This window comes from Lactuca virosa, chromosome 7, assembly GCF_052849685.1.
Source record: "Lactuca virosa cultivar CGN04683 chromosome 7, Lactuca_virosa_CGN04683_v6, whole genome shotgun sequence".
NCBI classification, from domain to species: domain Eukaryota; kingdom Viridiplantae; phylum Streptophyta; class Magnoliopsida; order Asterales; family Asteraceae; genus Lactuca; species Lactuca virosa.
In genome coordinates, this window is record NC_136432.1 from 44,194,673 (window position 1) to 44,266,761 (window position 72,089).

The window sequence follows — 72,089 nt, forward strand, 5'->3', positions numbered from 1 at the left end:
ATTACAATGAAAGCAAATCAGAACTGATACATGGTTGATGGTGGTGGCAGTACAATCCCTATTGAAGTGACCAGTCTTGCCACACTTGAAGCAACCATAACCACCTGCCCTATAATTCCCCTCCTGTGTCCGGCCACACTGGATGCACTGACCTTAGCCCTACTGGCCCCTTAATATCAAATCCACAGTCTTGGGTTTCTTTCCTAAGCCCTCCGATACCTAAGCCTGAACCAAATTCCTCTTTCTCACAGTCTCCAGATCAATCTCCCGCTCGCGATCCCAAGTGATCATACCATCCAATGTCTTGTAGCTAGACATACTCACAAACTCCTGAATCTCATCATTCAACATATCATGGTACTGATCCTTCTTCATCTGCTCGTCCACCACATACTGCGGAACCAAAAAAGCTCTCTCACAAAACATGGCGGTGATCTCCGCCACGGTCTCGATAGTCTGGCGAAGGTCATGAAACTCCCTCGCCAACTGTTGAACCTCAATCACGGGCACAAACTCAGCCCCAAATCTAGTAACAAAATCATCCCAAGACATCGTCTCAACTGCCTCACCTCCCAATGTATAGTTCACTTCCTCCTACCAAAATCGAGCTCTATACTTCAAAAGACAGGATGCAAATATGACCTTCGACCCCTCGGGACAGAAGCTAGTGCGGAAGGCGTTCCTCATGTCCGCCAACCACCGTCTGGTCTCAACGGGTTCCTTCATTCTGAAGAAATCAGGAGCCCCAAAGGCACGAAACTCTCAGAACGTCAGAGAGCATGCACCTACCATAGCTATCACCTCAGTGTGAAATGCGCCCAGACGCTCATCCAAAATCTTCATGATACCCTCCTTGATCGTACCAAATATCACATGAGCTTGCTCCAAAATGTTATGGGTAATATCATACGAAATGAAATCCCACATCTGATCATCAAAACCATAAAAATCATCATAAAAACACTCGAAGAATCTCACACCAAACAGGTCCTTTAGTATCCTCGTGACTCCCTTGACTCATGTATGGATCTTGTGCTTCCACTAGTACGGGCCCAATACTACCTTCCACACCTATCCTTACTATCTTCACGAGTCATCACGATTCCCCTAAGTGACCTCAACATTCCATAACCCCACTAACCCACACATCTGCTAATGCTAATATGCTTCTTAGGTTCTCCTAGGACTCCCTTCCCACCACTTTCCGCTATCAGCTGTAGAAGAAACTCCCACTAACACCCGCTAGCTACCTTACGTATATAATTACATGCAATAGTTGTTGGATTAGTGTCTAAGTCCATAACTATAATTGGTATGTACTTCACCCGACTCGGCATGGTCCATTTGGGTTGCATGGCATCGGAACATTTGGATAGACCGTTTATGAGGAAAAGACATTTTGACACATATTAATATATTATAAGTTCTAATATATTAATATGAAATCATGTTATTTAAATAGTATTGATCAACAATTAATTTGGACTTAATTTAGTGATCAAAAAGAGACTAATTAAATATATGGGGATTGATTGTGTAAATCATTCATTCTTATATATGTGGGCTTATGATCCAAGATTCCTTTATGTTGGGTTTAACCCATGTGGTGATCCATGGATACTCCATGGAGGTTAAAACCCATGGAGCATAAGGAATGGGTAAAGTCATGAGTTACATGGTGTAACCCTAATAGCCACACTATATAAGAACCGCTTTAGTTCAAGAAATTGGCACGAGTGATACATATTTTGAGGGCTAGCCGATTTGAACATGTATGTCTTCTTCTCATGGTTATTCCAAGAGTTCATGATGTTGTGTGAACCATTTGAGGTGTCACACTTGGGGCACTAGGCTCTCAAGCTTCATGGAGTCAAGCAACAACAACAAGGTATGTATTCTATCTATTTTATTATCCTAGTATCAATGTTTTGGTATGCTAGTTAGGATAATACCTTGGATAATCATATTTGCATGTATAATAGACAAAACATAGATCCAAGGTATTTAGGGTTGCATGTACACTTAGGAGTGTTAGAATGCTCAAAACCCAACAGTGGTATCAGAGCCTAGGCTTGTTTTCAATTATACTTGATGCAAATTGCTGAAAAATGCTGAAAAAGTCGAATTTCGGGCATTCTGGGCACTGGACTCGTCGAGTCCACTGATGAACTCGCCGAGTCCATGAATAAAATCATCCTACTCGGCGAGTAGGTTGATACACTCGACGAGTAGGAGCCCCAGATAGCATATTTTCGAGTTTTTTGGCTAGAAATGGACTAGTAACATTACCCTAAGATGTTTTTGAACTTATAAACTTGTTTTTGATGTGGTAATGTTCATACTAATCCAATTTCAAAGATAATTGTCAATAGATTCATGTTTTGTATTAGTTTAGTGATTAGGCTAATTACATGAAAAAGTTTGATTTGAATTATCTTGTTCTTATGAGTTGCTTAGATTAATAGAAAAGTTAATTGATTATGTGTTTTCAATCCATTTTAATCTAAGATTTGATTCTAAAATGTGTTTTTGTAACTTGTCCTCAAGTTATATGAAAAGTCACATTTAAGTTTCATAAAACTCATAAAAGTTGGCAATGGTTACAAAAATGAAGAGTCTTGTCCTCAAGTTATGGAGGTTCAAGAGTCACTTCATTAAGTAATAAAATGTGTAACCTTAATTAATTCCATAAATTACAAAATAAAGAAAAGTTACATTCTTTTATTAGTTTAAAGTCTTCCATAACTTGTCCTCAAGTTATGGAACTTGAAGAGTTTTTTAATTAAAACTAATTTAAACACATAAGTTATGGAATTAATTAGTTTTGAATAGTTTCAAAACTTGCCCTCAAGTTTTGGAATTTGAAAAGTTTTCTCTTATGAATACTTTAATTCCAAGTTAGCCCTTAGAATTTTAAAAGTTAAAATTCAAACCCTTATACTATTATTATAATTTTAATTATATAGATATGTATAAGATAAAGTCAATCTTACCGTTAGTAGGCCTCATTCACGAAGTCGGTCTATAAGGGGGGTATAAGGTTACTGCCTATAAAATGGCAGTTTAATGGGTGTCCACTCTCACCCACCGCTTCCTTGACCGGTGGAGGGTCGTTAGCCGAACGGGTAGGAAAGGACTATAATTCTCCCTTCATTAAAAGTATTAATGATAAATACTAAGTAACTAAACACTTATACATTCCCAATCTTAGTTACTTAGGAAAATATGAAAAGGTGCTAACCCATGAAATTACACTTTGTACCTTACCAAGTCATTAGTGGAGCGTGTGTGGTTAACCGGCACACTAATAAGGACTAGTAAGAGTGGCAAAGGGTAACTTGACTCTATTATAGATCGGTGGAGCGTGTGTGGTTAACCGGCACATCGATTAGGTGATAAAGTTAAGGGTACCAAGTCAATTTGCATGGTTATTCACACCTTGTTTGTGATCCTCGGCATCCCAGTCACAAACTTGAGAGGGCACAATCGAGATTCAAACATGCCATTGAAAGTTCAATGTATCTCAAAAGATCTAGGAGTTTCAAATCCAATTAAAACTTAATTATATTTCGTTTTTCATGGTGGAAATTGGTAAATCGTCGTTTACCTACCTTCAACTATTTTATAACTTGGATTACGGCATCCCTCTTCCAGTTATAAATAGGTTGTTGGGTCCTAGCCTTAATAGTTCATATTGGGTGTTATATTAAGGACTTTAAATCAACTATCTTGAATATCTCCCAAAAGATGATCTTCCCAAATCTCTTGAAACAAGTTTTCCTAAAATGAAGATGATGTCCCATGGAAATCATACTTCTTTCACCTCCTCCAATTATTCTCCCTAACCCACAAGTTCCTGAAAAGTTTAAGGTCACTCAAGCAAAGGTCTATATGTGATCACATCTTGGAGATGTAGTCAGATATTGACAAGCCGGGAGAGTTGGGTGTCAAAGTCTTAAGAAAGTTGGTGACTCAACTATTTTCTAAGTCACATAGTGAGTTCCTTTGGGACTCCTATGAAACAGACTATGACAAGACCCTTAATGATCTTATCTATTTGCTAAGATCAACTTCCTAAAACTTTATGGACATTGACAATGATGACATTGGATATCCAGTAAAGCTCTCTCTTCCCAATGGAAAGGGATCGGCCATAGTCAACTCGGTTGACCAAATGGTAAAGAGAACGGCTAAGTCTGAGATAGTCCCATTATCAAGGATCTATTGCCAAAGAAAGGGGCATTGGTTGCGAAGCTGCCAAATTTACCTAAGGATGTTAAAGTCAATAAGTTTGACTCTACTTCAGGTAAAGTCCACTATCTAACTCTGCTAAGTTTCTATTATGAGATTCTTGATACATGATGTGACTGGGTCACATGGTGATGTTTTAAGAATCAAAGAAAACCTGAAGAAACTTAAAGAAAGAATATGCTGAATATGATCGCGTAGATGGATTTCTATCACATAGTTTGAAGATCGGATTCTTGAGCTACTTCTTAGGAGTTATGATATTTTGCTTAGGAATAGATAACAACAAGTTTTCATATGGATTGTAAGGATGAGTTTTTCCGCAAAGTTTTAAAATAAAAGGTAAATCTTTTGATTTTATTTATTTTAAAATATCCTTACAATGGCATTTGTGAAAAACTGTGTTGCTTATAAGATTCCATTAAGAGCAAGAGTGGAAATATGAATTTGATTCTTTCATTTGTGGTAGTGTCTAAATTTACCAAATAAGGAAATATTCTCATCACCCAAGTTTCAATTGGACCGAAACTTGGAATCATGCAATTTGTAGAGCATGATGAATGAGAACCTTCAAGCATTGGAAAAATTAAGACTAACTACTTGTTCACATGGATGTGTGAGTCAAGTAACGGACTAAGGGATCGAGTACACATTCTTGTGCACTGATTAAGTCCACCACAAAAGATCGATAAGACTATTCGTCATGATTTACTAAAGTTTAGTAAATATGGTTATACTTACAGGCTTAAGTATAATTCTGAAGCATTGGAAAAAATTTCAGTGTATGGCAGAACGAATGAGAAGAATCAAATTAGGCAGAAGGATAAAAGTTTCTCAAATCTGAAAAAATGGTAGAGTACTTGAGTATCATGTTATATAATCATCTTAATGATTAAGAGACCTTATCACAATTCATCCTCTAAGTGCATTCTGGTAGCTAAGAAGAGGAGTTATGAATTGTTGAAGTGGTTAAATCAAGAAGATGAGTCATATTTCATTCCAAAACAATTCTTAGAGTCATACTCCAAGATTGTAACTTGAGTGACATGTCTTAAATAAGGTTTAAAAACACTTGTCAAATGTAAGAGTAGAAGGTTTCTACTCTTGTACATTTGAAATTGGTAAGTTGTGATGTTTTTGGATAAAACAAAGACCAACTAAGGCCAATTGTGTGAAGTGTTTGTCTTGATTAGAATCCACACTATCTCTTGAATATTTGACAAGAGAGTCTTATATGTCAAGAGGACAGTGGGAGTCTTAAAAGGTCTTGAAAGTCTCAAGAACTAATCAAGAGTAAAACCTAAAGTTCTTCACTAGCACACGACTTGAGGTTTATAACCTATCGTGTTGACTATTTCTGTGTCCATTCCAATTATAGTTGGCTTTGCATATGAGTTCTTAGAGTTCTCAATTGGTTGCACAGCAACTTGGAAGCAATGGCAGACCCTTGAGCTGCCACATGGCAAGAAATTAAGATTGAGTTCAGTCCATATGAGTTTGAATTTGTCATTATCCTTGTCTTGTGACTATGGTTTTGACAATTCACATGGATAAGAACACATACACCATTAAATCTAAGTGTCATAAGGTTTCTCTCCGATTCTTGAAAATGATGGTGAGGAAACACTTTCACTAAGTAGATTTTAGCTAGATAGCAATTGTGATATTTGCATTCTCAAAGTCGTTAGTGGAGCGTGTGTGGTTAACCAGCACACTAACATGGACTTGTGAGAAGTGGTAAAGGTCTAAACAATCGAGGCTATGATTACGGAATCCCTTTTCATAGTTCTTAAAATTGTTTAGACACACCTGTGAGCTATCTAAGATAAGGTGTATGATATTGATAAAGTTTATCAAAGCAATCTAGTATCAGAAATCTGAACTTTGGTAAGAAAGTCAATAAAGTATTGATTTCTAGAAGTCCAGCTGATTTCTGATTACATGTCAAAGCTAGTGGGAGCATAAGTGTTATGCTAATAATCATCATGTTAGTGGGAGCATGATAATTATGATAAAGGTTGCAAGTTAGCAATGTTAATTATAGAAAACAAAAGTTTCAATTCGTGAGGCTGCAGGGGTTGAAAAAGTTGTTTTGCTATAATTAAGGGAGAGAAAATTATACTTCATTTCAATTCTAAAAGCTTAGATTGAGGTTTTAAGTCGTATTTAGTCAAGGATATATATATGAATTTCATGTTGGAATGACTCAACATAAGGAAATTCTATATATGGGTCCATTATTTGCGTTCTAAAATTCGATTATGATTACGGCATCCCTTTTCATAATCTGAATTATGAGAACTTGGCAAATAGAAATGGAAATGTTATAGCAAAAGACTGGTTTAGTCTTTATGTGAGACATCATGACTCGAGTCCCATATGCTTCGGATATAGGATCGATTACATGTGCTATATTTATCCTTTCTAAAATTTTCCAAATGCCTGGGGCATTAAGAAGGGAAAAGGTCTAGAACTGGATATGACTAAAAGGATTAAGCAATTGTCGAGGACAATCTAAGGTTTACCAAAGATTGGTTGCTCAAGGACAGTTGGAAGTATAGTGATAATTCTGGAAGGACCATATTGACATAATCTGTAAGGAGGCAACTCTTGTTCAGAAGTGATAGTCAAAATGGAATATGGAAATGTTTCAAAGTTGGAAATTATTCAATCTGTGTAAGATTAGGAAACGTAATGCAAGAAGGATATTTCCAAGGAGCTGATCTCCTTTGGAATGCTCTGTAATGGTTGTTGTCAAGTCTTTCTGACTCTGTGCATAATCATTACAGGAGGATCAATGCATATAAGTTTAGAATCTAACAGATTTCAGTAATTGGCATGAATTTGGAATTCTTGCATTTGCAGTAAGGATTTGGGACTGTGAAAGAGGATCATTGGAGTTATGTTCAATTGATCTAATTCACAAAGTGAAGATCATAGACAAACATAGTATGCATACTTGGTGTATGGCATGACTAGTGTTTAGAAAACATAGTGTACATGCTTGGAGCATGGGACAACTATTGTTTTAAATTCAAGAATAAAGTTGATAGCTGAAACAGTATACAATGAATAATATGTAATCATATGGTGATAAATAAAAGGTGTTTTATTTATGTTCATAGGTTTTGATACCATATTAGATTCTATTATTATTGTGTTTCATTTTGCATGTTTTGACTTCCAGAATAACTAGGTCGTTCTTTCTGATTGACTAAGTTATTCAAACTATCCACAGTCGGTCATATGTTGGAAGTAGATATGAATCAAGACTGTCATGGGTTGGCTTGTAGAGGTCTAAGATGTTGGACAAGGGGCTACAACACTCATGAGTGCTCATAAGTTCTGAGTATTGGATTCAACCCGCGCTCATTGGAATCACTTCATGGATTTTATCACGAGTGATCATGAGACGATAATATCTTATATTCTTCAAACCTAGAGATATGAGTTGTTACTATGAGTTGGTTGTACATTGATTGCACGAAAACGCATTCGGTAACTCGGTGTTATAAAACGTGCCTTTGTGTATGATTCAACAAGTAGTAGAACAAGCCATATGAGTCGAAGTTTATCCATTCCTTTTACCTTCGGGATAAAAGCGATATCTGTGGGCCCCTCGATGATTTGGTGATGACAAATGTAAGTGCTCGGCCGGGCCTGGACTGATTTGATTTGTTCAATTAGTCAATCGTCATAAATCGGAAATCGGAAACAACAAATGGACAGAGAGAATGATTATAATCCATGTCTCAGTCCATATGATATCTAGAATGGAGGAATATATGATCCCTTATCTAATGGACAAGTCATTGACAAAGGTCAGAGTTCATCTACAAGGTCAGAGTTCGACAGCGGCTTTTGAGAGCTACGATTGCCAGTTGGTTCCTGAAGTCATACGCAATAATAGTTTTAGACTTATCCAAGTGGGAGACTGTTGGATTAGTGTCTAAGTCCATAACTATAATTGGTATGTACTTGACCCGACTCGGCATGGTCCATTTGGGTTGCATGGCATCGGAACATTTGGATAGACCGTTTATGAGGAAAAGACATTTTGTGACATATTAATATATTATAAGTTCTAATATATTAATATGAAATCATGTTATTTAATTAGTATTGATCAAGAATTAATTTGGACTTAATTTAGTGATCAAAAAGAGACTAATTAAATATATGGGGATTGATTGTGTAAATCATTCATTCTTATATATGTGGGCTTATGATCCAAGATTCCTTTATGTTGGGTTTAACCCATGTGGTGATCCATGGATACTCCATGGAGGTTAAAACCCATGGAGCATAAGGAATGGGTAAAGTCATGAGTTACATGGTGTAACCCTAATAGCCACACTATATAAGAACCCCTTTAGTTCAAGAAATTGGCACGAGTGATACATATTTTGAGGGCTAGCCGATTTGAACATGTATGTCTTCTTCTCATGGTTATTCCAAGAGTTCATGATGTTGTGTGAACCATTTGAGGTGTCACACTTGCGGCACTAGGCTCTCAAGCTTCATGGAGTCAAGCAACAACAACAAGGTATGTATTCTATCTATTTTATTATCCTAGTATCAATGTTTTGGTATGCTAGTTAGGATAATACCTTGGATAATCATATTTGCATGTATAATAGACAAAACATAGATCCAAGGTATTTAGGGTTGCATGTACACTTAGGAGTGTTAGAATGCTCAAAACCCAACAATAGTGACTAGATAATTCTTTGACATCAAGGTCTCACACTACAACGGTTGGACTCAAACAAGAGCTGTGTAATAGAGTTAAATCTAACCTTTCAAAATTATCTAATTCCTATAACATGTAACCTGGCATATTCGCTTGGTAGTAAGCTAGTACTAGTAGTGGTTCCTAAAAGCACAGAGCAAGCATCATTCGAGCATCGAGGTCTAACCAAAGCAATTCCTAACAGATCATCCTAACATATCATCAGTAATCCATACTAGCATGCAGTTCTAAGGGCTCATACAGTTAACATAGAAGGCATCTCTCCTATCATCCAATCCTGAGCAGATCCTTAGCCCTAATCTAACATGTTATTCATATATTCACATATTGAATTAAACAAACATGTATGGGTATTTTGGGAACACTTACTTGAGCTCGGCCGATTGCATGCATCACACCCTTCTTTCTAGCAGTAACCCTTTCTAGAAACCATTTCTTTTTATGAAAATTTTACCAAATCCTCATTTTGAGTTTAGATACACCCGAGAGTGTGTCTGAATCTCTCAAACCAAGGCTCTGATACCAATTTGTAACATCCCCAAAAATCATAGGTAAAAATTTTATTTTTAATTCAACCCCAAACCATCAAATATTCATATTAACCATCTGGAAATATGTCAAAATAAAAATAGTTATCAAAGTACAATCCGAAAATCATAAAAGTGCGGAAACATGTGTGAATGCACTGCGATCAATTCGGGCTCTTCCCCTTTGAACCGAAAGTACATGAAACAAAACTTAAACTGTAAGTACAAAGCTTAGTGAGATCTCCCCAAAATACATCGTACCATGCATACAATGGGCCTCACCCAACACCCATCGAGTCTCGCCCTTCATTGGTCCCCACCCAGTACAAATTTGTCAATAACATGTGATGGGCCCCACCCAACACACTCATCAGGCCCCACCCGGTATACATGCAAACACATACAATACATGCAAGAGTCAGATAGACAATTAGCATTCTAATAACAATAATCAGGGGGTCGGCATTGGTGCCTTCGACCTGCCAAAACACTATGAGAAGACTCATCTCAATCAAATGATGAACAGACACACACTCACAGGCTTCTGCTATGATGACTCCTCAACTGAAAACATTCAAACTAACTCTAATAAATAATCAGGGTAAAAGGCACAATTAAATTACAATGACAACCCTCTCATAAAGGGTAAAAGACCCTTTTACCTTTCCTACCCTAGGCCTAACAAGCCATACCCAAGTCCAAAAGACCTAAAGCCTAAGAAATGGCCCAAGAAGGGTCTTGGTGAGTACGTCTCGCATACAAGCTTATACAACATAAGGGAAATCGAGACTCAAACATGTTAAATTGAGCGTACGCCTTTGTACGCCCCGCGTACTCCTCAGAATGCCAAAACTCAGATTAAGCCCTTAATGCTTAAGTCCAAACATCCAAATTGCAGATCTAGCACTAAGGAAATGTCTTAAATGATAAAGTCATCAACTTGATGCATTTTCATGGCTCAAAGAGGCCCAAGATGCATTTCTAACACTCTAACTTCATATTAAGACCATCAACTCATCCATGGTTGAGCTTAACCCATCAAGATGCCATTTTTATGATTCTACAACTCCAGAAATACCAAGAAATGGCCAATACAAGTTATGGAGTAACTTATACTCATAAGAACCAAACCAAGGGACCAAAACATACCAACCATAATCCCAAATCTAGATCTAAGCTAAGGAGTCATAAAGTTTGAAGCTTTATACCTCCAAAAGCTTGCAAATGTGAAGAGAGTTCTAGATCTTTAAGCTCCAAACAAACTAATCTTCCTACAATGAGCTCTTCTTCTTCAAGATGCAATAAAACACACACCAAAACACACACAAGACTCAAGTTTCTTTAAAATGGGGTTAGGGTTTTGAGATAATGCTTTGGGGACAATAGAGGCTGGTAATGAGAGAAACCTTGGGGCATAAGGTGCTTAAATATGGTCCAAAATATAAAATTTAGGGTTTTCCCCTGGCTCGAGTACGCCCAGCGTACCATATGTACGTCCAACATACTAGGGGGAAAGCCCCGTGTCCAACGTTCGCCATGGTACGCCCAGTGTACCATGATTACGCCCAGCATACTAGGCTAACCCACAAAATCAATAAACACTTTATATATATTAAGAATTTACCTGAGAACCAGGAGTTACAGTGTCATCTTGGAAATGTGTCATCTAGTTTTAGAAGCGGGGAAAGCTGGGCTCCCGTTTTATTGGCCCATTCAGTATTTTCGCCCGGGTGGGCAAGGTTGCATACCGGTTCGATTTTACCGATGAGCTTAGTCAGATCCACAACACCTTCCATGTCTCTCAGTTGTGGAAGTGTGTTGCTGATGATTCGATGGTGATTTCTTTGGATGATATTCAGGTTGATGAGCGCTTGAATTATGTGGAGAGGCCGATTTTGATTCTCGACAGGAAGACCACTACTCTGCGCAGCAAGGTGGTGAACTTGGTGAAGGTGTAGTGGAAGCACCGAAAGGGTTCATAGTGGACGTGGGAACCTGAGGATGGGATGAGGGAGCACTACCCAGACTTGTTTGCAGTAGCAGACTTCAAGGACGAAGTCTGATTCAAGTGGGGTAGATTTGTAATGACAGTGTTCTAGGTAATTTTCATTTAGCATTGATTCCTTAAAAAGTTGCAAAATTGCTAGATTTGTAATGACAGTGTTCTAGGTAATTTTCATTTAGCATTGATTCCTTAAAAAGTTGCAAAATTGCTCCCTACACTAGGTGTACGAGATAGGTACGTCGGGTGTAGGACCTTAATAGATGGTTGCAAAATTATAACATCCCCCTCTAGCACGTATCACAATATTGTCCGCTTTGGGCCACTCGGCACGAGGACTTCCCAGGGGGGTCACCCATCCCGATACTACTCTCGCCCGAGCACGCTTAACTGCAGAGTTCTTATGGGATCTGCTGCCCTCACGGCTTTAAAACGCATTGTGACAAGGAAGGTATCCACACCCCATATAAGGAAATGTTTCGTTCTCCTTCCAAGCCGATGTGCGATCAGGTGCAACCCACCTTCACCCCCCATTATAGGGTCCGATGTCCCTGTCGAACACATCGACCCGTGCCCTAACTTTGATACCAACTTGTAACGTTCCGAAAATTTCAACAAATTTTAACTTTTCAAAATGATCCTTTTACTAATAAAATGTTTACAAAATAGTGTTCTCAAACATTATTTGAAAATCAGAGTTTCCCAAGATCCAATTTGTTGTAAAACCAAGGATGTGTACGGTCACGCCTTCGCCTTGCCACTCTAATCATCTGAAGAACCTGAAACGATAAACAAAACTGTAAGCACAAAGCTTAGTGACTTTCCCCCAAAGTATCACAAAACAACAGATAACATGTACCTACAAACAACATGCATACAGAGCCTTCAGCCTGACTGGACCGCCTCACCGGGCCTTCAGCCAATCTGGACCGCTCACAGAACCTTCAGCATGACTGGACCGCCTCACAGCGCCTTCAACCTATCTAGACCGTTCTCCGGGCCTTCGGCCTGACTGGTCCGCCTCGCAGGACTTCAGTCTATTCGGACCACCCTGGGTCTGTTGGCCTTCAGTCTACACTGGTCTGCCTCAACCCAAACCACTCCTCCCGAGTCTCCGTGCCTACGGCTTACAGTCGGCCCGCACCGGGTATCTTGGCCTACCGCACAAACCAGGATTGCCTCAACCCATCCAAACACAATATGTCGACATATAAACAATCAGGATCAAGTAGGCACATAATACAGGCAAACAACAATCATACAGCTCACTACTGCCTACTAATCCTCTCACAAAATATAGTCCCACTATCAGCTAACCCCTATAGAATGCGTAACCATAAGTAACAAGAGGTAAGATAGCCACCCGAATAGATGGTCCTACTTTAGAGCCACAACCAAACAAGGAACAGGCAAGAAACCCTAGACCAAGAGTTCTCAGGATATCCTACATGACCACCGATAATCCCTAAGGGCACTCCATATATGATAACCAGCAAGCACAAATAACATACAATTCTACAGGTTATTACCACAATGCAACATACTCAATACCAGGAGACAGATCTAACTGATAACTACAACAAAGCTGCACACTCAATATCAGAACACAGATCTAATAGATTACTACAGCATAGCAGCATACTCAATACCAGAACACAGATCTAACAGATTACTACAACATAGCAGCATATTAAATATCAACAATACAGGGAATGCATGACCGTATATTCTCAGAGGTGAGATAGTCACCCGGACAGGTGGTCCTACTCTAGAACCACAACCAAACAAGGAACAGGTAAGAGATCCTAGATCAAGAGTCCTCATTCTATCCTACATGACTATATACAGTCCCTAGGGCATCCCTCTACTAGCAGATAACCAAAACTAGTGGGCCGGCATTGGTGCCTTCGACCCACGGGACAGTGAGGCGAAACTCACCTCGATATGCGTGTAGATAGCCATTACAGCAATGAAGGACTCTACCAGCTTCAACTCACTTCCAAATACCTACAGGATGATACTTGAGTCAATACCCGATCACAGGTTATAGTCACTTGCAACAGTGACCAACTCACATGAAATGACGATTAGGGTTTCACATGAAATGATGATTAGGTTTTCACATAAAATGACGATTAGGGTTAAGTAAGAACACTTAACCCATTAAGGATTTAATCACTTAAGGGTATTATTGATTAAGGTTTGACTTAATCGTTCTCGAGTGGAATAATAATCCAATCAACAGCCCAATTATGCGCCCGATTATTGCCCAAAATAGAGCTCCTCGATTCTAGGGTTTTTACATAAAATGATAAGTAGGGTTAGTGCTCCTCACTCAACCCATTAAGTAGGGGTGTTCAAAAATATCCGTATCCGAAATTTCGAATCCGAATTATCCGAAAAATCGGATATCTGAATTTTCGGATATCCGAAATTTCGGATATCCGATTTTTCGGAATCGGAATTGGATAGTGTTTTTCAGATTTTTCGGATAATTCGGATATCCGATATCCGAAAATTTTGATTTTAGTTTATGCATTATATGTTATTTTAATCACATATGTCTTATAATATGAATGTTAGTAACTAAAACATATTCATAATACCCTTAATTAGATACATATATTACTTCATATGCCTTTCTATTTTAAAAATATGTTTTTCTAATATAAAATTTTCAAATTTGAACAAAATTACAAATTTTCGGATATCCGTTTTGGTATCCGAATCCGTATCCGAAATTTCGGATACGGAATCGGATACCAAAAATCAACTATCCGAAATTTCAGATATCCGAATTTTCGGATATCCGGTTATGAACACCCCTACCATTAAGTACTTAATCCATTAAGTCCAATATTGCATCAAGTTAATTGTGGAGAATTAGTTATTATTTTAGGTTTAATTAATAGTTTTAACGCGGGTCCCGACCAACTCCAAAATTAGGGTTTTCTAAACCCTAATTAGGGTTTTCTAAACCCTAATTAGGGTTTCCAATCTCCTAAAGTTAAATGATTATTTAATTAAATAGATATATAATTAATAAATTTGGCACCATCCACTGCTACCTCAGGTAGTGGTGGTCGGCGGCGGTCCATGGCAGCAGGAGGCGGCAGCCACCCGCACACGGCGGCGGTTTGAGTAATAATTCCAACAATCCAAACATACATAAAAGTTCTTACATCACACACACACACACACACACACACACTAACACCAAAAAGAGCACGAAAAAAATGCCTAATACAGCCACCAAGATGGCGGCAGCTACCACCTCACGGTGGTGGTGGTGGTGGGTTTTCTTCAACTCCCAGCCAAGAACCGAACATAAAACCATACCCCATAAAAACGCACACACACACACACCATATCACACACACAACCACCACTCACGGTGGCTGGTGGCGACAGAAAGAGCAGCATGGGTGGCAACCACAATGGTTGGCTGCCATGGTGTGTTTCTTCTTCGTTTTCCAGCCATACTTCACCATCACGCAACAGAAACAACAACCACACACACATGAGAAATTACATACGTCATAGTGGAATACTTACGCAAAACACATACACACATGCACACAGCCACTGCCGACGGTGGTAGCGACGTCGAACGAGAATCAAAGGGTGGTCGTCGAGGCGGCGGCGAGGTAGCAGTCAGCGGGAGAGGTTCGTTACCACAAAAGGGACATGGGGAAAAAGGTTGAGGTTTAGCTTAGCGAGAACAAAGAAACAACAGCACACACGTAATGAAAACGCGACTATATCCACCTTCTCAATGGCAAACAATGGCTGGAGGTGACAGCAATGAGATAACGCATGAAGCGGCGACGATGGACGTGGGCTGAGGCGGAGCAACAAAAGATAAAGAGAAGTAGAGACACGACCGAGAACGACAGCAGTAGCAACCACGACGTCGAACTTGCTCTTCCGATCTCTAAACAGTTGTAACGTCGTCTCGAGGTTCTCGTTGGTCCTCGATGCCACCAGCAGCAAAGTTTCACCGGTGATCTTGGCTGACCGGAATAGCAAGAAATGCAGGGGTAGCGGCGGCTGGAGAACATACGGCGGCTGCCCTTTAAGAAAAATAGGGTTAGGGTTTTAAGGCATATAAGGGACGAAGGGAAGGGAGTCGGGTTCAAGTCCCGTGTACAAATGAAACATGATACACTTTTTACAAGTTTGGTCCCTGACTCCACAAATTAGTTCAGATAAGGTCCAATATTTACACTACAATCCTTTCTCTACAAAATCCTTTACATTTCAAGTCCTAATGTTACAATATGGACCCCAATTCTGGAATTTATCACATTTAATTCCTTATCGCTAACATTGATACATTACTAAGGATTTAGGGTTAAAATAAAATAAAATATAAAATACATCTCGGGATTTTAGGGCTTATTATTTATTTATTTATCATTATTATTATATTTATTTATTTATTTACTTATTTTATTTTATTTATTTTATTTTTTTTAAACGGAATGTTACAATTCTCCCCTACATAAAATAGATTTTGTCCTCGAAATCAGCTCTCGCTTCTACTTCAAGATGCACTTCCCCACAACAACCAAGGTGAACGAACATCCATGGAATCAGTCGGTCTCTGAGCTTCTCGGCCAACGCCCGAGCACGCTTAACTGCAAAGTTCTTATGGGATCTGTTGCCGTCACGACTTTAAAACGCGTTGTGACAAGGAAGGTATCCACACCCCATATAAGGAAATGTTTCGTTCTCCTTCCAAGCCGATGTGGGATCAGGTGCAACCCACCTTCACCCCCCATTATATTTTATATTTTATATTTTATATTTTTAAACAGAATGTTACAAAAATCCCTCACATACGTTGGGCGTACGTGTATGTATGCTGTGTGTACGCAAGCAGAGGACAATTCCTAATTTTTAGGGTTTGGACCCTATTTAAAGAACTTATTGGCCTTAAACCGTTTCTTACCTTCAACCACCATCTCTTTTAGCCTCCATCTCGAAACCATAATCCTTGTGTGTGAGTTTGAAGCTTTAGAGTGACATTTTGGTGATCTTGGTGGTAAAGGAAGACCTTTGGAGTTGTGGTGTTGCTCTCAAGATTTTGGATCCATATTCTTCTCATCCTTGTGCATCTTCAAAAGGTATAAAGTTTATCCCTTGGAGCTTTCTTTGCTAGATCTTGTTTAAGCTTAGATTTATACTCTTTTTATCCCTAACCTTGATCTTTGTGGGTATGGAATACTATAGAGCTTTTAAGTTGTCCCTTCAGACGTTTTAGGGTATATAGTGTCATAAAAATGCAAGCTTGGTCCTTGGTATTCATCCATGCAAGAGTTATGGAAGTTTAGATGATGATTTAAGTTAGGGTTTTGGTTTTTAGCTTCCTTTTGCCAAGCAAAGGCATAAACGTTACGACTTTATGATTTTAGACGTTTATTGGAGTTAGGTATGATGTTTGGATGTTAGGTCTTAAAACATTAAGACATTAATAGAAGGTCTAGATCTCTTATGCATACGCCGGGCATAACCATGGGTAGGCTGCGCGTACTGGATCTTTTCCCCGTAAACCTTTCCGCATCAAATGTCGTACGCGGGGCATAATGGGTAGTACGCACAACGTACTACCAGGAAACACTTCTGAGCCATTTTTGGGCATTGGGCCATTAGGGGTTGTGGGCCTTTCTAGTTGGGTCATGAAGGGGAAAGGCAAAATGGTATTTTCCATTAGATTGATAAAGGATGAATTAGGCCTTCGTCTATGGATTAATCCTGGTTATTAATTAGGATTATTATTGGGTTATGTTTAGTGTGAGGATCCGTGTTAGAAGCAACTCGAGTGTGCGATTCAATTATCTTCAGTTAGAGGTGAGTCTTCTTACCACACTAGTGGGTCGAAGGCACCAAGGCCAACCCACTGATTTGTATGTGTATGATGTATGACATTATGTGACTGTTACTTATGTGATTGTATGATTTATGCATGGAGACAATTTAGGATTTGAGTCATTATGGACTCGGGGTTGATACGGACCTGACACAACTGTTTTCTGTTACATAAGGTTGATATGGACCTGGGGGTTGTTACGGACCTGATACAACCACGTTCAATTATATTTATGTGTATGGTGTATGTGGTATTTTGGGGAAGCCCACTAAGCTTTGTGCTTACAGATATGTTTTTAGTTTCCGGTACTTCCGCTACAAAAGGGAAGGGCCCGACGTGATGGCACAACATCCTCCCACTCATGATTTCCGCATTTTATGATCTCTGTTACTCTAATATTTTGCGATGGTTGTATTTTGGATGTTTTTGAGACATGTGATATTTAGATTTATGAATTGAAAAATGAAATTTTTACTTATGGATTTTGGGTTGTTACATAATACTTAATACATATATCTATTTCAATCATATGTACCAAATCATTACTTATGTATAATGAAAAATGTTTGTTCCTCAACGATCTATGGCTATCGAAGACTTAAATGAAATTTTGTATGCATTTTCAAGTATAAAACTTTATTTTCATTAATGTTAGTGGAATATGTTACATTAGGTCAATTACACTGTGGTTCATAGCAATTTTTATCGACGAACATTGACCTAATTTTCACAGTTGTCACACAATTTAAAGTGATTAAAAAACAAATAAATAATTAAACTAACTTGTAACATCCCAAAAATTCAGTCTAAAAATTTCGTTTTTAATTCATTGTGAAAACCCTAATATCCAATATCATAATAAAAACCACGAGTAGTATGTCTCAAAATATCATAACAATGTCACATATCAAATCTCGTGTCAAAATATCATATCCAAATATCAGAGTCTAACTCCCAGGCTGAAGACTGTGGTGTGTGCCATGCGATCATCCCGAGCCCTTCCCAGTGCTAATGGAAGTACCTGAAACCAAAACTGAAAACAGTAAGTACGAAGTTTAGTGAGTCTCCCCAATCTACCACATACCATCTACACATAGCATGCAACTAGGAGATACGGGCCTCGCCCACACTCGTGGAGATACGGGCCTCGCCCACACTCCGCAAAAAGGGAGATACGGGCCCCGCCCACACTCCGCTATCTAGGAGATACGGGCCTCGCCCACACTCCACTGTCTATGAGATACGGGCCTCGCCCACGCTCCACTATCTCTGAGGTACGGGCCTCGCCCATGCTCAGCTACTTCGAGATACGGGCCTCACCCACACTCAGCTATGATGAGATACGGGCCTCGCCCACACTCAACTACTAAACCCAACATACAAGTATCACACAGACAACATGTGAAGCTAACCTACTGTTCATACATCATAATCAACTACTACCATATGATACAGGCCTCGTCCACACTCTGCTAAGATAGGATACGGGCCCCGACCACACTCATCTACTATCATATCATACTACGGGCCGGCCTTGGTGCCGTAGACCCGTTCCTACTGAAGGAGAACTCACCTCGTATAACTGGTTGCTGATATCCCGAGTGAGAAATCCCTGTTTGCTGCTTCGGCGACTCCCCGGCTACAATCACATAACATTCGGAATCAACTGATGATTCCTCATGGAGTAAATGACCAATTTACCCCCTGGTCAAAGTCAAAGTCCTGGTCAGAGTCAACTTCCAGGTTGACTCTACTCGCCGAGTCCTACTATGGACTCGCCGAGTTCCCTAACTCACAATTCTCCAACTCGCGACTCGACTCGCCGAGTCGGGGCGTAGAATCGTTGAGTCCCTCTACTTCCAGATCCTTGTCCTAACTCACTGAGTCCTCTTCCACTCACTGATTCAACTCACAACTCTCAAATCGGAGAAATCGGGAGTTTGCGCTCCGACTCGCCGAGTCCAATGAACGACTCGTCGAGTCCTATGCATGTCTTCACTATACAGTTGATTCTAATCGATTCCAATGCATCCAATTCATAGATCTGAGCTTCTAGGGCCGATATAACACGTAAAGTTGCCAACTTTACATACATGCATAGAGGTATGAAGCTAAAACACCAAAATAAGCTAGAAATGGGAACCTAGGGTTTGGAACAAGGCCTTGCTTTGCATAAAGGTAGCTACTTTGAGCTCCCGGAGCTCAATGATGTCCAGATCTATAGTTCCCTACCCTAAGGGAGCTCCAAACTCGAGTTTGGACCTTGAAATGTCCCAAAAGTGGCAAAACAAGCATATATGAAGATCTACTAGGAAAATGAACAAGGTAGAGGCTTTATTACCAGATGAAGTAGCAAATGAAAACTAGCTTCTGGATCTCCTTCTTCTCCTTTGCACCTTCTCTCTTTCCTTCTCTTCTACACTTTCAAGAATACACCAAATCACTCAAAATCAAGAAGGAAACACTCAAACTCACCAATGGAGGGCTAGGGTTTTGAGGGGGAACGCTCTAGAGGTGCTGGAGGCTGGGATGGGGGCTATAAGGACGTTTAAATAGGGTACAAACCCTAAGGATTAGGGTTTCATCCAGACTGGCCTACTCGTCGAGTCAAGACGCGGACTCACCGAGTAGGTCACTTAAACCCGCGTCCAATCCTGGCATCTACTCGACGAGTTAGAGCTACTACTCATTGAGTAGCTCTTTATAAAAAGACATTTAATGAATTAATACGTACCAGGAACGGGGCGTTACATAACTAAGAAGACAAGGACAGATAATGATTGAAATCTAGATTTAAAAACTACTTCCTTTTAGATTCGATTTACCTTTTGATTATGGTTGATTTTTCTAAAAGTGCAATATATTAAACTTCATTGTTTACCTATTTCTAATTTAATTAGTTTTCGTGGTCCGATTACTAATCCTTGGATTTCTAAATATTCTTAATGGTAGTGATTAAGTGAAATAATTATCCTAAAAATCAGTCTTCATTTCGTATTATGAAAACTATTGAACTGTTATTGACATTAATGATAATGAAAACCAGTTGTTTACATATGAATGGTCATCACATGCATTCTCACACGTTAGAGCTGCCAACTTTATTATTTAACTCTAGATTTTGATCAAACTCTAGCCATACAATCTTATGTTTATAAAATCAATATGATTAAATTAAACATAAACAAAATGTTTATCAAAACCATGGTTGTAAATAACGTAAGGAGTGACTTGGCCGCATAGCCAAGCCTCAAGCCTTGCGAGACATGACGATGCCTTGGCGTTTTTCAAGGCATGACAAGCCGGCAAAATTTATATATATATATATATATATATATATATATATATATATATATATATATATATATATATATATATATATATATATATATATATGTATGTATAGGGCTAGGTTAATGTGTTTTTTACATTTATTGTCTACTAGAATGCACCAATAGGAATTTAGTAAAATTAAATAATTATTTAATTAAATAAATATAGATATTAAATAATTTCCATAATGGTACGTATATTAAATGATATCCATAATTATAATTCTCTTTTATGGAAATTAATTAAATTCGTCATTAATGTCAGCAATAACATTCTTTGAGAATGAATTCATGCCTAGGTTTTTATGTATAGGTTCGTTGTTTGTTTCAGGACTCAGTCACTTAAAATACAATAAAGTTGTATAAAATATGAAGAACGAGAGTGTATTCTACTAGAATACACTCTCATTCTGCTAGAATACATTCTTATTCTTGTAGATACGAATTCATTCTGAAAGAATATTATTGTTGACATTAATGATGAATTTAATTAGTTTCCATAAAAATGAATTCTAAGTATGGATATCATTTAATATACATATAATTTTTACTAAATTCTTATTAGTGCATTCTAGCACATAATAGATATGAGAAACATTTGAACCTACCTCTCTCTCTCTCTCTCTCTCTCTCTATATATATATATATATATATATATATATATATATATATATATATATATATATATATATATATATATATATACTATCATCCAATTATATAAACAAGCCATTTATTAACAAAAACCTAATGTTTTCACATGTTAATATACATTTAATCTAACATATAGTCACCGATTTACAATCATACTAAAAGTTTACAAAAATGACATCTTTCTAAAAGTCGGTGAACATTACAAAAGTATCTTATATCCTTAGATTAAATCCAAGGAGGAATAAAAACCCCCTTTGTGGCCACGAAGGTTCACCCATGATGACTCCGGGCTACTCACAAAGCATGTCAGAACCTCGGCTCCATAGGTGGCCAAAAAAACGCGTTACATAAAAAAGTGCACCTTTTCGCGCCTTACAACGTTATTTGCACGCTAATCTTTACACAACCGCCTAATTCGTTTTCGGGGCGTCTACACGACGCCTCGATGTCATGGCGCACCTTGGCATGCCATGCCACGTTATTTAGAACCCTGATTAAAACTATGTAATACTCGACAATAAATAGTAAATGTAACGACTTTAACACATGAGGATCTTTATCAACCAAACATAATGAATAAACAACTAGTTTTAATCCAAAATTATCGAAATCAACACATAGTCTAGATGATCATCTACTCTAAACAAAATAATAAGGTTATTAGCCCACAATCCAAGTAAAAACACGAATATAAATCATAAAACTTTGCTAAACATATTGAATAAAAGCAAATCGAATGATTTAATGTGTATCAACTCTCGATTCCTCTGAATCTCGCTCCAATAGTAATCTTTGGTCTTCAAAACGTTACTAAAGGCTCTTTGGTCGTCAACGTTTGAATAATACTTAGTGCATACTCCACAGGTTTGAAGATAACCATATTTATAGAGTTTCCAAAATACATAAAGTCGCGACGTGGTAAAGTGGGCTTCGCGTCGGGGTTTCGAGTTTACTTCGTGTATCCTCTAAGTCAGCTTGGCACACATATCCATATGTTGGTTTATTATGTCAACACTTTCGCGTCACGAAGGCATGGCTTCTGCGTCGTAGTCTTCTATATTCAACAATATAACTTTTTTTTATTGATCCATTATAGCAGTCCAACATTTCAACTCCTTTTAATCCAAGAGTGTCTTTATGACTACATAATGAAATTTAGAAATAATAAGTATCATATATGTTAATTTAAGACCAAAATACAACTAAAAATACTAAAATGTCACATAAAATATGTGAATATAAATGGCAATATCAATTAGCAAACAATAACAAATATTCTTGTTCAGCCAACTCGATTCCCGTTTGCCATTAAAAGAGCTAATTGCAATATATATATATATATATATATATATATATATATATATATATATATATATATATAATTTCTTATAGATGGTTTCATGAATTTTTCCCATGCATAGCATTTTTGTATTTTTTTTTTCTTTTTGAAAACTGTTTGAATCAATTGATTGATTCTATTTATGCATGAATATTATCTTGAATTAGCAATTTAGTTTTTTTCTAAAGATTATAGATAAATGTTGATAAAAAGTAATCGAGAAAAAAACTCTTTTAAGTTTTAAAAAGTTAATTTCTTTAAATGTTAGTTTATTGTAACATTTTGTAGAATATAAAAAACAATATTCTTCTTGGGGACCACATACGGTCTATATCTTATTCTGAAATTGTCCACAAATATTGTTCGCGAACTGCAAACTTTTTACCTATTTAAAAACAAGTAGCACGATGGAATACCAAAGTGATCATCGAGTCACTAATATCTCATATCAAATGTTCAAGTCGCACTAAAGTCAACACACCAATCCCCCATGAATATGTATGCATCCCATATATGATATGAGCTATGTTTGACGTACTAGTTGAAAAGATAGTTGTTAGATAAAAAGCTAGTTGTTAAATAAAAAGCTAACTGTTAGCTTAAAAGCTAGTTGTTAAATAAAACGCTAAGCTGAAAAGCCAGCTGATAAAAATAACGTTTGGTAAAACTAACTGAAAAGTTATCTGAAAGATATAAAATGACATAAAAGAACATTTAAAAGAATATGTTTCTAGAATTAATTCAGGTGTATATTTGATTTTTTTTTTAAAAAAACTCCTAAAAAGCTAGTCTAAGTAGTTTTTTTTAAAAAAGCTAGCTTATAAGCTACTTTTTGGTTTGCTAAACATGACAACTTAAAAAAGCTCGAAAAATAAGTTAGCTGCAACACGCCAAACATATAAAAAACTTTAAATATGCATCATAATTTAAAGATATTATTATAAACTGTGTTTTTTCGTTAATATCAGCAACTAAAATACATTATTTTATATGATATGTGGTGAGAAAACTATGTATTCAAAGAAGTCAACACCCTAATCACCTAATGTATCCCCCCAACTCCCGAAATCTTGATGACACCTACAACATCCAAAAGGACTCAATTAACCAAATCAAGTCACACATACAAACTTCTAATACCTCTTATACAAATCTTAGCACCCCATATAACCACTAGAATGCAAATAGAGACCAAAACACAAAAATATCAAAATTGTTGTCCAAGTGCCCCATATGACTTTATGATATATTTATATGGGACCTATATGGTCATATGGAAGTCGGCAATTGCATAAACGAACAAATACTAAAAACCACAAATTGACTATCAAATCTATTATAGTAATATCTCATTGTCTTATTCATTGATTTAGTATTGATTTATGGTGTCTTTGATTTGATGATATTAGATAGGGATGAGAATGGATTAGGGTTCTAGTTTTACGAATAAATATTGGTCTTTGACTTTGGGATTAAATTTAAGTTATTGGGCTCAAGATCCAGACAACAAAAATTCAAGTTGTAGCCTTTGTAGGTCCGGATTGAATGAATCAATTGGAGAACAAAGAAGTTGCTCAAACGACGTCGTACGCCTTGTGCCTCTCTCACCAAGCGAAGAAGTTCCGGCATCTCATTCCGGCCACCGTTTCCTTGTTTCTCCGTTTATCAGCTCCTGCGATTGGCTCTCTTGTATAACAACAAGTACAGGTTACTGATTTGATTATTATGTACAAAGCTATAGCAAAATTTACATTTTCTCGCAAGTTGCTTAGGTGGATCTATCAAAAGTATTTTGTTGAATAAAGATCTTTACAGTTGTAATTAGTCTTTTTAATTGCGTGACTTTGAGATGTTTCGATTCTTTTCTTATCAATTACCGATGTTGCATACATGATCATGCATTCCAACTGTTCGACGAAATGCCTGTAAGAAGTTTGATCAGGACCGTGTAAGACACGTGTTGCTTTTAGGTTAAAGTATACTCAAATCCAACTTCGAAATGTCTTTTTCTCTCTCTGTGTAGCAACAGTAAGAGCTGCGTTTTGATTGTGAATGTCAAACATGAAACTTTTCAATTGTGAAACAGTCAAATAGCGATTGATCTGTAGTTATTACTTTGTTTCTTGATATCTTATCTGTATAGCTCTGAAAGATGTATAATTTTTTCTTTTACATTCAGAGAATCACAATGCTACGTGTAGCAACCAGACTCTCAAGACGCGCACTATCTTCAGCTGAATGTCGTTCATCATTTTTCACCATTTCTGTGGGAAGAGAGTCCGGAATCAAGCATTCCATTCCAGGTGACTTTCACAAATCGGTTTCAATTCCCACCCACAGCTTTTCAAGCTTTGCCTCTGGCTTCACTCCATTGAAGCACAAGCCATTGGAATCCCTCATTGACGTTGAAAGAGCAAAGCTTCAAACTCCAGAGGATCTAGCTTCAATTTGGGATGATGTATGTTCCTTTCACTTGGTGATCTCTTTCCATTTGAATCCAATTAGTTTTCTTGAATTTATCTTTTTTCTATTAATTTTAATTTCCATTTATGTGTTACTTGGATTGGTCCATTATTTGTGATCTAGATAATGAGAGGTGTCTCAGTTTCAGGAAGAAAAGATTGATAGAATATTATAGCTGTTTTCCATTATATTAAAATCTTGTTTTACTTTCCAATTTCCATCCTTTTCATGATAATATTGCTGAAGATATCTGATGATAATTGGGCCCCATCTATTATGAATGTTCTTAATGTTATTTCACCTACTGATAGTGAGTTTACACATTGTATTCAGTTTCACATTGGAAGAGGTCATATTGGTGCATCAATGAAGACAAAGTTGTATAAATTGCTTGAACACAGAGCTGCTGATTGGTAAGTCACAACTGAAACTGACTTTTTCAAACACCTCTATCATCATTATTGTTGTTATTAAATTTGATTCTTTAATTTGTGGAATCCTACACAACGACACAAGTGGACTTTTGTTAACTCAAGTTTAGAATCCACAAACTGATAAAAACACTTGTTTTGTAATTTGTAGCCGATATTTTGTGATTCCAGTGTGGAAAGGAAGCGGTTATACAACGATGTTTATGCAAGGTTTGATATTTTTTTTATAAAAGTTATTTATTTTTTGGTCTTATCTCTAATAATTATGATTTTGTAAAACAGTACAAATGCCACATATTCTTTTTACTGGACTTGAAGATTACAAAGCAAGAGGAACTCAAGCCTCTCCTTACTTCACTATTTCTCATTACAAAGAATTTTGTGAAACAAAGGATTTAGTTCTTATTCGAGGTGATGTTGTCTTTACAAGCAAATTAACCGATTCAGAGGCAAAATGGCTTTTGGAAACTGCACAATCTTTTTATTTAAATGACATGAGGTACAAATTGGTTGAACGCTTTAACAAAAACACAAGTGAGTTTGAGTTTAAAGATGTTTTACGAGCTCTAGACATGCCTATGATGTAATTTGTTTTGAATTGTTATTTTATAGGAACGACAATAATGTGATGTTTGTTTGTTTGTTTTTTTTTTTTTTTTTTTGACTTAATGGGTTTGATGAGGACATGGTTAGTTATATATTTGTGTTTCTTTTTGGATTTGATGCAGAAAGAACGACTTAATAGAGATGGTTAGGAAAGAAAAGGGTTATTTTAATTATACATTGCAAGTCATATCACTTGGGGTTGATCTTTAGAAGAAGCAAAGGGTTGTGGACAATTATCAATAAAAACCAAAAAAGGAATTATGAAAGTAAAGAAAATGTTATATTTTTGCAATAGGCTCACTTATCTCATACAAATCAAAATCAAAATCACTTCCAAAAATTGGACCTTTCCCAAGACCTTTTGATCTAAAAAGCCACAAATTGCAGAAAATCTTTAGGGTTCCTATAGTTGTTAAAACAACCACATCTTGACATTGCACTATAGGATGAGCTCAATGTCCAACTAACAACCAAGTTGCCTTCAAATGGTATAAGCCACGAAGCACGACGTGAAAAAGTGGTGAGCCGACCCCATGTGATTTTCACAAATAGAGTAAAGAATACAATTCGATCCACTATTTTTTTTTTCATCCAAATGAAATCTAGTAAACAACCTATCCATATAAGTTCTCCAACCCAAAATATTAATTTTAATGAGAACTAACCTATTCCACATTACACATGTAGCACCATCTCCCATGACCAAAGATAGTGCATCAACGTGTATGTTCATTAGGTTAACAAGAAACAACATATAAGTCTACTCTATTGATGTTAACTTGTTTTAATTTCTTAGAAAACTAGTCAATTGTGGCCTTCCATGGATTCGCAAATATAAGTCACGGCTAATGTTGCAAAAATAAAAGCTTGAATACCACTTGTAATAATCCAAGGAACATGATAGGGATAGGAATCACTGAAGGTACTAAAGAAACAAGAACAACAACTATAAATTCATCGGCTAATATATTTTCGGAAAGTCGAAAACTAAGTGATATGGGGTTTGTGAAATCTTCTAAGATGTTAATAGGTAAAAGAATTGGAGTTGGTTGAATATATTTATTGAAATAACCTAATCATTTTTTGCTAAGATCCACATAGATTTATGTCACTGATGTGAGTAAAGCCAAAACAATAGTAGTATTTATATCATTCGTGGGCACGGCTAACTTCCCATGAGGTAATTGTATGATTTTCCAAGGTAAAAGGGCACCGTTCGAGGTATTTTTGTAAGTCCTTGAAATGGAATGATGGCGGACATGATTTTTATCCAAACATTAACTTGTCATGTGTTAGTTGATGATTTATATATATATATATATATATATATATATATATATATATATATATATATATATATATGTTCGTGATGTATTGCTACTAGAAATCAATATATTGGGGTTGGACTTGTCAGTAGATTCATAACTTTTAGATCACAACCAATCTATATTCGAACCCCCTTTACTTATAGGAGTACATCTTGGATTTGTCAAACATGTTATGGCCAAAGTCCAGGTCATGACGACCTGGTCGAACTGGGAGAAGCCGTACATATTATTGCAAGTTAATCTATTGAAGAAGTGTGCACTCAATTAACATTAAGAACTTTTCATATCGAGACATTAATCGTTTTTTTCCCGGATGCGTTGACGTTGCCTTTTCTTTTTCATTCTAGTTATTGACGTGGTAAGGAATAAAGAAAATTAGAGATACAATTAAATATCAGCCCCCTTATTTTCATTCTTTTTTATTATTAATGCTGTAGTTTATATGATTAAAAGCCTTGTGGTCCATCTCTTATTAATGTTTGTAATGGTATTGTGAGTTTTCATTTTCATTTGGGAAGAACTTGTATTGGTGCATCGATGAAGACAAAGTTGTATCATTTGATGGAGCATCGGATTGTCCACTAGCTGTCGATCAATATTTTATTTAATACTTTAGGAGCAATAAAAAAACTTAAGCCAGAAGATTAATTTTTTCTGGATTGTTGAAAACGCATGTAACTCTTCCATCCAATTGATTTTAGGAGTTGAAATTAATAGATAATAATTCATAAATGAGGTCTTGGTTTCAAGTTTCAAGCCAATGTAAATATCATATTTCTTGCTATATGAGCATTATGGTTTACCACCTCATACATTTTATTTGGCGTGCTAGTTGAAAAACTAATTTTAGCTTATAAAGTAGTTTATCAATAAGTTATCTTAAATAATTTATCAAAATCAAAATAACGTCCAAACATTGCATCTTTCCTAAGAACTTTTGATCTAAAAAACCATGAATTGTGGAAAGCTCGTTGTTAAAGAACCACATCTAGACACTATCGTTGCAAATTAGCTCAATGTCATACTAACGACTAATTTTCCTTCAAATAGGATAAACCACAAAGTAAGACATGAATAACTGGTCAACCGATCCCACATGATTTTCACAAATAGGATAAAGAATAAAATCCAAATCCATTATTTTCTTTTATCCAAATTAGATCTAGTAGGCAAACCATCCATATAAGTTCTCCAACCCAAAATATTAATTTTAATAGGAACCAACCTATTCCACTTGTAGCATCATCTCCCATAACCAAAAATATTGCATCAATGTATTAAGTCCATTAGGTTAACAAGAAAAATACCTAAGTGTTCTCTATTGATGTTAACTTGGTTTACTTTCAATTTTTTTCTTGTTAATGTTTTGTTAATGTTGTAGTTTATATGATGAAAAGCCTTATGGGCCATATCTTATCAATGTTTGTAATGGTATTGCAACAATTGATTGTGAGTTTTCATTTTAGTTCGGAAGAGCTTGGATTGGTGCATTGATGAAGACAAAATTGTATCATTTGATGAAGCATTTGTCTGGTATTTATATTTAATAAATTAAAAAAAGCTTAAGCCAAAGGCTTAGGCCCCGTTTGATAGTTGCTGACTGAGAAAGTGTTGACTGGGAAAGGTCTGTCTGGGTAAGAAATCCTGACTGAGTAAGAAATCCTGTTGTTTGATTGTACATCTGACTGAATGTGCTGAGTGATGAAAAATGACCATTTTACCCTTCTGTTATATATAATGATGGATTAAGTTGCTAAATAATTATAAAAACATACATATTGTCATACAAAATGTAAATTACACACAAATAAAAAATGTCATACAAAATGTAAATTAAACATAAATCATTTAATATCCAAATAAAAACATAATGAAATTTAAAATAACATAATAATTTAACATGAAGTAGGTGAAAGTAGTTGATTTGCAATCTGATCACGCAAAGCACGCATATATTCAACGGCTTCTGGACCCCATTCTATGCCTTGTATGTTTTCTCTATCAATGATGATAAGCGTGGTTTCTCATTTGCTTCTGATCAACCTCTTTACCGTGTTCGTTTATCAATTTTTCGCGTATTGTCTTCCATGAACTTGCCTTAAGCCCAGAACCCTCACAACCATTAGTGGTTAGTTCATGGATACATGCATCAAGAAAAGTTTTTTCCTCACTCTCGTTCCAAACCAACATCCTAAAACATTAATATTTAAAGTAATTTATCATAGTTTTTATCAAGATCAAGAACAATTTTAAACATAAAGCAATTTTCAACCAAGGAAGTTAGCATCATCCTAAATTATGATTTGATAACTTATACACAAACAATTTCAGATTTCATAAAACGTCAATATTCAAGCTAACAATTTCACAAAAGATAACAAGCTAACAATTAAGGTCAACAATATCAACATAAACTTAAATAATTAAACTAAAAAAAAGTATGATTTGATAACTTATACACAAACAATTTCAGATTTCATAAAACATCAATATTCAAGCTAATTTCTGATTTTATAGCTTATAAACAAAAAAGAACAACCCAATTTCTGATTTTATAGCTTATAATTTCTGAATTCATAACATTAGAAAAAAAAACAACTTCCAATTCACATTCAATTTCAATTCATAAGCTATAAAATCAGAATTTAGAAAAAAAACTTCCAATTCACTTTCAATTTCAATTCATAAGCTATAAAATGTGAATTTGAGAAAAAGACTTTCAATGTGAATTGGAGAAAAAAACTTCCAATTCAGAAAAAAAAAAAAAAACAACTTCCAATTCACATTCAATTTCAGAATTAATAACATTAGAAAAAAAAAACTTCAATTTTCAGTTCTTATACATAAAGAACTACAAAACATAACATAAACAAACTTCCAATTCACATACAATTTTGAAATTCATCATATTAGAACAAAGAATTTCAAATTTCAGTTCTTGTACACAAAGAACTACAAAAAAGAAAAAAAAAACTTCCAATTCACATACAGGTTGAGAATTCATAATATTCTAACAAATAGTAATTTGATTTCATAAAGAACTACAAATTTCATACCATCAAAGCATAAATGGTATCTGATTTTGAAAATTATTAACAGAAAAGTTAGAAGAATATCTTACCTGTGTGATGGAGTCGAGAAGGCGTCACTGATTGAAGAGTACTCTGGCGGTGGCGGAGGTCCGGCGAGAGGCAGAGGTCCGACTCTGTTTGGCGTTCACTCGCTGTGGAGTTCTTCCTGTATGGCGGCTGCTGTGCTTTTAGGTCACTGGGAAGGGACGGGAATGGGGGAAGAAAGAATAAAGACGCAGGGGCAAGATGGTCTAATTTCCAGTCAGCAATTGTTAAAAAACTGAGCAAGAAAACAATTTGGGCCAGCTGATTTTACCGAGAAGGCACAAATCAAACACCTAAGGTCTGACCGAGTCAGCCCAATTTGCTGACTCGACCCAGTCAGACATTTATCAAACACTCCCTTAATCTTTTATGGATTGTTCAAAAAGCCGACAACTCTTACATCTATTTTAGGATTTGAAACTAATAGATAATAATTCATAAATGAGTTCTTAGTTTCAAGTTTCAATTTAATATAAGTGTCATATTTCTTGCTATTTGAACATCACGGTTGACCACCTCATAGGTTATATCTGGCATGTTAGTTGAAAAGCTAGTTTTTTGCTTATAAATTAAGTCATCAATAAGTAATCTCAAGTAGTTTATTAAAAATTCAAAACAACTAACTTATAAGCTACTATGAAATATATATATGCTCCTGGTCACACCAAATTACAATAATTAAAAAAAAAATAAACTACTTTATACACAAAACATAATCATAAAACATAATCATGTATGCATTGAAGGGGCTATTAGGCAACTTGTATCTACACCCTTTAAAGCCCCAAATGGCTCAACTAGCATCTACGCCCTTTAGAACCTCAAATGGCTTCCATACAACCGAAAAAGGTTTTAAAGTGATGCCCTTTAGAGCCCCAAATGGCTCAACTAGTATCTACGCCCTTTAGAACCTCAAATGGCTTCCATACAACTGAAAAAGGTTTTATCATTAAATATATATATATAGTTAAATGTATCAAATTCTACACAAGTGGGCTTTTGTTACACCTACCTCGTAGAACACCAAGTAAGGATGGACAAGCAAGTAGCAAGTGCTCCTTGCTCTTCAATTTTTATTGGTAACTAATGGGTATGTATTATAAGGTGTTTGTTTTTTTTGTCTGCAGATATTCTTGGCCTTTTCTGTATGCACCGCTCAGACCACGCACATACATTAGCCTTCGCAGACTGTTTTTTTTTTGAAGACTACAGACCTAAAAATGTCTGCGTGCCCTCTTCTTGACGCAAATGTGGATCAGAGTCTTCTAACATCTTCTAGCCTAAAAAAACATATATATCTTAATTTTTTTTGTTTTTTTATTTATATTTTATTCCAACTTTATTAATGATAAACAATTTGAAAAAAAAAAGGTTACAATACTTTAAAAAAAAGTTCGACGATACAAACATGATATTTTTGACAAATTTATAAATAAACATTTATTACAATAACGGTCGTTAAAGTTGTTTATATAAATATGAAAAAAAATCATAATATATTCTTATATTTTTTGTGCCAAATTTTATAAAAAATTATTTAATACAGTATCGTCAATTTCTTGGGAAAATATTTATGGTACGTTTTAATTGATTTAGTTGAAAAATCGAAGTTTATTTCCATCAATTTATATATCAATTTATTTGATTCCTAATTACAATGTTTTGTATAACTTTGCGACCAAAATTGTTGGTTTTTATCAAATATACGTTAATTCGTACCGTTTTTATTTTCACTTTTTATACAATAATACATAAAAGTTGATCTAGATTTTTAATTATTTATAACAAAGTCATAAAAATATTAAAAAATCACTTTGAAGTTTAAAAAATGAGTTTATTTAGATTTTAGTTTATTTTAGTAGCATGCAGATATTAAAAAACAAGCAGTCTTCTTTTTTCAGACCGCAGACGTTTGGTCCACCGCTTCTACTGCAGAGGTCTACAGATGTGGTCCGCAGACTGCAGCCATTTTGTCTCAGAAAAAACAAACAACGCCTAAGTGCTAATCTACAATCACAAAACAAATAACAATTTTCAATGAGTGTTATTATATGTACTCCTTTACTCATATAAAAAATCAAACACACACTCATCCAATGATACATGGGAGTACACCAACCAATTTGGAGGGGGGGGGGGGTATATAGAATAAGCCTTATCGATTTCATAAGCCTTGTATTGCTTTTTTTCATTTGTTTCTTGATTTTTAGTTGACAAAAAATACAATGTTAATGAAATATTTAATTCTTTAAGGTGTTTGTAAAAAACACTTTTAAGTGTTTCGATGAGATTAGATAAGAAAATGTCTATCGACTTAACTAAATAATTTTTGATAAGCTAGTTTTTAATAAGATATTTGCTTCTAACTTTCTTATGTTACAATAATTTCTTATGTTATTATGCTAAACCAAATCACACTTCCTTTCAATCCATGAAAATTGTGATACTAGACTCATGGTTTCAAGAAGGTGTTTTACTTGGTCTTTTTAAATTCAAAATAAGGTAAAATACACGTGAACACTTTGTATTTTTCTTCTATCGATCTTATTAGAGATAATTGAGATAATACATGATAGTTGTTGATTTATGTTATCTCCTGTATTTTAGTATTAGTTTGTTATTTTATTGTATATCTATGTATTATATAAAGAATGTGATATACACGATATCATTAAGGTGAATTCTATAAATCTCTACATGGTATCAGAGTAAGATTATGATTCTCCTTCCCCACTTACATCATGACTACCGGTGGCTCTTCTTCTTCCTCTTCAGACTCTCCTCTGTCTCTTGCTACTATCCTTCACATGATTACAGTCAAGCTTTCTCCCACAAATTACTTGCTTTGGCGAAATCAGATCCAAACCCTTCTTGCTTATCAAAAATTGTCGGGCCATATTGATGGTTCCTTATCTGCACCTCCTCCAACATGATCATGTTGTGTTTGGAAATGGTAATGCTTCTCCCATTTCACATATTGGTAATAAATCCTTTTCCAAAGATCTTAAACTCTCAAATGTTCTTGTTGTCCCTAATATCAAAAAAAATATACTCTCTATTAGTAAATTAACTAATGATTCTCCCATTGATGTTTTATTTTCTAAAGCATTCTTTGCCATTCAGAATCGAGCAACAAAGGAAATCCTAGCAAGGGGCAAATGTGAGAACGGGTTGTACATGCTTAAGCAAGGACATCAAGTTTTTCTTTCTAGTTTAAAGTCTTCTACATTACGTGCATCTTATGATTTATGGCACAATAGATTAGGGCATGTTGCATTTGATACTATAAAGCTATTGAATAAAATGGGTGTTTTATTTGTTACTTCTTTATTACCAAAACCACATGTTTGCTCTTCGTGTCAGCTATCTAAAAGCAAGAAATTGCCCTTTCAACCTAATACTAAAAGATCCTTACATGTCCTTGACTTAATTCATTGTGATCTTTGGGGACCGGCACCTGTCCCTTCTAAAGACGAATACAGATATTATTGCATATTTATTGATGATTTTTCGAGCTTTACATGGTTTTATCCATTAAAGCTGAAGTCCGAATTCATCATTGTTCTTAATGCTTTTCTAGCATTTATTCAAACACAGTTTTCTTGCAAGATGAAAACCTTTCAAAGTGATGGGGGACCGAGTTCGTTAATCAACATGTTAGAACTCTTTTAACCAGAAATGACACGCATCATTGTTTATCATGTGCTCACACCCCGCAACAAAACGGTAGGGCGGAACGGAAACACAAACACATCACTGAAACAGGTCTTGCTATGCTTTTTAATGCAAGTGCACCGGCTTCTCTCTGGGTAGATGCCTTTAGCTCAGCAACCTACATCATCAACCGTCTTCCTTCCAAAATTCTTGATTACAAGAGTCCATTTGAGCTGCTTTATCATTCCACACCAAATTACAATGTTTTCAAGGCATTTGGGTGTCGAGTTTTCCCTTACTTACGCAACTACTCTACAAACAAGTTGGCACCTCGAAGCATCTCCTGCGTTTTCATCGGATATAGTTCTCAGTACAAGGGATATCATTGCTTAGACACATCATCAAATCGCATTTACACCACTCGTCATGCTGTTTTTGATGAACAAAGTTTTCCTTTCAGTGACATCACATCTAAATCTGATCAAGCAACATTGGTTTTTTTCAAAATTTGAAGACTTAGCATTCTTATCTCTTCCACACCAACCATCAAATGCCTCATCCACTTCTTCCACATCAGCAACTGTCTCTCCGTGTTCTTTATGTCACACACCTGAAATTTCCATTATTGTTCCTGATGTTCAACCATCGCCATCGATTGATATTGATCAATCATTTTCAACAAATGCTGTTGAACAACCCTCGCCAACAGCAGATGTTGTTACACAGCCTTCATCAACAGCTTTGCAGTCTCCGGTTTCTCCTTCTTCACCTACATTCACGGGTGCATCAACTCAGTCTTCTTCATCGGTTCATCCTATGATCACCCGATCCAAAGCAGAAATTTTTAAACCAAGACATCTGGTTGATCTAGCTTATCTCGATAAATCTCCATTGCATCAAGCTTTATTTGCTACTAAAGAACCACGTGGGTTTAAATCTGCTGCAAAGAATCCCGCTTGGTTATCTGCCATGGAAGACGAAATGAATGCCTTACGCTCCAATAATACTTGGGACTTGGTCCCTCGCCCAAGTATCTCAAATATTGTTGGCTCTAAATGGGTTTATCGCACAAAATACAACTCAGACGGAACAATACAACGTCTCAAAGCTCGCTTGGTCGCACAATGTTTCAATCAACTCCCTGGGATTGACTACACTCACACTTTCAGCCCTGTAGTCAAAGCTGTTACTGTTCGTATAGTTCTATCTTTAGCTGTGATGCACAAATGGCCTTTACACCAATTAGATGTAAATAATGCCTTCCTAAATGGACAACCAACTGATACAATCTTTATGGAACAACCTCCAAGTTTTGTTGATCCACGTTTTCCTAATCATGTTTGCCGACTGAAGAAAGCACTATACGGTCTCAAATAGGAGATAACATAAATCAACAACTATCTTGTATTATCAGAGCAACCATTTTGTTCGTGAATTAGTGGCTTCTGGACAACTGTACACCCGTTTTGTTCTTACTTCCTTACAACTTGCTGACATCTTCACCAAAAGTCTTCCACGTCCTTTATTTGAATCATTCAGAGACAAGCTTCGTGTTGGGCCACCACCTCTGCGCTTGAAGGGGGGTATTAGAGATAATTGAGATAATACAGGATAGTTGTTGATTTATGTTATCTCATGTATTTTAGTATTAGTTTGTTATTTTATTGTATATCTATGTATTATATAAAGAATGTGATATAGACGATATCATTAAGGTGAATTCTGTAAATCTCTACAGATCTATATATTATTATTATTATTATTGTATTTTAATTAAAGCGTTATATTGCTTTTCTGGTTTTTTAAAGAAAAAAAACATCTCTCCCACTTACAGGTCTTGAAGTTTTGAAAAAAAAAATACAAAAGAACACAACAGCAATTAGACCTTGAATTATTATATCTTTATTTCGATAGTAACTTAATGGCTATAATGATTCAAGGGCTACTAAGGAAATAACTAAATAGGAATATCGCTAAAATGATCAACATACAAGTACATTAGTGTACTTTGCCCCAAAATCTGATGACATTTTATTTTGTGATGATGACAACAAGAATAGTTATAATAAGTTTATTCACTCTTAGTATGGGCAGGGACGGATCTTCTGGAGGGCTAGGAGGGGTTGTCCCCCCCCCCCCCCACCCAATCAAAAGTTCAAGTTCTGTCACTGAGTATGGGAAAATGGGGATGCGAGGGTTCGATCCTAAGCTGCCGCTCAAAAAAAATTATAAATGATTAAAGATATATATTAAAAAAATAATAATAAGTTGTTATTCGGTTTTTTTGGACTATTCTGTTCTTATTTTATAAACCAAAATCCAAAATAATAATTCGGTTTAGTTTAAAACCAATCCAAATATCTGAATATCTGAACCAAATAGGCCAATCCAAATTGTCCGATTGGACAATTCGGTTTTAACTAAATGGTGAACAACCCTACATGTGAAAGATAACTGAAAATGTAACGGTTTTTCTGCATGTAAATAGAATATAAGAGTTTTCTTAAATGTTGGTAGATCAATGGTTTCTTCATAAAAGTATTTAGTAGTTTATTTGGTATTATAATAAAGTTCCGAAAAAAGTGTTCGGCATGCCACAATTAATTTATAAGCTAGTTTACTTTTCAATTTTTTTTTATAGATTGTCATGTTTTACTAACTAAAAATAGCTTATAAGTTACGTTTTTTTTTTTTTTTTTTTTTTTTTTTTTTTTTTTTTTTTTTTTTTGCTAACATTTGAACAAATTTTTTGAGTTTTTTTAATTATCCAAAATGTATCATTTATTATTTATATAAAAACTTAATATTCTACATATCTTTTTATGTCAAATTACATATTTCAGCTAATTATTAGTTAGTTTTACCCAACGTTATTTTTTATCGACTAATAACTACTATTTTTTAAACTATTATCCGTCAAACATGATCTTAATTATTCACTTTTTTATGTAATAACAAAATACATAAAATCATAACAAACCTGTATATTTATCATTTTGTTGATTCGACTACTAAACATGTATTGGTTTACCTCTAAACTATTTTTATATATCATAAAAAATCATAATTGAATGGCTAAAACCGATTAAGTTCTCTATATATGTTCGTGTTATGATTAAATATGATGGCCTATGAAGTAACTCCTTTAGGAACATGATCTATCATCATTATTGTTATAACTAAATACGATTGTCCACTTGAACATCACACAAGTAGGCTTTTGGTAGTTAAAAATAGACACACAAAGATAAGTCCAACATAAAGAAGTATAGTATTTACTATATCCATGTGGTCCGACTCTTCGATGTTACAATCCTCGGACCATCGGTCTTTTTCTTTCCTTTATAGCTGCAACCGACGTTAAATATTTTGGTTGCATATATCATTATATTGTTTTTTAAAATAAAGAATAAGTCAAGGTTTCAATCTCAATTTAACTTAAAATCAACAATATAAAATGATTTAACAACATGATAAAAGCTAATTTTGAGCTATCTACTTAGCACTAGTAAAAGTCTAGAGAACGAGTACACATTCTATCTCATCAACATCTCTTACAGTAGTGTTGGACCAAGAACTAAATATAACTTGGGTTCATGATGTATAAATAAGTATATATGATAAAATAACAATCAATAAAACACAATTTGCTCTTTAGGTCATTAATCTTTTAATTGTATTCGTTATGTTACTAAACTTTTTTCTGGTTCCCGTTACACCATTAAAGTGCATTACAATCGGATAATTATGTTATATCGGATGCCACAGTGTACACAATCGGTAGACCTAAATGAATAATTTCTTTTATATCGAATGTCACGGTGTATATTAGTTTAGCTGGTTGAAATCTATCCCAATGATGTAATAAGGATAAAAAAATATTTGTGACTTGTTGTAAACTAACTGTCTATTATTGATTGTCATTTATGACATTAACCCTACCTAAGTGCCACTATAAGATTTTTCAGTAAAACATAGTGTCAAAAAGGGTTATTTCATCAACATCACTTGTTTTAGTAAAATATAAGGTGGGACCTACTTTCAAAGGGGTAATATCGCATGGCCCACGTTTTGTCAAATTTGTTACATGCACATCATATTTATGATGTATTGCAAGATTGCATGGTCAGGAGAGTGTGTCTCGTTGTAGCCCAACTCACCAAGCATACCAATAAGGCTTATACATTTATGATAAAAACTAGCGGAAAAACCCGGGCTTCGCCCCGGGCCGTTTTTTGTGTTTTTTATGAAAAAATGTAAAAAATTTCACTGTAAGGACCAAAAGTATCAAAATGGCTAAAGAATTAAAGAGGTTGGAATTAGCAAGTTTTTAGAAAAGGGGCCAGTTATCAATTCCTTAAATATTACATTTTTAACGGCAAAATAATACACAGAATAGTACTCTAAATTGATTATTTTTTAATTTTTATTTTTGTAAAGTGAACTTCCCTAACGTGGATTTTGAAACCAACATTCGCATACCAACTAATCCAATATTTCAATATTACGAAAATAAGGTTATTTTTTATGCCTTAAAGTAACTGCAAACGAACTTACGTAGTAGTCAAAAGGGCTGAGACCAGAGGGAGTGAAGTGCGTTTTCAGCCTACGTGGCATGTGAAACCGCAGTGAACACCGCCCCCTTCAAGTTCTTAGGGTCTGATTCGTAACCAATATAATTAGGTGACGTTGATAGATAGATGGAGGTGGCGACAGATGGTGATGGTGGCAGCAGAGAGACGATTCAATCGCTAACATATTGTCAGTGTTATCTCCTGCGTGGGCAATAGAAGCTTAGATGAAAAAACACCACGTAGATGGTAGCTCTGGACCTGAACGGACGTGGAGTAGGTTCAAAGCGGTGGAATGAGTAAATTGATAGAAAAGAATGACGGTGCAGAAGGATCGAGAAGGAATGACCGATCCAATACAAATAACATAAAAAGGAACGAAATTGCAACTTAAAGAAAAAATTGGGCAATTCCATCGACATGTATTGAACTTTATTTAGTTAAAAAAAAAAGAAAAAAAAAAAGAAATTCCAAAATGGTTAATAGGCAAAATAGAAGGACCAATTATGTCAAACCCTTTAGTTAAAAAAATCCAAAATGGTTAATAGGCAAAATAGAATGACCAATTATGTCAAACCCTTAGGAACTTTATTGTTCCTAAGGGAATCTAAAATTAATCTATTATATATAATATATCGCATTCTTTAACAACAAATTTTTTAAATATTACAAGTTCCACCATTTGAGGTTTGTGTTTATGTTTCTTTTTATACAAACAAAATAGATTCATGAGTTTTAATAACTTTAAAAACGTTTAAAGTTCCCAAATATAACAAAAAGACATCAATTTCTAATACTAATAATTTCCAACTCAAAGGTCTACAAGATTAAGTTGTAAAAAAAGTTAATGTCCAAGTCCAAGTATACCAAAAGAATTCAAACTCAACCTTGTTCCACGACCAATCCAATCCACCAGTAATATAGCAGGCCTAGCCTGCATGTTAATGTATGGTCTTCGGCCCACTAACTGCTTAGTTTTATACTTTTATTTAATATCAGCCCAAATTAACAATATTATATTAGGCCCAATGCCCCAACCAAATATTAAACCAAGACCCGACCCATGTTTCCACGATATTGCAATTATCATGTTTTTGCAAATGTAGGTACAGACTTCAATTATAGATTACTCTGTAATTTTGTTGTTTAATAAAAGGTAATTAGTAATTACACGTTATTTTGTAAGCAAATCACAACAAATAGCCAAAACATTAAATATAGGCTGAAACTTTTTTTTTAATTAAACATACCACGTGTGATTATTGTTAATGTGCAACGTTATACATGGATGATTCCTTCAAATGTCGATGGTTCCTTTGTATACATCTTTATTTAAACCGATTAAAAACAAGAAAGAACAACGTATTTATATTTTATTTTTGTATTACGGCATCCAACTTTCATTTCTTTCTATTATACTATCATTTTAGGTTCAGTTCTTTTCTTACTAAGGCAATGTGCTTGAAATTTTTTTCCCATTGTATTTTTATTTTATCTATCATATTTAGACATTTGTAATTGATAAATATATCCGATTATAGCGGTCAATTTTTTATATTTAAAGGAAATTGCTATAATATCGTAGATTTTTTAAATAAAATGTTGTAATAGAAACAAATGAAAACAGACTATCATAATAAATAAATCAATGGAACTAGGTTGGTATTCGTTGCATTTAACCCTACATTGAAGAAATTAAGGAATCGACCCACAAAATAAGACAACGGGTCCGTTATACCTCATGAAGAAAAGCCCAAATTTTTGAGTTACTAAAGTCCCAATTATAGGAATGTATACTACCAAAATTCTGGTTAATTACAAGAAATATCAACATACCTTACCAAAATCCCTAATTATAGCAACATATTTTAAATTTTACTCATAACAGTAACATACTTTCAATTTCTTCACAACTATAACAACCAATATAATGTTGCTATAATCGAAAATTTAGGTAAAGTATATTGCTATTATATATTGGAAATAGGTTCCTACTATGAGTAAAATTTAAAGTATGTTGCTATAATTGGGAAAAAGTAATTTAGGTTGTTTGTTATTAGTAAAAATTAAAGTACATTGCTATAATCAATAATTTTGATCAAGTACCTCTTTAGTCGACATATTTACTTCTGAATCTACTTTTCTGCCACAATAAAATAGATTTTACAACTTTGCCTTTACTACAATGATTGTGAAAAAAGAGTCTTTTTTAGGCCTAAAAGTAGTATTAATCGGAAAAATAATAGTCGTACACTGATCATAAAGATTTTGCTAATTAGTATTGGGTTTAAAAAACATTTTTTTTGTGAAGTCACAAAAAATGCCTTTTATCTCCTTCTAAGTTCTAAACATTAATGAACACACATGTCTATAACAAGTATGCTTGGAAAAGATACTAGACTCAAATATATCTTTTACTTTATTTATTTATTTATTTTTTTGCTTATTTTCTGCTTATACGAACATTACTTTCAATTCTTATATTGATTTGTTTATTATAGCATCCTAATCTCCTTAGAGCATTGTACTTCCGTAAAAACTAAATATTATAAAGTTTGCAATAATAATAGATAAAGTAACATCATGCTTGGAAAATGGAAAGAGGTTTTAAAATAATAATAATAATAAAAAGAACAAACAAATACAAGTTATAAATAAATATATATACACAAGGTATTTTCTGAAAGTATACGTTACGGTGGTTTCCATCCACATCCTAAATCCGAATTTGGTGTAAAAGACTACTTTCTCCTTTCATATCTTCTTTTTCCCATCACTTATCATTCCAATCTCACATCGTCATATTATGCTCCATCTTTCTCATGGGAATTTCAAGTTGAGTAGGCCTACCGATTTCCAAATGCTCCGGGACCTCCGTGGGACTCACCAATTCCCATTGTGGTGGGTTTTGATGATTCCATTCCTGCGATGACTCCAAGTTTTCTCTCGGTTGGACTCGACTAGGATTCAAACTAAGCATTATCATAACAAGTCTGATTGCTCTTCTAAAACGGCTCTCATTGTTGTTGTTCCATCGAGAGCCGTGGTAGCTAATAATGCGTTGTTCAATTTTGTTGTGGAGCAACCGATAGAGGAAAAGTAGTAAGCTTAGTGTTGAAGTGGCACCGGATATGACGAATATTCCCCAAAAATTATCGAGGCTAAGTCTTTCCGATTCCACCCCGGAATCGGAACTTGAACAGTTTTGGGATGTATCAAGCCATTGGTTCTCCATGTCGATAATCCTACCTTCTTCCAAGAGGGATAAAATTGCCCCTGACACATCATCGGTTATCGGAGAATCTTTCGGGAAAACCTGCAAAGATACACAAAAAAGACATCATCGGTTATCGGAGCATTTGTTACACAGGATAGAACAAGTTTTCTAGGGTTATTTTTGATGACGAGGACATTCATGTCTTTTGCAATGATGGAAACCGAGAGCAAATCCATGTCACATCTTTTTGGAAGGGACAAAAAATTGGAATTGTTTTATCTTATTAATGTGAGCTTCTATCCCATCTTATTGAATTGGACAAAAAACTATAATTTTGTTTCATTGAACTCGGTCTATGATTTTATGTCTCACATTTTGGGGTTGGACAAAAAAGTTGTAATTTTTGTTTTATTGACATTAGTTTATGTCCCACTTTTCGGGTGACATCAATGACCCATTTTTTTAGTGGTGGACAAAAAGTTATAAGTTTGTATCATTGATATCTTGGTCTAACTCACTGCTTACCAAATACAATACAATATTGTTATGTTATGTCATGTCCTGTGTAAAAAAGAATTGCGCGTTTGTATACTTACAAAGCCTAGACCGCCAAATTTGTACGAAGGACCAATGGCCATGTACTTATTGCAATACTCTTTGAGAAAGTATTTTTGATAGGGGAGCTCGAGAAATGCGGCCACTATATTTCCGTTTTTGAAATTTTCGGGATATTCGTCTTGGCTTGTTATGTTCTTGATATTTTTGAGGTTCAAAACATCCGTTAAGTACTTGCCCACGAAAGAATCTGGATCACATCCCACGGGTGCATTGTCTCTCCTTACCAACTCGATATCTTGCACTGTGGGCTCTAGCATACGAACCGTGAGCATTGTCGTAAGACTAGCCGTGTAGCTTGAGGTTAAAATGAACACGACAAAGAGCCATATCATCACAACCACCTTGCTATGATTGCTTCTTATATTCTCTCCTATAATCATATTTCCATATCATAAGTATCTTTCTCATTGGGTGCAAGAAAAGAAGAAGCAAAAATAGGTAAAACGTTGATGTCTTAATACTTTAAGCCGAATTTCTTAGCTTAATCCGTTAAATCATTTTATCCATATTAAGTCAAAAAGAAACAGCCATGTGCATACATGAGTGTTTCTGTCTGACTTAATGCATAGATAACGACTTAATAAAGATAACGACTCAATAAAGAAAGTAGGGCTTTCTCCATTAAGTCGTAACTTTTTATAACACTTAATTTTATCAAATAAAATTAAACTGAATTACTTACTATGTGAGAAGAAAAGAGAAGAGAAGGTGAACCATAATGCAGTCCCGAGTTGATCCATCCATCGTCCTCTAAACTCTCGATTCACTTGGTGCTCCATGAACCACACTACAAACATTGTGTAGAACAATATGCCACCGGAGGCTAACCACATCTCTATCGTGAATGGTCTCATAAACTTCCATGCCCTTTGTGGGTCCGTTCTCACTGGCACCACCATCGACAACCCCGACTCTGTAAATGGCTGCGTGAACTCAACGTACTTTGAGCGGTTTGCGAGTATTGTGACATCACCAACAACCGCATCGTATGTCTTATCATCGAACGAATATGCATAAACAACAAACATCATTAGGTCAAGTCGGTTGGTAATATTTCATATTAAATGCTCATTTTATGCAACAATATTGCATATTTTCATTATTTATGCAATAAAGTGGTTTTTAAAAGAAATATGCAACCACATTTAGGATGAAAATATGCAAACATTGTACCTAGGAAAAATGCACAAATTGATGTTTGGTGTTCATCTAAAAATGTGAAATATTGAAGGACAAAATGCTAAATTAGGAAAAATGTGAAACATTGTTATATGGTTGGTTCATTGTGCTTTTGATGTTTGATAGAAAATGACAAATATTAAAGGGTTAAATGCAAGAAATAGCAATGTGCTTTCATTTAATTGTGTATTATAGCATTATGATACATTCATTTCTTTATATTATAAAATTGTACTTTCAATTCTTTTTCTCAATAGGGAACCGAATTTCCATGTTTTTTTTCATAACATCGTACTTTAAAAAATCTATCCAATTATTAGCATTATATGAACAATTTTTTTTGTCTCATTACGACATTGTATTTTATAATCTATCTAATTATCACAATGAAAATTAGTTTGTATTGAAGATATTTCTATAATTAGGTAGATTTATCAAAGCTATAATGCTTTAAAGAAGGAAATGAAAGCCAATAAACATATCAATAAAAGTACATTGTTGCTTCAGGCATTTGACCCACTATGAGCTAAATGCAAGAAATAACAACCTACTTTCCTTTATGATATAGAATGCTTGTCATTAACAATTTTCATGCCCAAAGACAATGCATAATACAAATCATATAAGTTGATCTATGTCTAGTAATTAAATTTTCTAATGATGAAATTAAGTACCTTATAATAGACTTTGTCAATCAGATCATCATAGGAGCCCGTATGGTTTATAAACTCGTAAGGTAACGTGTATCCATATTGCTCCTCCAAAGTAGCGACAACAGCCCTAAAAACCGCGATACAAAAACCGGAATATTTGGTCTCGTTTGTACTCTCGATCCATTCGACTTTCACAAACCTTTGGAATGAAGTCGAGTCGGGAACACCAATCTTCATTTTCTTCACATTGTTAGGCATTGTCCATCCTTTTGGAATTCGGTTTATTAGATCCCCGGGCCAAATTATAGATAGTTGTTTTAAACTAGTATTCGAAAAACCCGACCCGGGTGACCAAAATGCAAGCTCTTTATAACTTTTTCCAACTATATTCACTAGTTGAAGCACTTGAGGTTCTGATAGTTTTCCATCCTTGAAAGCTATCGTATTGGTTAAACCAGAGAAGTTGTTGGATAGAATTGTATCCAACAACTTCTCTTGGAAACCACTGTCTGTATCGTTTAGATTTCCTAAACGATCCACCGCACGCCAGACAGTTTCTACGCTATCGTATGCACGTATAGCGTAGATACATGCCTCGGATTTATCCTCGTCAGGATAATTCGATTTGAAGATTGATTTAAAGGTGGATCTAAACTCTAAAAATCGTGGGTTTTTGTCGGAATAATAAGTCTTGATTCCTAAAGCACCTTCCACGGGTCGAAAAACCAATGGGTCGATTGAATCAAGAATACTTGAAAACCCATTTCCAAGAATCCAAACCGAGTCTCTCCCTGTTAATCCGAGTTTATTAGCTTCTTCAAATACCCGAGTTGCAGTCGATAAAGACGACTTCAACACAATGAAAACCCGTGATTGCTTTGTTGTCAAAACTGTCGCTAAATCGTCGCGAATAGTCTCTTTTGGATCAAATGGAGAAGTGAAATGAGGAACAACTAGACGGTGTTCGATTATGGAATCGATCTTTTGAAGTGCCTCGGATAATATCGAGAAACCCTCGTATTCACCACCATACACATTGTCTTCATAAATCGCAATGATTCGTTTCCAATTATAAGATTTTATGAGTGATACAATGCAATTTATTTCGTTAGATATATCAAGATCAGTCATTTGTACCAAGAAAGGCCATTGAAGATGCGATAGTGGTTGTAAAGTGGCAGTAGTCGATGAAATAACAGGGACTCGAGCTCGTTCTCCTACTTTTGCTACTACTGTAGTTTCCTCCCATGAATTCGTCCCAATTATTACCCGCACTTTTTGCTTTTCGATCAATTCGTTCGCTACAACAATCAACATACAAAATTTTCAAAGCTTTAGTTATTGCAATTCGAGATATATAAGAAGACAAATAGAGGGAATATGAGTCGAACTGTAATAAATAATCAACAAATATGACCCCCTACAGAAAGTTTAATATAAATATAAATGGTTTCAAGAGGATCTTCACTAGTAAAATCAAAAAGTTCAATTATTACCAGAAGAAGCGGCTTCAAGAGGGTCTCCACTAGAATTCGTAAAATAAATCGCTAACTTGTGATCTTTGGAGCCTGAATTGAGCTTCTGGACAGCGATTTCAATGGCGGTTTTTTGTTCTTTTCCTGCTCGGGTTCTTTCATCGATGATCACTCCTATGTTCGTGGTTCGGTTTTCGGCTACTGTGGTCAAACTGAATGATAGAATTACTGATACGAGGAAGACGGAGGTGAATTTTGAAGGTGAAAAAGAAGGCATTTTGGGACTACATGTTTTTGGATATTGTGTGATGCTGAATTTATAGCGGATGAATTTTGTTGTCAAAATTTCAACATAAGACTTGGTCAACGATGAAATGTAAAGAAGTGACCAAAGTTGATTCTGGAATACTTGTTGCTTACACAATTTGTTACATATGGAATAAATTACAGTTTTGGTCCTATTGTTTGCTCCAATCTTCACATTTGGTCCAACTTTGGAAAAATTGCTATGGTTGTTCCTTGTGGTTTCCAAATCCTACCGCACAGTCTATTAGCGTTTAATATACACCGTTAATGAAGGGCTTGTGTACCTCACATGAGGGCAAAGTTGTCCTTTTTCATTTGGAACTTGATACGCCCAACAATTTGTCGCCATAAAACTCCAACATTAATTGAGTTTTTGATGTGTACACCATCATTTGTCAAAGACATAGTCGATCACCAACCCAAGAAAACCTCATTCATCTTCTTTATCTTTTGTAACATTAAGCATCGGATCATCATCTAACATAGGTTAAAGGTTCATATAATAACATTATGGGAAGAAAAATCAACGTAATCAAGATGTTCCAACCCACGACGTGGAGTATCAGTATTCACACATTTGAAATTGTTGTGAATACAAACGAAGTTTATAGTAAGTTCTTTCAAGATTTAATATTTACGTAAGAACTTGAATACTTTTTATCCTGTCAAAAATTTTCAAGCCTAACACAACTATTGAACCCTAGTCCCATCGTCCAGGTTTGATCGCAAGCTACGAATTACTAAAAAATGATTTTTTTTTTATTTTTGTAATGTGTATATATTCATATTTGAATGTGCATATATGCACATATATACATCTGTGTATGCAGATTCAAATGTACATATATGCACATTTATATTTTTCTTTTCATTTTTCATATTTTTTCATGATTTGGGCCGTGCGACTTGCATAGACGATGTATTTAAGGTTGTATGGTGGTATTGGTTTTAAAAACTTTTGGCTGATTTTTTTTCCTGAAGTTATCATATAAATGTTGGAGAGAGAGAGAGAGAGAGAGAGAGAGAGAGAGATGATCATTTGAGAACTCATAGTTTTATGACAACCCGAGAACTAAAAGTGAAACGTTTAATCAATTGTTTTGATGGCTTAAATGATCAGTGGCATATATTGTAAATATGAGTATGTTTAGTGGCATATTAGGTTTTTGTAAACATAATCCTAAGGGTGATATTGGTATAAAAAACAAAAAATTAATTCTGGAAATTAGATCATTCCCCCAAATCTAATCGATTCTCTTTCTCCCAAACTCTCGATCGTCTCACTCACCATCCTTCTTTCTCTCACAGCTTCATCGGCGATTGTTCCTAATCCATAACCACCACCCGAAATCCATGGGCGCCTCTGAATGTGAACTGTCTATCTCTCATCTTCGACCGATTTTGAATCCATGACCTCCGCGCTTCCATAATTCCATCTAGATTTGGAACTTATCTATCGTTGCTTCATTAAACTAATCTCTCCATAATCCAGTCTATCGGTCATATATTGACTTTGAAAGGGAGATCAAGTGTGTTAAGATTGTGGTTCACGATATCGTTGCAATCTCTACACATCAATCGACATTTGCTTTCCAGTTTTTATGGATATAACCATGTTGATCCAGTCTCTACAACATCGATCCAGGTTTGTTTGATTACCGTTCTACTCCACTTTATTTAACAATTATTTTCCATTATTAAACAGTAATCTCAATTTTTTATCAATCTCTGAAGTCAAAATGAACTTACTATTTTGGAAAAGGTCTGATGTTAATAACACATGTTGCAGATTCGATTTTGGTTCATCTTCAAGTGGTAATATTAATTTGATTCTTATTTCTTAAGTCCAACATTTTTAGTGGTTTTGTAATGGGAAAATGTCTTATATGGGTAACTATGTTTCAAAATTGTTCCAAAAATACCATTCAAGTTTGGTGTGTCCAAAAAACACCATCCAAGTAAAGCATTTGTACAAAAAACACCAACGAAGTACATTCTTTGTTCAAATTTGACCTTGTGGTAACCGGCAATTACCGGTAAAAAATAAGTAAAGGAAAAAAACAAGAGGAAATGACTCAAAGGGGTAAAAATGACTCAAAGGGGTAATTATGTTTCAAAATCGTTCAAAAAACACCATCCACGTAAACTTTTTGTACAAAAAACACCAACAAACCATATGTTTTGTTCAAATATTACCCACCGGTAACTAGCTCTTACAGGTTAAATGATGACTTGACTTAACTATTATGACATGGCATAATAATTATTGACAAAACAATAAATGATATATTCCTCCTTTAAAAATCGATTTAGGGTTTCTTCATGAACGAATGACTTCTTATTCTCCTATGATTGCTCTTCTTCTTCTAAAGTGATGATCTCGAACTCAAGTCCAAAATCCTAATTCTTGACTTAAGGCAAAAAGGGCTCCTTTACCCCTGCCTCAATGGGCCTCCCTCCCCCTAAGGCCTAAATCCATAAAAAGCCCAAAAGGCATCCAAGCCCAATTACAAGGCCTCTAAGGCCCAATATGGCCCAAGAACCCCCATTTTTCAAAAGCAAGACTATAAGTGTGTAGTGATTCACATGTAAATCACATGTGCTTTGTGATTTGTGTGAATTTGTATAATATTTTAGTAATTAATTAGAAGCAAGACTATAAGTGTGTAGTGATTCATATGTAAATCACAAGTGTGACATCCCCCATTTTTCAGAACCAATTAAAACATTTTCTTTACGTTTTATAAATTAAGATGCAGAAATTCTCAATGAAACAAAACACTTTTGAGATAACAAAAGTTATTTCATTTATTTAAAACCTCGATGATGTCATCTTTCATATCCAAACATACACTACAACGTAAATATTAAAGGTCCTGAAACTACTTATTACATGCACATCTCTTTATTCCACTCAACATCCTAATTAGACTTCGACAGCCTTACATTCGCTACTTGTGATGCATAAAATGAGTGAGTCAGGTTTAAGAAAACTTGGTGAGATGCATAGGGTTTTCAAGCTCATAATAATTTAATGATAATAAATAATATCATTCCTTCAAACAATTATGTCAATTATATATAAATTTAACCTAAGAACAACTACCCAACCCAACCGATCCTCCCAGATCCTAAAGCAACGATTATCTGGAGGAATCACCAAACCTGATAAATCGTTTGAGCAACTGTTTGAGTACACCGTCGGGGAAATCCTTGGTCAGTGTAAGTCATATAAAGGCAACCATGTTCAGAGATTTGATAAATATGGTATCCTATTTTATCTACGTCCATGGGTTATAAGTCCATACTAGCAACATAATTCACTAGACCGCCTAGAATAGTCAAATGTTGTTAATAACTCTGGTCGATGACCCAGGCATACTTGCCGGCCAGTTGTCTGATTTGGACCCACAATTTCTGGTCATCCAAGAAATAGGAGGAATACGACACTCCACTATCTGATCTCACACTCTACCCCAGAATGAGACCTATCTAATGTCCAACTTATGGGGAACTAAACACCTTTTTATCAGTCTAATATAACTAATCCAGACTTATACTAAATGCAATCTATATCCAATACAATTCTTAACCCAATAATATTATCATATTTATACAAGTAGTACATAACACACAGATAATACTGGTAAACGTATAATATTACTTATATATTTATTCAAATAAGAAAAAAAAATTAGTAACCACTTGGAATCAAATTCATAATTATTATAATTATAATGTCACTATAAATCATTAAAATAGACGTGGGGATATAATCGTAAATAATACAAGTGAAAAATTTGTTGACAAATTTACTTAACTCTATACATTCATGAATGTCGGTGCATGATCTGGTTATGCCGAATTCCTAGTCATAAGGATTGAAAACTAGTCTTCTTTTGAACTTCGCGGTCCCAACTGTTCGTAACTCTTAACCATGTATGTTCCTTATGTTTATTATTTCTTTTTGACGTTTTAGTCGTGTTATGTGTTTTAAAGTAAAGCAAAGAAGAAAAGATATACACATATAACTTCTTGTAATTAGTTTCAGCTGTACACAGCTTTTTTTTTACAGTACATCAAATCAAATAAATTAATAAAAGATAAAAATATTCAAAATCACGATTATCTTAGCATACACGAAAAAACAATTTAACTAACCATGAATGATTAAAAAGTATCAAAAAGATACATATCCGAGCTTCCATCGAGCTTGAGCCTTAACAAGGTGTAGAACCTCTAATATAATTGGTACCACCTAGAACTTCGTGACCATGGCACCGGCATGTAACATAAACATACGAACAAAAGTCGTGAGGATTTAGATTCACGTAAATGATTTGAATATATTCAATGGCGGCCGTAGGGATGTGCGGGCGGTATCGTACGGGGCTTTAGATTTTAAGGGGCCTTCAATTTTTGGAACAGATATATATATATTTATGGTGTTGGTACTTTTATAAAATGCATTTTTTTATGTGTTATCATTAACGAAAAGTGTCATATCAATTACTTATATACATAATGTAACTATAGATGTGTACTCGCACAAGGCGGCGGTGATAAATAGTTTTTTTTTGGCAAATAATTTCTTACGGGAAAATAATTATTAGATGTTATTATTAGTTATTATGTAATAAAAAATATCATTTTTAAATAAAATATTTATATTTATACCTTATGTTTATGTTATAAGGTATGAGCAACGGGAAGGTGAATATAACACCCAAACTTTGCAACATCGCCTTCCAACATGTTATAACATGAAGTGAGGGTGGTGTTCCCATGTTATAACATGCTGTTAAGAGAGAGAGAGAGAGAGAGAGAGAGAGAGAGAGAGTTACAATATGTTATCACGTCCACATGTCTTAACATAACATCACTTAACATGAAAGGGGGATGGTGTTCCCCATGTTATAATTATGTTAAGAGGTGTCACCTCAATGTCATCTCACCCATAACACCATTTCATGTTATAATGGCATAGATGCGTGCATGTGTAAGGCGGTAGTGATCAATAGTATAGTCTTATACTATTGGTGTAAATTAATTAATATTGGAGTTTAGTTTAAAAAATATAAATTAATTTTATATACATGAATTTAATATTTTAAAATTTTCATTTTGCTCTAAATTGAATTTCTTAATTTTTTTTCCTTAATTTAAGTCTTCAAACTTTTGGCAAGTATTAATAAATTATTTACGCATAATTGATTTGTACAAAAAGTTTTGTAGCTTATACATTTTGAAATTCAAGATATGACTAATATGTTTTATAATATATATAAAATTTAGTTGCAATCTTAAAGTTATTTTAGTTATGAGAAAAATCAAAGAAAAACAAAAAAAATGAAAATATAGTTATAAATTGTAAAATTTACCAACAAATTAGGAATGTATTTATATCCAAAGAAAAATACAAATCTATTTCTAGTATAAATTGTTTTCTTTTGACTTTTGTTTTGCTTCTAGTACTCTACTACCCGACATGTGAGTGTTGTCATTTGTTAAAAATCATAAATGTTAGAGTAAATTATTGAAATCGTCTATGTGGTTTGCTTAAAATTATGTGTTTGGTCCCTAATTTTTACTTTGCACTCGGACCATCCCTATGGTATGATTTTATTGCGGTCTTTGTCCCTATCATATATAAAAAGACTATAATGCCCTTAAGTATTTTATTTTAGTATATTTATCAGATTTCTTATTTATTTATTATAGAATATTGACAAAACTGCAAATTTAGTCCTTGTGGTTTACAAAAATCTTTGGATAGGGTCCAAAAAGTTTTTAACTTGCATGGCAGGTCCAAAATCAACGTTTTTCTGGGTTTTTGGTCTCTGATACACTTGAAAAGTCGATTTTACCCTTTGCATTTCTTTTTTCTATTTTCTTTATTTAATTTGGTATTTAAATAATTAAAAAAAACTAAAATCTCTCTCTCTCTCTCTCCCTCTCTCTAGATCACTCACAACCCAATCACCAGCTTCATCTTCTCTAGTGTTTCTTCACATCTACCTCCATAGAAAAATCCACACATTGGGACTACCATCTGCATCAAATGAAACAAAACTTGATGATAATACCTTCATCAAAATCGCCTTCCACCGGATTACCGGAGATGCTACCAGAACCCTAAATCTAACGCCACCGCCGCCATCATTTGGGATAAATCAATCGTAGGAAGCAACGACAGTGTTCATCACTCTCCTCCTCGTTGATCTCTGAATATCAAATCGATGGTTCTGTATCCCTGGAACGTTGTTTCCTTGATCAACTTCATGGTTCAACCTTCAAAGTATCTGGGTCTGAACCTTCATCATCTGGGTTTCAAAATTCTAATCGATTCAACAAGCCTATTCTTGTTTTAATCGTGTAAATCGAGGTGGGATTTGAAGTCAAGTGGTAGATTCTTTTTAATTTTAGTTATCATGCTTAGATTTGAGTTAGAATTTGAGTTGCATGTTAGATTTAAAGTTTAAGCTCTTGGTTTTGATTTGAGGTTAGAATTAGATTTCAACAATGGTGGTGGATGTCGTGATTGGTTATTGTTGGCGGAGGTGAACTGTGGTGTTTGTTGGAGGTGAACAATTGTACTGTTCAGAGGCAAACGGTTGCTAGAGATGTTTGAAAAGAGGTTGTCGGAGGAGGTGAACGATGGAGGGGAAGGGGATTATGGGTAATTGTGGAACCATATATTGTGACAACCCATAATTAACATTCTTGTAAAAGTCAATATTGGTCAACGAAAGTCAAACATATCAAATAAAGGTCAAACTTATTTCTTTAATTATATTAATTTGGTTAGATTAATGAGTTATAAGTGTATCAACCTTGTATTCAAAAGTGTTGTGTGTTTTGGAGGGAAACATTTGGAACCGAGAACCTTCGCTTGAGCCGCAAACCCTCGCATGGGCGGCAAGCCTTCGGACCGCAAACTCTAGCATATATATATATATATATATATATATATATATATATATATATATATATATATATATATATATATATATATATATATATATATATATACACACACACGTTTGACTGAAATAATCCTCATTTTTACACTTCTAGTCGAAAACTCAAGCTTTTTCTCTCAAGATCTTCAACCGAAAACCCCTAGTTTTCTCTCAACTATCATCCTTCCTCCTTTGAATCCTCTTAGGATCTTGCTTAGGATCTTCAGGTGTTCTTCATTCATCAAGATCCTTGGGTCGTGAACCCTTGAATCTCCTTCTTTTCATCAAGAACACTCAGTCGAAAACACTTGAATCTTCAATTGGTCGTGAACCGTTTACGGCCGTAAACATCGAAGCCCGGCCGTAAACATCGAAGCCCAGCCGTGAACTCCAAGCAGTCACTCGATTTCGCTTCTAACACTTCTTTTGTAAGTAATTCTTATATCCTAGGTTGTTTCCTTAACAGCTTTGAGGTTATATTCACTAATTTTATGCCAATATATCGCGTGAATTGCTCTTTAGGACTTGGTTTTGTCCCGGGATCTAACTTGTGGAAACAATCATCCTATATCGAACATCCAAACAAATTACTCACTTAAGGTGAGTTCATACCCCTACAATTTACCTTTTTAAATGCTTTTAGGGGGGAATACAAGTAGAACACAATAGAATTGTGTTAACACTTACATGTGAAAACAAACAAACAAATGATTTTTTATGCTTATAATTGTTGTTAAAATCATTTCAAAAACTCTTTTAAACTAATTTAGATTGTTGTTTATTATCAAAATCGTATTCATTTATATATTTATGTATAAGTATGCTTTAACGGACTTAAGACTATTGCTAAATACCTTGACTCCTGTTCCTTGTTTGGTTGTGGGCTTAGGGTAGGATCACTAGTCCGACTGTCGGCTAAATCATAGTTTTACATGCTAGTATATACATGAATATTAAACCCTTATTTTCAAAGTACATACTTAACTCGGTTGCATACATTGGGCAATTGAGTCTTTTCTCCAAATCATTTACAGTTCAAACAAATATACTAGTAAACTATAATAGGTATAGTTTAGAGGATCAATACATACTATTTTCTAGAACAAAGGAACAATACATGAATCAATACATACATACTATTACTATTCATTACAAGGTATACTATTCATTACAAGGTATACTATTCATTTACAAGAACAAAAAGGAACTTACATATTATACGTGAACAAGATAACTAAAATGTGAGATACTATTTCATGGCATAGCAATATTCTTGTTATGTCACGTTTTGTAACCAGAGTCTCCTGGAAGGAGAGCGTGAGTTTGTGTATAAATCTATATGGGATTGACCATCCCACACCTTGCTGCTAGCTACAGTGGGACCTGCAGGTCTACGAGTGACAAATGTCATACCATTTTCGACGCCTGAAGAACGTCGTGTTTTATACTAGTCAATCAAGCATGGTTATAACCTAATCACATTTTAACCTTAATTAATTAGTTTGGTTACAAGGCAGTTAACGCATCAGTAGTTTATTTTACACAATTCTACTATGAACCTTCATTTTCCATTACATTCATACAATGATATTCTCACATGAGAAATGCATACTATTTTTCTAGTAAAGATGGTTTACAAATATGGAAAACATACATTTTATACTATTTCAAGTACAAACATACATTTTACACTATTACAAGAGAACAAACATACAAAACAGTCGGGTCTTGAGTAGAAGACTACTTTTCATTTTTAGAAGAAAATATAGGATTTTCTGGGAAGTATTCAAACATTTCACTAAATAAATACAAACATTTTCATGAAACAACTACAAACATTTGACATTAAATACTTATGAACTCACCAACTAAAATGTTGATACTCTCTTTCAAAATAACTTGTATTCTCAGGGAACCAGTAGACAGGTACACTGGATTAGGTTTTTGAGAAGACGAATCATGTTCAAGACTTGTCTTTTATATTTTGCTATATAAATTTTTGGTGTCATACAATTATTCACAGAACACACATGTATTAACTATTCTATTAACGCAATGGATGTTGTTGCTTGTTTTACTATTGTGTATTTTTATGATACTGTACATGATGTCCTCCGCCCCGAATGTTTCCGCCATCTCGGTTTAGGGGTGTGACATATATGGAGGTGGCAGACGGTGGTAGTGGCATACTAAGGTGGTGGCAGACGGTGGTGGAGGCAGACGGTGGTCAAAAGGTGGTGGTGGTGGCGGACAGTGGTCAAAGGGTGGTGGTTGTGGAAGATATTCTTAAGTTCATGAATATGTTCTTGAGTGCACTTGAGATTATGAAGATGTGTTCTTGAGATTGTGAAGGTGTTCTTGGGTGTTGGGAGAGAGAGAGAGAGAGAGAGAGAGAGAGAGAGAAAGGTTGGGTGAGATTTTAGTTTTTATTTTTAATTATTTAAATACCAAAATAAATAAAGAAAATATAAAAAAGAAATGACAAGGGTAAAATAGACTTTTCAAGTGTATCAGGGACCAAAAACCAAGAAAAACTTTGAATTTGGACCTGACATGCAAGTTTAAAACTTTTTGGACCTTATCCAAAGATTTTTGTAAACCACAAGGACTAAATTTGCAGTTTTGTCTAGAATATTCTTCAATAATTAGGAATGGGCCCTACACCATACCTCATCCACCTCTTAATATTTCTCATGTTGACTAGCCAGCCCTTCAATTCCCTAACCCTCTTCTCAGTCACTCCTACCGCTACACCCACCACCATTTTTGTCTCCAGTGAAAGAGACTGCAAGCAAACAGCAAACATGGAGATGAGTTCCTTTCCTTACTTCTATTCCCTGACTCGTCTTCTACCTTAACTTCAAACATTCCAATAACCCAGAGATGGTTCCTCTCTACACCTCTCTTCTCCATCTTTTTTCTAACCCTAAATTCAAAAACTGCAACTCAACCTTCCATATTTTCATGTGCAAGAAATAAAGAGATGTGAATAGAGACGAAGGGAAGTTGTCACACCCCCAAACCTAGGATGGCAGAAACGTCCGGGGGTGGAGGACTTCATGTATAGTATCATAACAACAATTTTTAATAGTGATCAAAGTAAACACAACCAACATAAATATAATTGAAAAAGTTACATCATAGTATATGTTTACATGTTTCTGAATCAATTACATTATGTTGACAAAAATACAATGTTTGACGCCTTAGCGTTCCATCCTCAAAAGCACTTGATTACCTGTTTATTGATTTCCTGAGAATACAAGTAGTTTTGAAAGAGTGTCAACAATTAAGTTGGTGAGTTCATAAGCTTTTGAAGGTGATGCTAAAAATCCTTTTCTTGTAAAAATAATGTTTGTTCAAGAAATATCCCATATTTTCTTACGTAATGCATTGTAGTCTTAAAAGTCAAGACCGAAGCGTACAAGTATTTTACCATACTTAAAGAAATTTATACAAGTTTAAATCGACATAAACTCGTTAAATTTAGAAGTAAAATCCGTAAATCTTATGTTTTGTTAATACCACATGTGAGTTATTATAACCATACTATGACTCAGACGGCCTCGTAATACGACGTTCTTCAGGCGTCGCAAGTTAAATGACACTTGTCACCCCAGACCTGCCGGTCTAGCTGTTGCATGCAGCTCAGGTGTGGGTTTGTCAGACCCAATATAGATCTATACACAACTATCACGTTCTCCCTACAAGAGACTCTGGTTACAATTTACAGGACTTTTGATTTCGTTACTTGGATGTAACGCGAAGCGAATGTCTCACAAATTTATTCATTAACAGATTTACGTGAACTGAAAACCTTAGGTAAAGAGTTTGAAATGTAATGAGACATAAACTATACCTATTATAGTTTATTATAATCGTTTATAATGTGAAAGCAACATAAACTATACTTCCATAGTTTATCAAATGTTTGTATACAATGGAGGTAAACTTTGTTTATAACAATAAATTAATTACCATACTTGTGAAGGTAAACTCCATTTGTTTTCTGATGTATGTCAATTCATCAAGACGAAATGACATATAATGTAAAAACATATATTCACATAATGATACACACCTTACTCAACAAGTTACAAGGTGCAAATGAAATTGATAGCATTTTTCTAGTATTAACATTTCTATTACTGTTCTTAGAAAATTTATAGAAAAATCATCAAAGGTCCAAATCAGAATCTGTAAATTATGAGAGTTTGGAAAATGAGTCTAGTTTGTTCATAAATTTTATTATGATTTTTAGTGACCTCCAACTTGTGTGAAAAAGTCCTTAATCACAGACTGGTCCGGATTTGTTCTTGAAATGATAGGCAGTTTTGTAAAAATCACCATAAATTGTAGAAAAATCGTATGGAGATTTGCAAGTAGTCATTTTAAAGGTATGAACCTGAGCTATTTGCACCTAATACAGTTTTGAAAACTAAAATGTTTAAGTTGACCAAAACAGTCCGTGAATGGAGTTAAACTTTTCTGATGAAGGCTGTTAAATGAGTTTAGTTGTGTTCTTGGTGTTTTAACTTGTATTCCCCCCTTAAAACTTAAGAAAAACATGAAACGATAGGGGTATGAACTCACCTTGTGTGTTCTTAGTGGATGGATGTTGAAGAAAAGAAGTGTTCTACTCAAGAACACTAAGAAGATGCCTTGAAGGTTCGAATATCTAACATGAATGTGATGATGTTTGTGTAAGATATCTATGATTTGAGTAGAAGGAAGTGAAATAATCATAAGAAGGATAATATCACTTACCAAAACTGAAAGAAAAGTTGATGATCAGCCCTTGAATCTCGAATTTGAGAGAGAGAGAGAGAAGTGAGAGAGAAAGGTGTTTGTTCTTTGGTGGAAATGAGAGAGGAAAGATAATGATTCTACCTTTTGTTCAAGTGTATGGCTGGAAGAAAATGATGGGAAGGATGATGGAAGTGACCAGGTATGGTGGAAGGACAATGGTTGGTCATGGAGTGGGCATGGGGTGGTTGCTTGTGTCATACACTAAGGCAAAGTCAACACTCCACCACAAGATCTAACTTAATAGATTTTTATTCTTAAATAAAGATTTCCCTAAAAATATGCTTAATTTATGAATATATGGGGTCTTATATGTCAAAATATAAGTTTGGGTGAAAATCCCTCGTTAAAATAATTAAAAACGGGCTTAAAACGGAGTAGTGGTCGAAAACCGGGTGGAAAACGGGAAAATCCGCAGTCAGGGCGAGGTTCCGGTCTCAGCATCCTTAGAACCGGAGTGATGTTTTGGTTGGTGCATTGGAACCGAGGGGAAGGGACTTCGGTCCGATCAGGTACCGTAGGCGGACTCATCCGAAGGGACCGAAGGCGGGGGTCAGGTCCGGTGCTCCAGTCTCGAGTTCGGTTCAGCGCTGCGGTCTTCATCAGCCTCGGTCCTCAGCAGTTCCGGTCCTTAGTCGTTCCGGTCCGATGGATGCGGTTCCTCAAGGGGACTTCGGTTTTGGTCCTTGGGGCTTCGGCTCAAGGAGGGTTTGGTTCCTATAGAGGGACTTCGGCCCTAAAAGGCTATTTTCCAAGGTATCATCCCGTTTCGAGTGGTTTTTCACCAAGTCAAGTGTCGGGATGCCCCAAATGATTAAAAAAAATCAAAAGAGGTTTTGAGAGAGATTTGAGAGAGATTTGACATACTTGGAGAGATTTCGCATACTTGGAGAGATTTGATATACTTGGAGAGATTTGGCATACTTGGAGAGATTTGGGAGAGATTTGACATACTTGGAGAGATTTGGCATACTAGGAGAGATTTGGGAGAGATTTGACATACTTGGAGAGATTTGGGAGAGATTTGAGATACTTGGAGAGATTTGGGAGAGATTTGACATACTTGGAGAGATTTGACATACTTGGAGAGATTTGGGAGAGATTTGACATACTTGGAGAGATTTGGGAGAGATTCCTTTCGTGGCCTTTTTGAGAGTTTGGCTTTGAAACGCAAGGTCCGCAAACCCCGTTTAGCGATGTTTAAGAGTCTTACACACCCCCGAAGGGTATGTAATAGTGTTTTATCGCTTTGCTACCTCACTTACCCTGATTAGGGTTCAAGAAATCTAAAAATACAAACTTTTCAAGTGATGATTTCTTATTAAAATAATGAGTTGTACAGTAATTTCATAAAGTGAACCGTAGTATACAAGACTTAGTAGAGTTGACAGGTTTGACTTGTTAACTTTATTTGACTTTGACTAGACCAGAATTTAACGGTTGTCACAGAAGTTATTTATTGGAGGGTTTAAATTGGAAAGCGTTAAGGAAACGATCTTCGATTACTTCAGCAAGTACGATGACGTCAATGTATTTGTCAATGGATTATTTCTGTTCTCGATTTTGTTCTTCAAGATAGGCATACAATTGAGCATCGAACCGTAAGAAATTGTTCTTCAGTTTTTGTATGCAATTCTTTGGGTTGATGGGTTTATATTTTTTAAAATTATTTTTCGATCTTTGTATAAGCTTGTTTTGTGGTGTTGGAAAACATTGTAACGGTGGCGTAGTAGTAGTTGAAATTTAGAGCATTAGATTATAATACCATCAGTCAGTAAACATATCGATTTTGGGTTTTCATTTTTAAGCTTCATATTTCAGGGTGGATATTGAGTCTATTTTCAGGTTTTGATATTGAGTTTCGGTTTTTAGTTTCATATTTTGGGGGTTTAAGTGACCTACTCGACGAGTCGGAAGACCGACTCGACGAGTAGGAGCTGTCTTGACAAAACCTTAATATTTAGGGTTTGCACCCTATTTAAACACTTTATCTCATCCCAAGCCAGCCTCCATCACCCTCCCAACTCAGAGAAACCCTAGATTGAAACCCTAAACCCTTTTTGAGTGATTTTGAGCTCTTTGTGCCATTTTATGCAAGTTAGAAGGTTGAAGAGAAGAAGAAGGAGCTTGGGATTTCACAAGGAGCAAGGAGATCCAGAGGTTTTGCTTCATTTCCTATTTATTGGAGGTAAAAATTCCAGACCTTGCTTCTTCTTTCATTAGATACTCTTTTTGGAGTAACTTAGGGTTTTTGGAAGCCATTTTGGAGCCATGCTTGGATACAACCACGATTTTAGGATACACATGCATCATATAAACCCCTTTTTTATGGCTTTTTGAGCCAAAGGCCCCATGCATGTACACCAAGTTTGAATCTTTATGTATAAAATGGACCCTAGAAGGCCAAATCTATGGTTTTGACGCGTTAAGACCCATTATAATCGACTGTATAGTTTTGGACAAAGAGGGACTCGGCGAGTCACTTGGGTGACTCGGCGAGTCGGGACGCTTTTTCCCCCGAAACGACTTCTGGAAATGGTTTTGGTTGAGTGGAAGGAACACTCAGCCTGCTAGGGGTTTGTTTTGGATCTGGAAATCATAGGACTCCGCGAGTGTATGAACAAACTCAGCGAGTCCAAGGCAATCTTCCAACTCATGAAGACGGACTCGACGAGTTGTTCATAGAACTCGGAGAGTCATAGATTAGACACATTCATATGATGAAGATGAACTCGACGAGTTCAAGGATGAAATCGGCGAGTCGGTTGAAGATGATCCCGATGCTATGATTGAAGGTGAACCCGTCGAGTTCATTCTAGACTCGACGAGTAGAGTCGGGGGTTGTAGCATTTTGAAAGAATATGGACTCGTTGGTGGACCAACTCGGCGAGTCAAGTCGACTGGATGTTGACTTTGACCAGGGTTTGACCTTGACTGTGACTTGGATTGGGTCGACCCTTGCAAGGGTTATGAGTATACATTAGTAATCAGAAAAGGTCGTTGTGTAGGGATTGAGGAGTAGAGACGAGTCGATTCCCGTGTCGAGGACTGTGCAGATACTACACGATATTGAGGTGAGTTACCTTCCAGTAGCGGTGGGTCTACAGCCACAATGCCGGCCCACCAGTAGGAGTTGTATGTTAGATGATTGTCTTTGTGATATTCATCTAGATTTGCTACTACCTGATGTGTTTATGTGCTAGCATGATAAGTTATATGTGATAGTAGTGGTAGGAGGTGAAATAGTCATCGTATGTCGGTCGTAAGGACCGACGGGTAAGTCAAGCACCCCAGAATGGATTGACCTGGGTAAGTCAGGCGCCCCAGAATTGCCTGGCAGTATATGTGTGTTATATTATTACGTGGTAGTGGTAGGGGTGAAATAGTCTCCGGTAGTCGGGCGAAATAGACCGACGGGTAAGTCAAGCACCCCAGAATGGCTTGATCTGGGTAAGTCAAGCACCCTAGTGTTGGATTAGTGTCTAAGTCCATAACTATAATTGGTATGTACTTGCCCGACTCGGCATGGTCCATTTGGGTTGCATGTCATCGGAACATTTGGATAGACCGTTTATGAGGAAAAGACATTTTGTGACATATTAATATATTATAAGTTCTAATATATTAATATGAAATCATGTTATTTAATTAGTATTGATCAAGAATTAATTTGGACTTAATTTAGTGATCAAAAAGAGACTAATTAAATATATGGGGATTGATTGTGTAAATCATTCATTCTTATATATGTGGGCTTATGATCCAAGATTCCTTTATGTTGGGTTTAACCCATGTGGTGATCCATGGATACTCCATGGAGGTTAAAACCCATGGAGCATAAGGAATGGGTAAAGTCATGAGTTACATGGTGTAACCCTAATAGCCACACTATATAAGAACCCCTTTAGTTCAAGAAATTGGCACTAGTGATACATATTATGAGGGCTAGCCAATTTGAACATGTATGTCTTCTTCTCATGGTTATTCCAAGAGTTCATGATGTTGTGTGAACCATTTGAGGTGTCACACTTGGGGCACTAGGCTCTCAAGCTTCATGGAGTCAAGCAACAACAACAAGGTATGTATTCTATCTATTTTAGTATCCTAGTATCAATGTTTTGGTATGCTAGTTAGGATAATACCTTGGATAATCATATTTGCATGTATAATAGAGAAAACATAGATCCAAGGTATTTAGGGTTGCATGTACACTTAGGAGTGTTAGAATGCTCAAAACCCATCAGTGGTATCAGAGCCTAGGCTTGTTTTCAATTATACTTGATGCAAATTGCTGAAAAATGCTGAAAAAGTCGAATTTCGGGCATTCTGGGCACTGGACTCGCCGAGTCCACTGATGAACTCGCCGAGTCCATGAAGAAAATCATCCTACTCGGCGAGTAGGTTGATACACTCGACGAGTAGGAGCCCCTGACAGCATATCTTCGAGTTTTTTGGCTAGAAATGGACTAGGAACATTACCATAAGCTGTTTTTGAACCTATAATCCTGTTTTTGATGTGGTAATGTTCATACTAATCCAATTTCAAAGATAATTGTCAATAGATTCATGTTTTGTATTAGTTTAGTGATTAGGCTAATTACATGAAAAAGTTTGATTAAATTATCTTGTTCTTATGAGTTGCTTAGATTAATAGAAAAGTTAATTGATTATGTGTTTTCAATCCATTTTAATCTAAGAGTTGATTCTAAAATGTGTTTTTGTAACTTGTCCTCAAGTTATATGAAAAGTCACATTTAAGTTTCATAAAACTCATAAAAGTTGGTAATGGTTACAAAAATGAAGAGTCTTGTCCTCAAGTTATGGAGGTTCAAGAGTCACTTCATTAAGTAATAAAATGTGTAACCTTAATTAATTCCATAAATTACAAAATAAAGAAAAGTTACATTCTTTTATTAGTTTAAAGTCTTCCATAACTTGTCCTCAAGTTATGGAACTTGAAGAGCTTTTTTTTAATTAAACTTACTTTAAACACATAAGTTATGGAATTAATTAGTTTTGAATAGTTTCAAAACTTGCCCTCAAGTTTTGGAATTTGAAAAGTTTTCTCTTATGAATACTTTAATTCCAAGTTAGCCCTTAGAATTTTAAAAGTTAAAATTCAAACCCTTATACTATTATTATAATTTTAATTATATAGATATGTATAAGATAAAGTCAATCTTACCGTTAGTAGGCCTCATTCACGAAGCCGGTCTATAAGGGGGGTATAAGGTTACTGCCTATAAAATGGCAGTTTAATGGGTGTCCACTCTCACCCACCGCTTCCTTGACTGGTGGAGGGTCGTTAGCCGAACGGGTAGGAAAGGACTATAATTCTCCCTTCATTAAAAGTATTAATGATAAATACTAAGTAACTAAACACTTGTACATTCCCAATCTTAGTTACTTAGGAAAATGTGAAAAGGTGCTAACCCATGAAATTACACTTTGTACCTTACCAAGTCATTAGTGGAGCGTGTGTGGTTAACCGGCACACTAATAAGGACTAGTAAGAGTGGCAAAGGGTAACTTGACTCTATTATAGATCGGTGGAGCGTGTGTGGTTAACCGGCACATCGATTAGGTGATAAAGTTAAGGGTACCAAGTCAATTTGCATGGTTATTCACACCTTGTTTGTGATCCTCGGCATCCCAGTCACAAACTTGAGAGGGCACAATCGAGATTCAAACATGTCATTGAAAGTTCAATGTATCTCAAAAGATCTAGGAGTTTCAAATCCAATTAAAACTTAATTATACTTCGTTTTTCATGGTGGAAATTGGTAAATCGTCATTTACCTACCTTCAACTATTTTATAACTTGGATTACGGCATCCCTCTTCCAGTTATAAATAGGTTGTTGGGTCTTAGCCTTAATATTTCATATTGGGTGTTATATTAAGGACTTTAAATCAACTCTCTTGAATATCTCCCAAAAGATGATCTTCCCAAATCTCTTGAAACAAGCTTTCCTAAATGAAGATGATGTCCCATGGAAATCATACTTCTTTCACCTCCTCCAATTATTCTCCCTAACCCACAAGTTCCTGAAAAGTTTAAGGTCACTCAAGCAAAGGTCTATATGTGATCACATCTTGGAGATGTAGTCAGATATTGACAAGCCGGGAGAGTTGGTTGTCAAAGTCTTGAGAAAGTTGGTGACTCAACTATTTTCTAAGTCACATAGTGAGTTCCTTTGGGACTCCTATGAAACAGACTATGACAAGACCCTTAATGATCTTATCTATTTGCTAAGATCAACTTCCTAAAACTTTATGGACATTGACAATGATGACATTGGATATCCAGTAAAGCTTTCTCTTCCCAATGGAAAGGGATCGGCCATAGTCAACTCGGTTGACCAAATGGTAAAGAGAACAGCTAAGTCTGAGATAGTCCCATTATCAAGGGTCTATTGCCAAAGAAAGGGGCATTGGTTGCGAAGCTGCCAAATTTACCTAAGGATATTAAAGTCAATAAGTTTGACTCTACTTCGGGTAAAGTCCACTATCTAACTCTGCTAAGTTTCTATTATGAGATTCTTGATACATGATGTGACTGGGTCACATGTTGATGTTTTAAGAATCAAAGAAAAAGTGAAGAAACTTAAAGAAAGAATATGTTGAATCTGATGGCATAGATGGATTTCTATCGCCTAGTTTGAAGATCGGATTCTTAAGCTACTTCTTAAGAGTTATGATATATTGCTTAGGAATAAATAACAACAAAGTTTTCATGTGCTTTTGCATTGTAAGGATAGTTTTTCCGCAAAGTTTTAAAATAAAAGAAAAAAAAATTTGATTTTATTTATTTTAAAATATCCTTACAATGGCATTTGTGAAAACTTTTGTTGCTTATAAGATTCCATTAAGAGCAAGAGTGGAAATATGAATTTGATTCTTTCATTTGTGGTAGTGTCTAAATTTACCAAATAAGGAAAGATTCTCATCACCTAAGTTTCAGTTGGATAGAAACTTGGAATCATGCAAGTTGTATAGCATGATGAATAAGAACTTTCAAGCATTGGAAAAATTAAGACTAACTACTTGTTCACATGGATGTGTGAGTCAAGTAAAGGATCGAGTACACATTCGTGTGCACTGATCAAGCCCACCACAAATAATCGTTAAGACTATTCGTCATTATTTACTAAAATTCAGTAAATATGGTTATACTTACAAGCTTAAATGTAATTCTGAGACATTGGAAAAGGTTTCAATGTATGGCAGAGCGAATAAGAAGAATCAACTTAGGCAGAAAGATAAAAGTTTCTCAAATCTGAAAAGATGGGAGAGTACTTTAGTATCATGTTATATAATCATCTTAATGATTAAGAGACCTTATCACAATTCATCCTCTAAGTGCATTCTGGTAGCTAAGAAGAGGAGCTATGAATTGTTGAAGTGGTTAAATCAAGAAGATGATTTATACTTCGTTCCAAAAACAATTCTTAGAGTTATACTCTAAGATTGTAACTTGAGTGACATGTCTTAAAGAAGGTTTAAAACCTTTGTCAAATGTAAGAGAAAAAGTTTTCTACTCTTGTACATTTGAAATTGGTAAGTTGTGATGTTTTGGATAAAACAAAGACCAACTAAGACCAATTGTGTGAAGTGTTTGTCTTGATTAGAATCCACACTATCTCTTGAATATCTGACAAGAAAGTCTTATATGTCAAGAGGACAGTGGGAGTCTTAAAGGTCTTGAAAGTCTCAAGAACTAATCAAGAATAAAACCTGAAGTTCTTCACTAGCACACGACTTGAGGTTTATAACCTATCGTGTCGACATGTCTGTGCCTATTCAAGTTGGCTTTGCATAGGAGTTCTGAGAGTTCTCAATTGGTTGCACAGCTACTTGGAAGCAATGGCAGGCCCTTGAGCTGCCAAATGGCAAGAATTTAAGATTGCACAAGTTTAATCCATATAAGTGTGGATTTGTCAGTAACCTTGTCTTGTGATTATGGTTTTGACAAAATTCATATGGATAGGAACTCATACACCATAAAATCTAAGTGTCATAAGGTTTCTCTCCGATTCATGAAAATGATGGTGAGGAAACACTTTCACTAAGTAGATTTTAGCTAGATAGCAATTGTGATATTTGCATTCTCAAAGTCGTTAGTGGAGCGTGTGTGGTTAACCAGCACACTAACATGGACTTGTGAGAAGTGGTAAAGGTCTAAACAATCGAGACTATGATTACGGCATCCCTTTTCATAGTTCTTAAAATTGTTTAGACACACCTGTGAGCTATCTAAGATAAGGTGTATGATAGTGATAAAGTTTTATCAAAGCAATCTAGTATCAGAAATCTGAACTTTGGTAAGAAAGTCAATAAAGTATTGATTTCTAGAAGTCCAGCTGATTTCTGATTACATGTCAAAGCTAGTGGGAGCATGAGTGTTATGCTAATAATCATCATGTTAGTGGGAGCATGATAATTATGATAAAGATTGCAAGTTAGCAATGTTAATTATAGAAAACAAAAGTTTCAATTCGTGAGGCTGCAGGGGTTGAAAAAGTTGTTTTGCTATAATTAAGGGAGAGGAAATTATACTTCATTTCAATTCTAAAAGCTTAGATTGAGGTTTTAAGTCGTATTTAGTCAAGGATATATATATGAATTTCATGTTGGAATGACTCAACATAAGGAAATTCTATATATGGGTCCATTATTTGCGTTCTAAAATTCGATTATGATTACGGCATCCCTTTTCATAATCTGAATTATGAGAACTTGGCAAATAGAAATGGAAATGTTATAGCAAAAGACTGGTTTAGCCTTTATGTGAGACATCATGACTCGTGTCCCATATGCTTCGGATATAGGATCGATTACATGTGCTATATTTATCCTTTCTAAAATTTTCCAAATGCCTGGGGCATTAAGAAGGGAAAAGGTCTAGAACTGGATATGACTAAAAGGATTAAGCAATTGTCGAGGACAATCTAAGGTTTACCAAAGATTGGTTGCTCAAGGACAGTTGGAAGTATAGTGTTAATTCTGGAAGGACCATATTGACATAATCTGTAAGGAGGAAACTCTTGTTCAGAAGTGATAGTCAAAATGGAATATGGAAATGTTTCAAAGTTGGAAATTATTCAATCTGTGTAAGATTAGGAAACTTAATGCAAGAAGGATGTTTCCAAGGAGTTGATCTCCTTGGAATGCTCTGTAATGGTTGTTGTCAAGTCTTTCTGACTCTGTGCATAATCATTACAGGAGGATCAATGCATATAAGTTTAGAATCTAACAGATTTCAGTAAATGGCATGAATTTGGAATTCTTGCATTTGCAGTAAGGATTTGGGACTGTGAAAGAGGATCATTGGAGTTATGTTCAATTGATCTAATTCACAAAGTGAAGATCATAGACAAACATAGTATGCATACTTGGTGTATGGCATGACTAGTGTTTAGAAAACATAGTGTACATGCTTGGAGCATGGGACAACTATTGTTTTAAATTCAAGAATAAAGTTGATATCTGAAACAGTATACAATGAATAATGTGTAATCATATGGTGATAAATAAAAGGTGTTTTATTTATGTTCATAGGTTTTGATACCATATTAGATTCTATTATTATTGTGTTTCATTTTGCATGTTTTGACTTCCAGAATAACTAGGTCGTTCTTCCTGATTGACTAAGTTATTCAAACTATCCACAGTCGGTCATATGTTGGAAGTAGATATGAATTAAGACTGTCATGGGTTGGCTTGTAGAGGTCTAAGATGTTGGACAAGGGGCTACAACACTCATGAGTGCTCATAAGTTCTGAGTATTGGATTCAACCCGCGCTCATTGGAATCACTTCATGCATTTTATCACGAGTGATCATGAGACGATAATATATTATATTCTTCAAACCTAGAGATATGAGTTGTTACTATGAGTTGGTTGTACATTGATTGCACGAAAACGTATTCGGTAACTCGGTGTTATAAAACGTGCCTTTGTGTATGATTCAACAAGTAGTAGAACAAGCCATATGAGTCGAAGTTTATCCATTCCTTTTACCTTCGGGATAAAAGCGATATCTGTGGGCCCCTCGATGATTTGATGATGATAAATGGAAATGCTCGGCCGAGCCAGGACTGATTTGATTTGTTCAATTAGTCAGTCGTCATGAATCGGAAATCGGGAAACAACAAATGGATAGAGAGAATGATTATAATCCATGTCTCAGTCCATATGATATCTAGAATGGAGGAATATATGATCCCTTATCTAATGGACAAGTCATTGACAAAGGTCAGAGTTCATCTACAAGGTCAGAGTTCGACAGCGGCTTTTGAGAGCTACGATTGCCAGTTGGTTCCTGAAGTCATACGCAATAATAGTTTTAGACTTATCCAAGTGGGAGACTGTTGGATTAGTGTCTAAGTCCATAACTATAATTGGTATGTACTTGACCCGACTCGGCATGGTCCATTTGGGTTGCATGGCATCGGAACATTTGGATAGACCGTTTATGAGGAAAAGACATTTTGTGACATATTAATATATTATAAGTTCTAATATATTAATATGAAATCATGTTATTTAATTAGTATTGATCAAGAATTAATTTGGACTTAATTTAGTGATCAAAAAGAGACTAATTAAATATATGGGGATTGATTGTGTAAATCATTCATTCTTATATATGTGGGCTTATGATCCAAGATTCCTTTATGTTGGGTTTAACCCATGTGGTGATCCATGGATACTCCATGGAGGTTAAAACCCATGGAGCATAAGGAATGGGTAAAGTCATGAGTTACATGGTGTAACCCTAATAGCCACACTATATAAGAACCCCTTTAGTTCAAGAAATTGGCACTAGTGAAACATATTATGAGGGCTAGCCGATTTGAACATGTATGTCTTCTTCTCATGGTTATTCCAAGAGTTCATGATGTTGTGTGAACCATTTGAGGTGTCACACTTGGGGCACTAGGCTCTCAAGCTTCATGGAGTCAAGCAACAACAACAAGGTATGTATTCTATCTATTTTAGTATCCTAGTATCAATGTTTTGGTATGCTAGTTAGGATAATACCTTGGATAATCATATTTGCATGTATAATAGAGAAAACATAGATCCAAGGTATTTAGGGTTGCATGTACACTTAGGAGTGTTAGAATGCTCAAAACCCATCACCTAGAATGGCTTGACCTGGGTAGTCAGACACCCCAGAATTGCCTGACAGTATGTTATTGTATGGTGTGTGGTATGATGGGGGAACTCACTAAGCTTCGTGCTTACAGTTTTCAGTTTTGTTTCAGGTACCTCTTCAGCAAAGGGGAAGGAGTCGGCACGGTAGCGACACATCACACGCACATCGGGATTCCGCATTTTGAGATCTATGGGATTGTACTATGATTTTATCATTATCCGATGATATGTTTTCGAGACACGACATACTGGTTTTATGAATTAATATAATATTAGAAATGTTTTGACAAATGATTTTTCATGTTACTTAATTAAAAATGAAATTTTTGGCCTTAAATTTTGGGACGTTACAAGTTGGTATCAGAGCCTCAGTTTGTGGGCTTCGGATACACTCTCGGGTGTGTCTGAACTGAAACTGAGGACTTGGTATGAAATTTTTCAAAAAGGAAAATCATTTTTACAAAGAGAATTTGAAAAGAGAAAAGAACTTTGAAAAAGAACAAGATGTGTGATGTGCGCGACCGGCCGAGCTCAAGTAAGTTTTCCCCAAGATACCCATACATGTTATGTTATGATATGATATGATTATGAGAACTGCATGCTAGATTAGGGCTAGGGATTTAGGAAGGATGCCTTATGTGCCTACTGTATATGTATGAGAACTGCATGCTAGATTACGGCTAGAGGATCTAGGAAGATGCCTGATATGCCTTTTATATGTGTTTATTGAGCTAATACTGATTAGTCGGTTATATGATAGCTTGGATAGATTATGTCGGATTGGGTTACTCGATGCCCGAATGCTGCTGCTTCGTGCTTCGGGAGTTCTAGTTATCTCTAGCTAACTAGTAAACGAATACGTTAAGTTACATATTGCGAGGACAAAATAATTTCAGAAGGTTAGGTCTAGCCCTACTGCGCAGCTCTTGTTTGAGTCCAACCGTTGTGGGGTAGGACCTTTCATTTGAAGAATTATATGGTCTTAGTAATATGTAATGGTATTCGCAAGCTAGTTAAGTAAAGGTAGCAGGGGTTCCTTATGCAGCTGATGGCGGAGAGTAGGTCGGAGAGTTACCCTAGGGTAAGCCTAGGATGAGATTAGCAAATAGTGAAACAGTAGTAGAAGGGACTTGGTGAATTCGAAGCAATCATTGAGGAAAGTACGGATAGATGTGGAAGGTAGTATGGGCCGGTACTACTGAAAGCAGAGGATCCGTACTCGAGTCAAGGAGGCCTAAGATGGAATCAGGGAACTGTAGAGTGTATGAGTCTTCCCGAGATTTATGTATGATTCTGACAGTTATGTGTTATGTTTCAGAATGGTGATTATCACACGTCACGGATGAGGAGGTTCAGGGTCAGGATCAGGTTCAGGATCGGGTTCGGGATCAGGTGTCGAGCCAGTTGATGAGGGACTACGTGAGTTCATTGCTTCTGAGATCACTATAGGCATCCTTGAGTCGACCCCGATGATTTTCGGGTCGATCAAGGAAGGGATCATAGAGCTGATGGAGGATCGCCTCAGGGCGTTGAGGAGCGACATGGCACTCAGCCAGTCAGGATCATGCACACCGTCCTTCAAGGACTTCAGGGGCAGCGGTGCGCCGGATTTCCATGGGGTGAAGGACCCCATTGCTGCCAGACGATGGATTGCAGACATGGAGTATGCAAAGCTGACGAGCTTCTGCCCTGAGGGGTCGAAGGTTCGATATGCTGCGAGATGTTTGAGGGACCGAGCTAGAGACTGGTGGGAGTCAGTTAGTGATTCCTTGGGAGCCTCAGCCATTGAGGCTATGACGTGGTCTGACTTTGTGACTAGGTTTAGGGCGGATTTTACGTCGGTTGTGGAGCTTCAGCAGCTGGCCAGGGAGTTTCTCGACATGAGGCAGAAGACTGAGTCAGTGGCGGAGATCACCGCCAAATTTCGGGAGAGGGCATTGTTGGTGCCCCAGTATGCGGGGGACGAGGAGATGCGGAGGACCCGATACCATGACATGTTGAGAGCTGACATTCGGGAGCATGTCAGCTTCTCATCATGCCCGACCTTGGATTCCATGATTGCCAGGGCAAGGGAGAGGGGGATTGACTTAGAGCACATCAGGAAGAGGAAGGAAGATGAGGGATCGATGACTGGGGCTTCGGATAAGAAGCCCAAGGGAGCAACCACTAGGCCGAAGGGCCAGTCGGGACAGGGCCGCTGCAGGAAATGCGGCATGGCTCATAAGGGGGTTTGTAGGATGGGATCATCGTGCTGCTACAAGTGCGGCAAGTCGGGGCACCTCAGTAGGGATTGTACTACCCCTGCGCCCACTGTCCAGACATCGGAGTTGTTGTGTTTCCACTGCAACCAACGAGGCCATAAAAAGGCCAATTTCCCTCAGTTGACAGCAGCAGTGCCAGTAAAGGTTCCAGCTCCAGCGAACCTGCGGATCACTGATGGTCGGCAGGGCAAGACAGAGGCTCCAGTGGTGAGGAGCCGAGCCTTCCATTTGACTACCGAGGAGGCGCGCGCCGCACCCGATGTGGCGACGTGTATGATTTCTTCTCCCTAGCTTTTATTTTATGTTACTTATGATATTGATGTGCCATGTGATATGTCTTGTTAGGATCGTTCCATGTGAACGGTATCCCAGTTTAAGTGCTGTTTGATTTGGGTGCTACCCGACCATTTGTGTCTCTTGCGCTTAGCAAGAGGTTCCCTGAGTCTTCGGGCATGTTGGATTGCCCCCTAGAGGTCGAGATTGTGGACGATCGATCAGTGCGAGCATCAGAGGTTTTCAGGGACTATGCTTTGAGGTTGTTCGAGGAGCGTTA

General features: G+C 35.8%; 2 protein-coding genes and 1 long non-coding RNA gene across 4 annotated transcripts; 2 read left to right on the forward strand and 1 right to left on the reverse strand.

Annotated features, from left to right (window-relative positions):
• The first annotated feature begins 24,096 nt into the window (after positions 1–24,096).
• On the forward strand, positions 24,097–26,270 carry LOC145123698 (ATP synthase F1 complex assembly factor). 2 transcript variants are annotated; one of them, XM_079058911.1, is made up of 5 exons: positions 24,097–24,434; positions 24,907–25,185; positions 25,524–25,603; positions 25,773–25,831; positions 25,904–26,270. In XM_079058911.1, the coding sequence occupies exons 2-5, from the start codon at positions 24,916–24,918 to the stop codon at positions 26,206–26,208; spliced, it is 714 nt and encodes a 237-aa protein (XP_078915037.1). In that variant the 5' UTR covers positions 24,097–24,434; positions 24,907–24,915; the 3' UTR covers positions 26,209–26,270. The 2 variants fall into 2 exon arrangements, with proteins under 2 accessions (XP_078915037.1, XP_078915038.1); XM_079058912.1 differs by having other exon boundaries at positions 24,314–24,428.
• Positions 26,271–31,496: 5,226 nt separating this feature from the next.
• On the forward strand, positions 31,497–33,993 carry LOC145125301 (uncharacterized). The gene is made up of 3 exons (XR_013715919.1): positions 31,497–31,698; positions 31,799–33,624; positions 33,795–33,993. It is a non-coding gene; the product is annotated as an uncharacterized LOC145125301 (long non-coding RNA).
• A 7,490-nt stretch (positions 33,994–41,483) lies between these two features.
• Positions 41,484–46,344, reverse strand: LOC145124542 (glutamate receptor 2.7-like). Its single transcript, XM_079059943.1, has 5 exons — positions 46,060–46,344; positions 44,585–45,864; positions 43,414–43,723; positions 42,710–43,101; positions 41,484–42,212 (listed from the first exon to the last, which is right to left on the reverse strand). Exons 1-5 carry the CDS (start codon positions 46,313–46,315, stop codon positions 41,688–41,690), a joined length of 2,763 nt encoding a protein of 920 aa, XP_078916069.1. The 5' UTR covers positions 46,316–46,344; the 3' UTR covers positions 41,484–41,687.
• Between the last annotated feature and the right edge of the window lie 25,745 nt (positions 46,345–72,089).

Bases quoted from the DNA above. Each gene is read 5' to 3' on its own strand.
- LOC145123698 (XM_079058911.1), top strand. From the start codon at position 24,916: ATGCTACGTGTAGCAACCAGACTCTCAAGACGCGCACTATCTTCAGCT. The intron at 25,186-25,523 runs GTATGTTCCTTT...CATTGTATTCAG, and splicing joins TAGCTTCAATTTGGGATGAT to TTTCACATTGGAAGAGGTCA. The intron at 25,832-25,903 runs GTTTGATATTTT...TTTGTAAAACAG, and splicing joins TACAACGATGTTTATGCAAG to TACAAATGCCACATATTCTT.
- LOC145124542 (XM_079059943.1), bottom strand. From the start codon at position 46,315: ATGCCTTCTTTTTCACCTTCAAAATTCACCTCCGTCTTCCTCGTATCA. The intron at 45,865-46,059 runs GTAATAATTGAA...TGATTGTTGTAG, and splicing joins TCTTGAAGCCGCTTCTTCTG to CGAACGAATTGATCGAAAAG. The intron at 43,724-44,584 runs GTACTTAATTTC...TTCGATGATAAG, and splicing joins TTGACAAAGTCTATTATAAG to ACATACGATGCGGTTGTTGG.